Consider the following 72,089-nt stretch of genomic DNA (forward strand, 5'->3'; position numbering starts at 1 on the left):
AAAAAATAAAAAATAAAAAAATAAAATCACGGTGCATACTGTTTGCAGGTTCTCAGTTACTGTTTTCCTTTCTCCTCCTATTCTGTGTCCAAGGAAACCACATTTCCTAGAACCCGTTGCCCCCTGACTCTAGCTGGTGGGCTAGATCAGCAAGAGCATGGAAAACAAGATGAAGTGAGAATTCAGGGTACTTTACCCCACACCCCCTTTCCACAAGGGTTGACCTTTCCTGGCATCTCCAGCCAGGGCTGAGTTTTCACTGCGGCCATTAGCCACCGAACAGTCCCCCCTGGGGATGGATTGGGGTCTCGCTCCATTCCGACTTCTGCTAGGCCCACTGCACCCCCAGCTTCTAGCATGTGGCTCTGGCTTCTGGGACCCAGCTTTCCTGCTTTGTCCTTCCCGCCCACTAAGGACAGCAGTTTCTTGTGCTCTGCTTCCTGGGTCATCTCACCATCTTTATTTGCTTTGCACCTCTGTTCTCACCTTATAAGTATTCTCCGTTAACTCGTCTCTGATAGCCAGAAATGCTTTCCGTTTTGCTGACTTGATTTCTGTCTGATACATCAGTATTGTCAAAAACAAAAACAAGAACAATCCGATGTGCGTGCTGTTACTAGAGCCGCTGCGAGCCACGAGTATAACACATATGGACAATGTGAGACAAAGCTCTTTCTTTGGGAGTTTCCACTCAATTCAAGGCAGGGAGGAATGTTCCCAGTTCATTATCTGCCTTTATACATCAGATTTTTTTTTAAAGATTTTATTTATTTATTTGACAGACAGAGATCACAAGTAAGCAAAGAGGCAGGCAGAGAGAGAGGAAGGGAAGCAGGCTCCCTGCTGAGCAGAGAGCCCGACACGGGGCTCGATCCCAGGACCCTGGGATCATGACCTGGGCCGAAGGCAGAGGCTTTAACCCACTGAGCCACCCAGGTGCCCTTATACATCAGATTTATCTGCACTCATACATCACTGTACTTAATTTTTTTCTTCACTTATCTGTTCATTCAGCAAAATAGTTAATGAACATCTTCCTTGTCCATAAATCCTGGTAGCAGCGAACAGAACAAAATTACCACTTCCCGGGAACTTACAGTGTAAATCTTCTGAGATACTATAAAAAGTGAGATAAGATAATTCTTGTTCGGTTGTGAAATTAATGAAGTAAAATTATCAGTAGCCACCTGTCATAGATGAAGTGGTTATATCCCTTCAAAACTCGTATGTTGAGGCCCTACCTACTCCCCACGGGGATTGTATTTGGAGATTGGCCTTTTCAAGGTAATTAGAGTTAGATTAGGCCTCCAGGATGATAGTCTCATGATGGGATTTACTACTAATGCCTTAAAACAAGAAGGAGAAAAAAAGACCTCTCTCTCTCTCTCTCTCTCTCTCTCTCCCCACTCCTACTCTCCCCCTTCCCTCTTCCCTCTTTATTTTAATGCAATCAGCAGGACAGTTCTGCCAACAAATAGCAGGAAGGTGGTCTGCAAAAAAGAGAGCTCTTACTGGGAACTGAGTGGGATGGCATCTTGATCTTGGACTTCCCAGCCATCAGAATTAGAAGAAATAAATTTCTGCTGTTCAAGCCACCCATACCATGGTATTTTATTATGGCCGCCCAAAAAGACTGACATGCTACTCCACTGAAGTCTAGCAAAAATATGTATACGTTATGAGGATTCCAAAGTTGGCCGACCCTTTCCTAGCTGGAGTAAAATAACTAGAATTTTTCATTTTCCATTAAGAAATTCTCGTTTAACATAATATATTTCAGTAGATGATCAAAAGGTTGTTTCACTGAAAGTACAGCTTAAATTCCCACACTTGTTGGTTTAGGAGAGAGCTCCAGATTACTCATAAGCGTTCCAACCTTCTGATTATCTTGACCCAAGTGCCACGGCATTCTTGTTCCTTTATTAGAATAACCTCTAGTCTGTTCATTGAGTGGGTAGCATAGGACCTCAAAGCCAGATACAGGTCGATTTAGAGCTGTTAGAGTAACCTGAAGATAATTACATACATTTATCCAAAAAAAAAGTTTGTTTTTTGTAATTCTTTGTTTTTGCTTGAGTGTTGATGGATTTTGTTGTTGTTGTTACTTTCTGTGGCATATGGACTGCTCTGGCTAGGCACATGGACTACTTCACTTGGTTGGATTTTAAACAAAGTTCACAGTTTTCAGCTTTGAATATTGTCTATTTGATTATTTGTTTATGACACTGTTATTGTGTATTTTTCCCCACTGCATATTCACTTCATTTTTTGATCCTCTTGTGTAAATTTCAAAAACCAAAACAATGTGATAGCTTAGAATACATATTTGACAAAACATGCACTTTGTTTTAATACTCTATTGCAATAAATAAAACTTCTGATGTGGGAATGCTTTAGAGTGCCTCTAAATTTTCAGATTTCATTATATACAATCTGATGAGGGAAAATCCAAAACAATAAAAGAAATGGTCCCTCAAGAGACGTAGGTATTTACTTATGAAAATACTGTTGGAGTCGTCATGCCCAATGCCGTGCTGTGTTCAGTATATTTTTTTCTTCTTTTCTGGTATTTTTATGCATTCAGGATGTGTTTTACTTTCACTTTGCTTTCACTGTGTTAGGTACTGGTAGACAGAAAGGTAAATTACAAAGAATCACAACCTCAGGAAGTCCTCAATCTTGGAAATGAGCAGATATTAAGAAATAATTGCAATGCAGTATTATATGTGGAAAGATGGTGTGTAAGAGGCCAAGTGTTGGTACAGAAAGAAACGATGGTGTTTGCATAGAGGAGGTAAGGACATAGATATATATGTCATCATTGAAACCTCCAGAGAAAACATAGCCATGATCTTTGTGCTGATCTTGACATATTTTACTAGAAAGGGTATAAATATGTGAAGCACCCAAACAACATGTCTGGGCAATGCAAGTGATTTTCTGTTGCTAGACAAAAACAGAGGGAAGGATGATAAGGCAAGTTCAAGATAAGAGAAGACAAGATAAGTTCAAGAAGGAAGGCGCTTGAACTCCTATACCATCATTACTTTCTTTTTGTATCAGCATTCTCCTGGTTTTAAGCAACAGAAACTCTTAACACATAAGCTCAATATAAAAAATTTATTTTTTATGTCTCGGAAATAACCGGGGCTAGCATTAGAAAAAGAATCTGGATACCAGATCCAGGTGACATTTATTTTATTTTTTTTAAGATTTTATTTATTTATTTGACAGACAAAGATCACAGGTAGGCAGAGAGGCAGGCAGAAAGAGGAAGGGAAGCAGGCTCCCTGCTGAGCAGAGAGCCCGATGTGGGCTCAATCCCAGGACCCTGGGATCATGACCTGAGCCGAAGGCAGAGGCTTTAACCCACTGAGCCATCCAGGCGCCCCCCCAGGTGACATTTATTAAAGGCAGTATTTAATAATCATAAAACTGCTGGAGATTCAGGGCACCTGGGTGGTTCAGTCAGTTAAGCGTCTGCCTTCAGCTCAGGTCATGATCCCAGGGTCCAGGGATCAAGCCCCGAGTTGGTCTCCCTGCCCAGTGGGGAATGTGTTTCTCCCTCTGCCTGCCACTCCCCTACTTGTGCTCTCTCTCTCAATCACTCACTCAAATAAATAAATAAAACCATTTTTAAAAAATTGCTGGAGATCAAGGTGATGTGCTAAGACACTTAAGAGGATTGGCCAGCTGCCTCCTATGGCTTCCTGTGACCATGTAGGACTTAGAGACAATGGAGATACAATTGCCTTGGCAAGAACACAGTCAGTGGTGAGGAAACCAGGGAGCCCTGTGAAGCTCTCTGAAAAGACACTTGGCTGACAGCTTACATTATCCTTTGCTGTGTTTGTATTCTTTGAGCCTATAGATGTAAAATTGAACTTCTGAAAAAGCTGGAGTATTAATTGAAGTGCTCATTTTCACAATGTGTCAAAGCCAGTGCTCAATGGGAGTGTTTCATAAGAAAATTTGGGGTGTCATTCCCAGAAGGACAGCATGTTAGGTAAGCAAAAAACACAAAGTCATTCAAAGGCTTACTGCCTGATGTGTATAGGAAACTGTAAATGCCTTAAGGACAGGGAAAATGTCCAAAAACTTCTTAATTTTCTAGAACACTCAGAAGAAAGTTGAATTAGAATGCATAAAATTGGTAATATTTTATTAAGAACAACTAACTTGTTTCTTCCTTTTGTACAGTATTTTTTCCCGAGTCCCAAAGGACTTATTTTATATTTTACACATTTTATTACTGACATTTAGAGCCTAAAAATATGCTAAACACTCAGAAGATAGGCTATGTTTTCTATTCTTTTCCACCTCCAGCCTCTACTACAAAGTCATTAATTAATTTAATCATTCATATATTTATCAAATAGAGAATAATACTATGCATTAGACAATGTGCTAACTGCTATAGATACAAAGATAAATATGACAATTACCTTACCACAGATTTCAGATTGACAGTTTTATAGTATTGCTTACTATAAGTTCATCCTACAGGAAGAGTTGGATTATAACAAATTAATACCCTGCAAACAAAGAAATACTCATTAGTGTATGAAAAATGAGATCACAAAGAATGAAATAAATGTTATCCTATGATAGATGAAGAAATTCTCAGGGCAACCTCACAAATGAGAAGATTGTTTAGACTAAACTCAGAGATTCAAAGTTTATTAGACTAAGTTATATAATATAAACTGGGTTTACTTAAGAAAGGAGGAAAAACAATTTATTTCAGTATGTGTGTATGTATGTATTGTGGATCTGCTGATGAAAATTTCCTTTGAATTCTCTTTTTCTAGGAAAAAAAAAGATTTCTTCTTAAATTTTGGAAGACTTTTTTACTGGTATAGAATTCTAGGTTGGGCTTCCCCCTTGCTTTGGTGTTATTAAAATGTTATTCTATTTCATGCTGGTTTACATAATTTCTCTATCAAAATCCTAGAGGGGAACATAGTAACTTTTTCCACATCGGCCACAGCAACTTCTTTCAAGACACGTCTCCAAAGGCAAAGAAAACAAAAGTGAAAATGAACTTTTGCGACTTAATCAAGATCAAAAGCTTCTGCACAGCAAAGAAAACAGTCAACAAAACAAAGAGGCAACCCATGGAATGGGAGAAGATATTCACAAATAACACTTCAGACAAAGGGCTGACATCCAAGATCTATAAAGAACTTCTCAAACTCAACACACACGAAACAGATAATCATGTCAAAAAATGGGCAGAAGACATGAACAAGATACTTCTCCAAAGAAGACATACAACTGGCTAAGAGACACATGAAAAAATGTTCATCATCACTAGCCATCAGGGAGATTAAAATTAAAACCACATTGAGATACCACCTTACACCAGTTAGAATGACCAAAATTAACAAGACAGTAAATAACCTGTGTTGGAGAGGATGCGGAGAAAGGGGAACTCTCTTACACTGTTGGTGGGAATGCAAGTTGGTGCAGCCACTTTGGAAAACAATGTGGATATTCCTTAAGAAATTAAAAATAGAGCTTCCCTATGACCCTGCAATTGCATTACTGGGTATTTACCCCAAAGATAGAGATGTAGTGAAAAGAAGGGCCACCTGTACCCCAATGTTCATAGAAGCAATGGTCACAGTCGCCAAACTGTGGAAAGAACCAAGATGCCCTCCAATGGACGAATGGATAAAGAAGATATGTCCATATATAAAACAGAGTATTATGCCTCTATCAGAAAGGATGAATACCCAACTTTTGTATCAACATGGATGGGAGTAGAGGAGATGATGCTGAGTGAAATAAGTCAAGCAGAGAGAGTCAATTATCATATGGTTTCACTTACTTGTGGAGCATAAGGAATAACATGGATGACATGGGGAGATGGAGAGGAGAAGGGAGTTGGGGGAAATCAGAGGGGGAGCCGAACCATGAGAGACTGTGGCCTCTGAGGAACAAACTAAGATTTTGGAGGGGAGGAAGATGGGGGGATGGGTGAACCCGGTGGTCGGTATTAAGGAGGGCATGCATTGCATGGTGCACTGGGTGTGGTACATAAACAATGAATCTTGGAACACTGAAAAAAAAAATAAAATTAAAAAAAAGTCATTCCATTTCATGCTGGTTTTCATAATTTCTGTTACAAAATCATCTGTAAGTCTTTCCATTGCTCTTTTGAAGGTTATGTGCTTTCTTTTCTAACTCATTTTAAGATTTATCTTGGTATTTGATTTTCATTAATGTTAATAAAATTGTCTAAATGTGCTTTCTTTGAATTTGTTCTGATTTAGTTCAGCGAGCTTCTCAAATCAGTTTTAAAAAAGCATCAGCCATGGGGCGCCTGGGTGGCTCAGTGGGTTAAGCCGCTGCCTTCGGCTCAGGTCATGATCTCAGGGTCCTGGGATCGAGCCCCGCATTGGGCTCTCTGCTCAGCAGGGGGCCTGCTTCCTCCTCTCTCTCTGCCTGCCTCTCTGCCTGCTTGTGATCTCTCTGTCAAATAAATAAAATCTAAAAAAAAAAAAACATCAGCCATTATTGCTTCAAACATTGACTTCTCACTCCTCTCCTAAAGCTCCAGTGCTAGTGAATAGTAGAGGTAGAATTTGATCACCACCAAGAAAAGATGACTTTCTTAATTATGTTTTTGTACATCTATACTATAACATGTACTTTAGCTAAATATCCAAGATGACTTTTTCTGAGTCCAGCCTTGTTCAAAAAATCAATTTTGAAAGAAAAGAATTAATTTCTCAAATAACACTTTTTCTTTTTAAAAAAAAGCTTTTATTTATTTGACAGAGAGAGAGCACAAGCAGGTGGAGCAGCAGGCAGAGAGGGAGGGAGAAGCGGACTTTCCACGGGGAGAGAGCACAGTGTAGGGCTCAGTCCCAGAACCCTGGAATCATGACCCAAGCCAAAGGCAGACACTTAACTGACTAAGCCACCGAGGCACCCCTCAAATAGCATTTTCTATAAATTTGTTATTTTAATGTCTGTTCAAACAAACTAAGGACTTCAAAGACACAGTCTAATTTGCTGACTTGCCATTTTATTATATTTTTAAAAAGATTTTTTTTTCCCGGAAACACAATTTAACCTACCATAAAACATCTGCTAAATGCGTGTGTGTGTGTGTGTGTGTGTGTGTGTGTGTGTGTGTTCTCAATTTCTCTACTGCTGGAGATTTCTTAGATCTGGATTTTCCTACTCGAACAGTTTACTGACTTATTTTTCTTTTGTAGAGAGAGAGAGAGCACAAGCTAGAGCTGGGGAGGAGGGGAGTGGCAGAGGGACAGAGAGAGAGAGAAAATCTTAAACAGGCTTCATGCCCAGTGAGGAGCCAATGCAGGGCTTGATCTCACAGCCTTGATTATAACCTGAGCAGAAATCAAGAGTTGGTTGCTTAACTGACTGAGCCACCTAGGTGTCCAGTGGTTTCCTGACATTGATGCTAGCATCTTTTCATTTACATATGGAGATTTTCATATTGTTTTTGAAGTTGCTTTTACATTATTTCTGACACCTTTAATGGGCAATTTTCCATTTCCTAAGAGGGCATTTTTTTTTTTTAAGATTCTATTTATTCATTTGACAGAGCACAAGCAAGGGAATCAGCAGGCAGAGGGAGATTGAGAAGCTGGGCTCCATCCCAGGGCCCTGGGATCATGTACTCAGCCGAAGGCAAATGCCCAACTGGTTGAGCCACCCAGACAACCCCTAAGGAGAGCATTTCTAACAGCATTAGTTCTCATGGTTTGATTCAGATTTATAATAGGCTCAGATTTATAGTAAGCGTTCTATCATATACTGTTTAAGAAAATGATTTTAAATGTATAACAAGGCAGAAAGATTTTTATTTATACCACAATGTAAGAAATATTATATAGTAATAATAAAGAACATATTATATATATACATATATGTATATAAAGTAATATTAGTAAAGAACTATTTTCCCCAGGAAATATTAAGACCAAGAAAAAAATGAGCCAGTGTTATTAGAATAGTATTTGAATTAACAAAGAATTTATTACTAATCTCTATGTGCTTTACACTAATATATCTACACAAAAAATGAACTTAAGTCCAAAATATTTTAAAATGATCAGATATCCTCTAAGTACTAATATCATTTTTCCCAAATATGTATATATTTTTCATGTGTTTAGTTTCACATTTCTTAATTTGGGATTAATTAATCTAACAGGAAAATTTATTGTCAAGTTTAAAAAAAAAAGTGTTAAATTGAAGCCACAGGGAAACATATAGTAGGAGGAATGAAAACATGAGTTTAAGTATTTTGATAATTACAAATATGTTTTCTTATAAAAAATTGCAATGTTTATTTTCATTTGGAAAAGACTAAATTATCTTACATTATTATTGTAATTAGCAGTCTCTAATGTTGATATTTACTAACCTGTTTTATCATATATACAGAATTAGCATATATACCAAGATGTTTGGTATTTAACATACCATACTACTTCAATTGTAGAGGACAATTGAAGTAGTAAAATCTTTGTCAAATTATTTATGAAAACAGTATGTAGCTTTTATCAACTAAAATTGTATCTTAAGTGGTATTTTTCTTTTTTTAAAGATTTTATTTATTTATTTGAGAGAGCAAGCGAGAGAGAGCAAGAGCAGGGTGTAGAGGTGGGGGACAGGGAGAAGCAGACTCCCCACTGAGCAGGGAGCCCCATACGGAAGTTGAACCCAGGACTCTGGGATCATGACCTGAGCCGAAGGCAGACACTTAAGTGACTGAGCCACTGAGGTGTACCTTCAGTGGTATTTTTCTAAAGTTAATAGAGTTCACACTGATTCTAAACACTGTGTTGTATAATTGAAATAAATTATCTATTTCAGCTGAGAGTGCAACGAATCAGACTTGTCTGAGTATTTTGAAAACACTGTGGTGTATCACTGGAGACGTTGTGCTTGGCTCCAGTGCATCCTGTAGTCCCTCCAGTGTCAGGAGAAGAGCTTAGCCAAGGCTGAGATTGGAGAGGTTAAATGGGATGTTTTGCTGGCCACTGTGGGTATAGTCAGAAATCCAAATAATTATATTTGAAGGATCACGAGAGAATTAACAGAAATGTGATACTTATACTTAGGAAGCTCTTAGTCCAGTTACTGGAAATAGAGACATCAAATGCAGTATGGGAAGTGACAGGTATCCCAGCAGGATCGGAAAAATACACGACCTGGATATCCGCCCCAACCAGTGTGAGTTTTGGGTTTGTTGTTGATAAAGAATAAGGAGTATCTTAGTCCAGAGGAAGCTGGCAAAATACAACTGGGTCTCTCCATGAAAGGGGCCTTTAATTCCAGTAAGTGAAAATGCAAAATAACAAGAAATATAAAACACAATGGAAGAACAAGAACTGTGAACAGAAAAGAGTAGATTTGGGATGCCTGACTGTCTCAGTTGGTTAAGTGACTGCCTTCGGCTCAGGTCATGATCCTGGAGTCCCGGGATGGAGCCCCGCCTCAGCCTCCCTGCTCGCGGGGAGTCCGCTTCTCCCAACTCTGACTTTCCCCCTCTTGTGATCTCTCTCATTCTCTCCCTCTCAAATAAATAAATAAAATCTTTAAAAAAAAGAAAGAAAGGAAGGAAGGAAGAAAGAAGAGTAGATTTGAAAAAAAAAGTAAAACTCTGAAGTGAAAAATACAGAAATTGCTCTTTAAAATTAGATGTATTGTTAAATAGCAAGCTAAGACACAGAGAGATAACAGATAATTAATTAATTAGAAGATAGAGAATGCTGAATATATAAGAAACTTTTTAAGTAGAAAAAGCCTAATATACAAGCAAAAATTAAAAAAAAGGAGTTCCAGAAAAAGAGAAAAGAAAGATAAAGGATAACAGGATGATAAAACTGTTTTTCATGTCAATAAGTATTGACAAACTTATTCTAATCCAGACAGGACAAATATTTTTAAAGTAGAGTAAATAAGAGGTAAAGAAAAAAGAGATATAGAAAGAGAAAAAAGAGAATAAGAAAGGAAAAGAGAGGAGTAAAAAATGAGAAGAGAGTTTCCCTTAAAGATGTAAAGATTTTTTTTTTTTTTTAAGATTTGTTTGTGAGAGAGAGAGACAGAGAGGATGGGGAGGGGTAGAGGGAGAGGGAAAATGAGAATCTCAAGCAGACTCTCTGCTGAACACAGAACCTGATGCAGGGCTTGAACTTATGGCCCTGAATCACGACCTGAGCCGAAATCAAGAGTTGGATGCTTAACTGACTGAGCCACCCAGATGCTCCAAAAGCTGTAAGAAACTTTTGACCAGGACCTGGCTAATAGCAACTAATATTTTAAATGATACAAAATAAAGTATTCTAAAAAAAACAAAAACAAACAAAAAACCCCACCAAATTAGCAAAAATAACTTACTTTGTTTTTAGGTCTTTGTTTTTAAATATTTAAATATAATCTTGTTTTAAAGATCTTTGAAAAAAAATTTTTTTTCTTACTAGTTGAAATAATAAATTATAATACTCTTGACTTAACTAAAATCATAACCTACTTGCAGTTTTAAACATTATTTGAAGTAGATGATGAGATAATATTGTTTCAATTATTCATGTGAAAATTCAAACATTGTGCTAACAGACACCCACAAAAAACTAGATTCCGTCATGATATACTTTGCTTGCGGAAGACATTTTAAGAGTTAGTATCATAAACATATTATGTTTTGCCTAAAGGCATTTGAGTAGCTTCTGATGTTTGGGAATTATGTAGATGATTTTTCTAAATATCTTTTGTGGATTTTCATATTTATTTTAATATCAAATTGGATTTCATGATACCCACTAGGCAACAGAAGTTTTTAAGCTTATAAACTATGCCCATTTTGTATTTTATTTCATTCTTCCATCACATAAATTTGACATATACAAACACATTCTCAAGTACATGTGTGATTTTTCTATATTTTCTCATGTTCCTTCTGTTTCCAGTGACTGTAAAATGTATTTGGAAATGATAAAGAATATTCCCCCATGCTAAATTCTATGCTGCCCTGAATTTAATAAATCCCAAACCAAAAATACTCATATAGACTAGACCTTCTCTATCAGTAGAGTTACGTTCAAATAAAGTCCAGTGTAAATAAAGATAACTTTTCTTGCATCTTACAAAATATTAGTTTAGTCTTGAATAGGGGCGCCTGGGTGGCTCAGTTGGTTAAGCATCTGCCTTCAGCCCAGGTCATGGTCCTGGGGTTGGGCCCCGCATCAGGCTCCTGCTTGGTGGGGAGTCTGCTTTTCCCTCTCCCTCTGCCTGCTGCTCTCCTTGCTTGTGCTCTCTTTCTGCCAAAAAATAAATAAAATCTTTTACAATAATAAAAAATAAATAAATGTCTTGAATGTGTTCATTCTAACCCTCTAGATTTACTCTCCATCTTCTTTTTATCCTCTCTGCCCCATCTGGGGCTTCATGTAGTTGCTCCATTGTCTTCAGCGGGGCACTGGGAAGCACCAGCAGATGGGAATGTGGGAGGAAAGCCATATGGCACATTTATTCCCCTTTTTCTCTTCCTGCCCAGTTTCCACTTGGCTCTTCCCTTTTACTGAAGGTCGCAACTGCTATTAGGTATCTTCTCCATGTAGTTATCCTCTCTAGGTTCTAGTAACTTCCCCTTTCCTTCCTCTTACCTCTTTAGGTCTAGGGGTAGTAACGGCTTCCCAAAGTATTCCCAAAGTATGTGAGGGCAAATCTCTCCCTCTCTCCCTCCCTCCCTTCCTATCTTCCTTCCTTCCTTCCTTCCCTCCTTCCTGAAGATCTTATTTTCTAGTTATCTCTACACCCAGTGTGGGGCTCAAACTCCCAGCTCCAAGATCAAGAGCTGCATGGTCCGTCGCCTAAGCTGGCTAGGTGCCCTGAGGGGTGCTATTTCTTAAACACTACCCACACCTTTAGAGTCTCTTTATTAAACTTTTCTCAAATTATCTGGTTTGAATGAGCTATTTGTTTCCTTCCAGGACTCTGACTAACACATACAATTTCCCATAGAACTTTGTAAAATAGGTATATAGGCTAATGTTTTTGGTACTCATGGAATCTTTATGTAAACTCAAAGGTCAACCCATTGCTAGTTTGTCAAAGAGCATGTAGCCTGAATCGCCATTGACTATGCGTTTCTCTTTAATATCTCATCAGGTACTATTGTATTATCTGGCTTCCACGTTGTTCAGTAATAATTAGAATGTTCTTTTACTGTTTACCTTCCATCATGAGCTTCCTACTCTTACCCTTTCTGAAATTCCTTCACTTGACTTTATTTCCGTGACTTTAAATTTCTCAATAGCTGAGCTCAAATATGAACTTAAAATCATTAAAATAATAACTAAAATAATTAAAAAGTCACTTTAGGAATACAGATTAAATAGGTCCCTAGGATATGAGGGTGACCTGGCTGTGACATCTGTCACCTCATTGATCACGAGGGTAGGTTTGGCTGGTCCGGCTAGCGAGGCAGGAGTTCCCTTCCTCACTTACCACTCCGTCCTGAAGCCGAGTGCTGTGTTCAAGAGGATGACCTTCTGGGAAAGAGGGGAGCCGTTCTTCTGTCAACGGCATAGGAGTAGCTGTGCTTTCTTGCTAGAAATTCCAAAGAAACACTCGAGGACTATTTGTAGGAGATCGTAGGGTAGTCAAGCTTCCAAGACTCCAGACACATTCAAATGAGGTGTTGCATGTGGCAGTCTGCCTTTCTAAAACCAACCAACCAACCAACAAACAAATCGATCTGTCCATCCCTGGAGGCACTGACATCATTTTAATTTCCTGTACGCTATCAAAGATTTACTCAGATAAATCAAAGCTGTAAGACCATATGACAGGTACCTTTTCCCAATGCAATAAAGAATTACATCACTCTAAAATTTGTCATTTCTATACCCTCTTTGTTTAGCTTCTCAGATGCCCAATAATATTAAGCTCAATATAAAGGGAACCCAAGTCCCCTAATAGGTCTCCCTACTTCCAATTTCACACAACTTCAATATCTTCTCTAAATGGTCACCAGAGTATATTTTCTAAAACAAAATTGTCTCATTCTAAGACTTCGATAACTCCCGTTACAAAGATTTACAAGGTAAGTTCAGGACCCTCACTGAATACTCAACCGACACACTAAGCTCTTTAAACTGCTCTGTATTTATCTATTTCAAGTTTCTCAGCCTTTAAACATGACATTATCTCCCCCAGAAATGCCTTTCTCCACCTTGCCTGCCTGTTGCTCACCCAGTCAGCCTCTGAAACTCAGTTCAAAATGTGACAACATGCCTGGTTTCTAAATTATTAGCACACCCTGCCCCCAACGCTAAGGACCATATTTTTATTTTAGTGTCTAGGCTGCATTTATTTATTATCCTCTGTGGGACTGTGAATTCCTTAGGGCAAAGGCTGTGCTTATTCATTGTGATTTCCCCCACACCAGCTCAGTGACCGGCATCAGACGTACTCTGAACAGTGTATGAATGACGATGGGCTCCCAGAGCAGGTCTGATTTCCATCATTCCTGCTGCCCAGCAGTATCCTTATTCTGGTTCTCTGAGTAGATGGCATTTTCAGATTTGGACTGAACTCAGTTAAAAGGTGATGTTAGGTGAGGCAGAAGAAGTGCTCCGCCTTACATAAGAATCCCAATTAATAACTGTAAAAATTGTGAAGGCAAGAGAAAAATCACCATTAGAACACTACAGTATAATGCTGTAGGCAGTATCTATCAATGTGTGTTAAAATTATTAGGCAGAAGTCTAGGGAGAAACCGGATGTGTATATAGTCTCAAAGTATTTCTTTCTAAATATTTTTTAATTACAAAGAGAAAAATGGTAGCTTTAAAGTGGGAAAACCTGGCAGACAACACCTTAACCAAATTGACATCACCAGTAAGAACTCATGTCAAGTTCACATACCTCCAGTATGATACAACGAGGAAACCTCACCTCTGTGGTCTCTTCTCCAGTAATTCATGACCCCAGTTTAACCATAAGTAAATAACAGACAAACTTGATTTGAGGGACATTTTACAAAATATTCAACCTTCACTCTTCAAAATAGTCAATGATATGAAGTCTAAGGAAAGACCAAGGAACCGTCATAGATAAGAGGAGACAAAGGAAACAGAAACATTATGTGGAATTCTGGAACAGAAAAGATAACACTAATAGAAAAAGCTGACAATATCTGAATAAATTCTATAGATTAGTTAAGAGATAAAAATAAACACATAACTGGAAGTTGGTATCTTTTTTTTTTTACTTTTTTTAAAAAAAATTAACATATAATGTATTATTATTCCCAGGGGTACAGGTCTGTGAATCGTCAGGCTTACACACTTCACAACACTCACCATAGCACATACCCTCCCCAATGTCCATAACCCCACCTCCTTCTCCCTCCCCCCTCCCCCCAGCAACTCTCAGTTTGTTTTGTGAGATTAAGAATCTCTTATGGTTTGTCTCCCTCCCAATCCCATCTTGGCTCATTTTTTTCCTTCCCTACCCCCCACAACCCCCACCCTGCCTCTCAAATTCCTCATACCAGGGAGATCAAATGATAATTGTCTTTCTCTAATTGACTTATTTCGCTCAGCATAATACCCTCTACTTTCATCTACATCGTTGCAAATGGCAAGATTTCATCTCTTTTAATGGCTGCATAGTATTCCATTGTGTATATGAACCACATCTTCTTTATCCATTCATCTGTTGATGGACATCTAGGCTCTTTCCATAGTTCGGCTATTGTGGACATTGCTGCTATAAACATTTGGGTGCACGTGCCCCTTCGGATCACTACGTTTGTATCTTTAGGGTAAATACCCAGTAGTGCGATTGCTGGGTCATAGTGAAGTTCTATTTTCAACTCTTTGAGGAACCTCCATGCTGTTTTCCAGAGGGGTTGCACCAGCTTGCATTCCCACCAACAGTGTAGGGGGTTCCCCTTTCTGGCATCCTCACTAGCATCTGTTGTTTCCTGATTTGTTAATTTTAGCCATTCTGACTGGTGTGAGGTGGTATCTCATTGTGGTTTTGATTTGTATTTCCCTGATGCCGAGTGTTGTGGAGCACTTTTTCATGGGTCTGTTGGCCATCTGGATGTCTTCTTTGCAGAAATGTCTGTTCATGTCTTCTGGCCATTTCTCAATTGGATTATTTGTTCTTTGGGTGTTGAGTTTGATAAGTTCTTTATAGATTTTGGATACTAGCCCTTTATCTGATATGTCGTTTGCAAATATCTTCTCGCATTCTGTCAGTTGTCCTTTGGTTTTGTTGACTGTTTCCTTTGCTGTGCAGAAGCTTTTGATCTTGATGAAGTCCCAATAGTTCATTTTTGCCCTTGTTTCCCTTGCCTTTCGCGATGTTCCTAGGAAGAAGTTGCTGTGGCTGAGGTCAAAGAGGTTACTGCTTGTGTTCTCCTCAAGGATTTTGGTGGATTCCTTTCTCACATTGAGGTCTTTAATGTGTGTCTATTTTTGTGTGTGGTATAAGGAAATGGTCCAGTTTCATTTTTCTGCATGTGGCTGTCCAATTTTCCCAACACCATTTGTTGAAGAGACTGTCTTTTTTCCATTGGACATTCTTTCCTGCTTGTCGCGAAGATTAGTTGATCATAGAGTTGAGGGTCTATTTCTGGGCTCTCTATTCGGTTTCACTGATCTATGTGTCTGTTTTTGTGCCAGTGTCATACTGTCTTGATGATGACAGCTTTGTAATAGAGCTTGAAGTCTGGAATTGTGATGCCACCAACTTTGGCTTTCTTTTTCAACATTCTTCTGGCTATTCAGGGTCTTTTCTGGTTCCATATAAATTTTAGGATTATTTCTTCCATTTCTTGGGAAAACATTGGTGGTATTTTGATAAGGATTGTATTAAACATGTAGATTGCTTTAGGTAGCATAGACATTTTCACAATATTTGCTGGAAGTTGGTACCTTTTAACCTCTGGTTTAAACTTCCAGTTATAAGGGCACCTGGGTGGCTCAGTCAGTTAGGTGTCTGCTTTCAGCTGGTGTCATGATCCTGGTGTCCTAGGATGGAACTCTGCTCAAGGGGAGTCTGCTTCTCCCTCTCCCTCTTCCCTTCTCCACCTTCCCCTCTACCCCCACTCTGCTTGTGTTCTCTCTCTCATGCACACTCGGTCTCTCACAAATAAATTAAAAAAAAATCCTTAGGAGAAAAAAAATATAAACTTCCAGTTATAAAATAAATAAGTACTTGGAATATGATGTGCAGCGTTATTGACTATAGTTAATAACACTGTATTGTATAAGTGAAAGTTCCTAAGAGCGTAGAACTTGAAAGTTGTGCCATCACAAGTAAGAGAACTTATAACTACATGTGGTGGTTGATGTTATTGAGACTTATCTCAGTGATCATTTATCATATATCATATGTCATATTTGTACATATCATTGTATTGTACACCTGAAACTAATATAATGTTGTATCTCAATTATTTATAAGTAAAAACATTTATAAATACATAAATAAAATCCTTTCTTCTCTTGACCAAAAGTGCCAGAAATATATTTTACTTCTCCAAAGAGAAATCCATACTTCTAGTTTGATTTTTAGCCAAAACTATTGTTTTCCTTTTATTTTGGCCCACATTGATTCACTTTTAAGACAAGCCCTCATTAATATGTCAAAAGTTTGAACAGTTTTACCCATTTACTTGGACAACCATTATTTGTTTTAAAGTTATTTGTGACACTATGCTAAATAACTAATTTGCTAACTAGTAATATCAACAACTCTGTTTCAGAAATGAGGAAACTTTTATTAAAGGAGGAGAAGTTACTTGCCCAGGATTCCACAACCAGTAAGTGGCAGAGCACAAATTTGAACCCATGATTTTATGACTCCAAGTCCATGTCTTAAAACTCTAGGCAATTTTAAGCTATGATACTGCCTTCAAAAATCAACAGCCCAAAACTTATATTTATAAAAAATATCTGAAACTTAATTCAGTAAATAAAAATTTAAGCCATGACAGCTTTCTCTAAATGTTAAGATCTATGGAATCATTCACTTACCCTTCATTAATTCTCCCCCCAAACTCATGACACAGGACAAATAATTTTTAATGAAAACAATTTAGCTTCATTAATTACTTTGTTACATTCTTCACTTGTACACTGTGTAGATTTTCAAACAAACATTGTATTGATAGTGGTGTTCATTTAAGTCCTTAACAATTTATTTCTATGTGGAAAATGGATGAGCCTTACCTGCACTATCAGTGTATGTGAAAGATTTGTGTAATTTTGAAATGGCTTCTAGAGGGTTTCGTTTTTTAATTGAACAATGGGCTTGTGCAGTCATACCCTTGGCAAACCAGCAGATTTCTGCTGCACTGATAGTAATTGATCTGTGTGTATTCTCAGGTTCTCGGGATAGAGACTGTTGACACAGAGCCAACATGACAAGTCTCTTTTCTAGCAATTCTTGCCATAGATTGTCTTTTGCAGAAGAGTCACTGCTAGAATTATTTTACCCGTGTAATGAAAAAGAGAGTCAGTGAGAGAAAGTCTTTTGTTGTTAGATTGCAATAGGAGCCAATGTCCCCTTTGCATTTTATTTTATTTATTTATCTGACAGAGATCACAAGTAGGCAGACAGGCAGGCAGAGAGAGAGCAAAGAAGACACCCTGCTGAGCAGAGAGCCCGATGCGGGGCTCGATCCCAGGACCCTGAGATCATGACCTGAGCTGAAGGCAGAGGCTTAATCCACTGAGCCACCCATGCGCCCCCTCCTCCTTTGCATTTTAAAGCACGATGATATTTTCCCAAATCACGTTATGTCAGACCCAAGCATATAGGTGTCTTGCTTTGCTTTGCTTTTCTGTCAGGCTCTGTCATTAGGTCTGGGCAAATTCTGATATAGGATTTTGAGGGGAAGTTAAGATGATATTCTAGTGAAAGATAGCAAATCATAAATTTCAAACAAAGATCTCTTTTGCCAGAAAATATTTTTTAGACAACCTAGAATGTATCATTTGTTTCCAGTCTTATTGAGAAAAATAAAAACATTCTTCTATTTGCAACAAAATTCTGTTTGTTCTATTTTTGTATTTTAAGTATGTGAGTCTTCAAGAGGGCAAAATATTTTCTGAACTCAGCAGTTTTTTGTGCAATAAAACTGCTTTGAGCAAACGTTCCAGGCCTGCAAACACTGGGGCGGGAGAACACATCTCAGGAGACCACTCCTGGTCATTAGGCTAGACCTTTCCATAAAACACGTCCAAGTTCTGCTCTCTTGGTCAAGACGGGCTTTCACCTAACACTCATTACCGTCTACAGTGCTTAGAAATGGAACTGGAAATGGAAACCTGACCTGCATTGAAGTCTGCGTTTTCCCTCATTTCTCCTGGAAAGCAGGGCTGTTGCATTCTAAGTGTTATTTGTATTCTGTGGTTTTGTGGAATAATGATTCTTTCACTCTTAGCAGTAACCAGGAAACTAACAGGGGCAGTGTAATGGGTTGGAGGGTAAAGATATAACATGAATGGGTGCAGGAGTCTTTTCAAGTTGGAAGTGCATCTTCTATTTCAGGATCAGAAGAAGAAATATGGATAAAGAAGTGATTCAAGTAAATGGATATATATATTTATAGTGCTTCTAACAGAAAAGTGTCACAGTCAAAAGTAGGGAAGAAAAAGATGTGATGAGGAAATTTAACAGAATGTTTCCAAAGTTCAAGTGGAAAAATAAATTTGAGAAGATACTGATAAAATTTTTAAAGGGAAAATAATGAAGAACTTGCCTAAACAGACATTTGAACAATTACGGGCTGAGGTAATTAATACTGATGTATTGCGCAAATATAGCAAAAGATAAAAGGGAAAGGGTTGCCGCTAGCCTACATGGGGTCTTTGTGTCAATTAGAGAAACCCTCTGCTGCTTCCGAGGAATTTAAATTAAGTTTAAGGAAACACCTTACTTTTTGCTAGAGATGAATACATATAATAAAGAATGCTTAAAAACCTGTAAGAAAAAGAAAATAAATCCATTGGAAAAAGAGAAAAATGAATAAAATATTCAAATAGCCAGTTTGTAAAAGAAAATACAGATGCTTACTAACTGTATGGAAACATATTCAGCTTTATTGATATGAAAGTTAAACAATAAAACAAGAATTCAAAGAATAATTGAGCTAAATTTTCACTTAAAGGTGTTGACAACTTAAAGGTGAACTTTAAGTTGAAACTTAAGTTGAGAACTTAAAGGTGTTTGGAGAAAAAAGTAACAACCAAGATGGAGTAGTTTACACAGCAACACTTACATATATTAAAAAGCATAAACATTAAGAATTTTGTAAGAATACATATAAAATTTTTCAAAGGACCACGTTAAGATACATTAGAATGAATGCTGGTATTGGGTTAGCGAATGGAGAAAATGGAGATAAAAACACATCATGAAACAAAATCGAGAGGGGACTGTGGGCTCTTGCTGGACGTTGTCCAGGACACGGAGAAGCACGCCTCACACAGCCATCTATACCCGCTCCCTCACTAACCGGGTAACACAGGTGAGAAAGAAAACATGAGTGCTGCACAGAGGAGAATTGGTACTCCCTCACACACCGCTCTTAAGAGTGTGCATGCCCATTAACCTTCCAGAATTAGTTGGGCAATGCAAATTTCATCTGTTACGAGTGGCCAAGTGGGGTAAACATCTGCACTGGGACTGGGATGGGGGGATCGCAGTGGCCCCAGCAGGCTCAGGAAGCCCAAGTGTGGTGAAAAGTGTGGCCTTGTGGAGGAACAGCCTCATGTAACAAGTTGGAGCCCAAGAGAGATGCAGAAGGAGTCACACAGAAGGCAGCCTGGCCATGTGCTGCAGCCCTGGGTGTGTGCCGATGCGAGTCTGTCCTGAATCGTTGCCTGGAGCAAGACGGTAAAGATATTCCTGCGGAGACGTGGCCTGGCCACACAGGGGAGGGACGGTGACAGCCATAGGAAATCCGTTACAGACAAGGACACTGGCTAAATAAGAAAATATATTAGGATAATGGGAGTAGAACTAGATTTTCACTGGAGAAGGGACTTACAAATATGAAATTTGGAATTAGAGGTACGTGTACGAGCTCAAGATTTTCAAAATGAAAGATACAGCGGGAGAGGGAATAAAATCTGTAAATGCACACACGTATTCCCAGGTTTTGGCGACTGAAAAGGACTCAGGAAAGCAAAAAGCCCAATGGCAATGACACAGCGCCTGGAGGTCAGACTGTAAATACCATCCTCAGGGGAAGGGGCGGGCTTCTTCAGAGCAGAGGCTCCTTCCAGAGCTGGGGCCAGGAACATGCGAAGTGAGACCTTAATACCTTTTTGTGTCCTATAGTGAGGAAGTGCTCCTGGATGCTGGAGACAAGGCCATGGGACACAGACGTCAGCTTGAAAGGACTCACTTTAGCCAAATCTGATACAATCTGAATCTCAAAATAAATCATGAAAATAATAGATTATAATCATTTGAATAAAATAGCAAACTATGATCTATACTAATATAAGTAAATGAATGAACTGAAAGCTTGATGAGGAATGAAACATTTACATAGTTTCAAAGTACCTCTTCAGAAAATACCTGCTAATTACAAAGGGAAAGAGATGAAGGTTATAGAGGAGATGCCTGACAGGGACCATCACCTTAAGAGAAGACGATCCCTAATGGGATACGTCAAAATGAAATGCAATATGACAGAATAAAAAGAGAATATAGTATTACACTTCTGTGTTTTACCCAAAGATTCATAACCTGGGTCAAACATAAATATATGTCCAGTTGGTCACAGTTTGCTTATAATGGCATAAAATATACTAATAAACACAGGTGTGGGGGGGTAAGACTATGATATATTATTAAATTATTACTAAGTAGTAAATATGTACCATTTACTTTCCTGTGAGAAAAAGAAAGAAGTGGCTATAGATACTGGGTAACGCCTTTTCTCAGCTCTTGATTTCTTTGCTAAAATATTTTTTTCTGGGTCTTTACTCATTTGCTCTTGGAGTGGTGTTGCAAGGTATGTGATAAATACATTTAGGAACGAACTTGGAAGGAATTTCTGGGTGTGCTGGTTTTAGATAAACCTTTATCTCTCGTCTCTCTCTCTCTCTCTTTCTGCCTTTGCCTCCATATCTCTCTTTTTTTCTGATCTCATAGATCTCAGGAACAACTCCTTTTTCAAAAATATCTCCTAAGTAGGGAGACCAGGAACGATGTGACTGAAACTACTATTTTGATTGTTCATTTTTAGATCTACCAACTCAAACCAAGTCTCTGTCAATAATACAGGCAATATTTTAGCTTCCATTTTGAACTTTTGTTTTATTTCTCAATTTCTTCCCAGCCCAGACGTTGAGAAGGGATGTTATTTATTGGAGAGTCTCTCAGGGTCCTCAATAATCCTTGGAGGACACAGTGTAAAGGTTAGCAATGGGCACTCCTGGTGGTAAAAATGCAGGTGGTATTTATTTCTTTTTTGTACTGGCCTTATTCACAGGTTTTTTTGTTTTGTTTTGTTTTATGGTTTTTTTTTTTTTTTTTTTTTTTGCAATGAGTTTCATATTCTTAATCAGAAAAAGACATAAAAGGATGATGCAAAAGTAAATGTAACATTAATTTTGGAACCCAGATCCCCTAGGAACTCAGTGAATAAGATTTGGCCACTGTTTCACATAATAAAAAGAAATATGCTCCCTTTTCAATTTCAATTCACACAACTGAGATTTTGAATTACATCTTGGTTTTTCTTTTCTTTAAAAAGAATTTTGTCTAATGCTCTAAAATATGGGTTTGTGGTAATACAGAGCTAAAAACCCAGCATGTCTCTGTGTATAAAAAAGATTTACTTATTTATCTTAGAGAGAAGTGCACGAATGGGGGTTATGCAGGGGGAGGGGAGGAGAATCTGAAGCAGACTCCACCTCAGGAACCTGAGATCACGACCTGAGCAAAAACCAAGACTTGGGTGCTTAACGACAGTGTCACCCAGGCACCCTGTTTTTGTGCATTTTCATAATAATCAACAGTGAAATTGTTATTCTCACCATTAAAAAAACATGTAGTTTTTTTTCCTTGTCAAGGTTCTTTCAGTTCAAGTAAGAGAAACTTCAAACAGGCTTGAGCCAGAAAATTAATTTAGAAAATATTTTAAAGGAGCCGAATCTCTACACACAGTGATGAATGTGAAGAGTTTTCAACTAGAAACCCGAGTACTTTCGGCGCGGCGGTTAGGCGCCCGGTAGTGCCGGCGCCCGCGGGGCCCGCGAAGCCCTCCGCGGCTCGCTCTTCCGTAGCAGACCTGGCCGCGCGCCTCGTCCTGTCCGGTTGCAGCGTTTCTGACAACCTGGTTCTCGGCGTCCTTGCGTGTCTGCACCTCCGAGCCGCCTCACGGAACAGCTCGTGTCACGTCCGGTGACGAAAGACACAGCCGTAGCCAGTTCGGAGAATGTCAACACGGGGAGAAAATACAAAAACGAGCCGCGTTCAGCACCGCGTGCCGTGACGGGAGGAGCGCGGTGGGGATTCACCCCCCTTCGTCGGCCATGACGGACGCGCGTCACAGCATCTAGCGTTTCTTTTCGGGCAGCTTCTAAGCCCCGCGGAAAGGCGCACAGACCGGGCCGCCCGACGTCCTCCAGAAACGACTTCAGTGGCTAACGGAGGAGGAAGCGAGAGCGGCGCATCCCGCTCGGAGGGCGAACAGAGCCTTTCCTCGGAGAACCTGAGGGCGTGGAGGTCACGTGGGTCTCGGCGTCAACCGAGGAAGCGCCCGGAAGAACCGCTCTCCAAGCCGGAAGCAGGCGAGCCAGAAGCGCGGGTTGCGGGAATTCTCCCTTACCTCGTCGGGAAGCGCGGACGGCGCGTGATCTCCGGAGCCCGGTCTGTCTCGCGGCCCGCACCCGTCCCGCTGAGCTGCGACAGGTCGACGCGGGTCTCGCGCTCCTCACGATGCGGGCCGCGCGCTCCGGGGGTCTGCGGACGCTCTCGCGGACCCGGGCTTCTCGGTCAAGCGCAGAGCCCCGCGGCGCGAGCAGAGCGCGGACGTGCGTGACACCGTGAGGGAAGCCGCCGCCTCGCGGCCCGGCGCGGCCCGGCGCGGACTGACCGCCCTGGTCTTCACTGTCCACAGCGCGCGTCGCTTCCTGACCGCTACTTAGGAATAACTGAAATCGATTTAAGGTTATTTACAGAAAAAGCAGTTAACACGGTCCTCGGACTGTTGTTACTCAATGATCCCACCGCGCGCTGGGCCGTTGCGGTAACAAGGAAGACCGGATGGGCCGCCCTGACCACGTCCAAAGAGGCCTCAGTCCGGTAGTGGCTCCGGCTCTCCTCACTCACGGGGTCTGAGGTGGGTCCGCTGGGGTCCAGGACTGTGGTCACGTCGCATTTACCGTGAGAGTCGACGAGGGCCGCGTGTTCCCTCAGGTTAGCGTCCGCTCCGGAAACCGCAGGCCGCGTCTTCTCCCGCGGGAAAGGCGTCGGCGGGAAGAAAACTGCTTCAGTCAACAAGTCGGGGTGGGGGGGGGTCCGGGTACCGCCTTGTTCTCCGGACGGTGAAGTGCGGTGGGAAGAACCGGACGCCGGGCGCGTGGACGCCGACCGCGTGGACGCCGGGCGCCTTCTCTGCGCTGACCCTGCTCTGCTCCCGCCGCTGCGGCCGCGCCTCTGTCCGTCTGACCGCACGAGCGCTTTCGGCAGCTGGGATCCTGCGGGGCGTCGCGGGCGCGGAGCGGGGCGTCGGGGTCTGGGAGAGTCTGTTTGTCCGACTGCAGGCCCCGCACCGCACGGCGGCCCTTCCCCTCCGCCGGCCTCACAGGCGCTGTCCCTTGACCGTCTATGCTCAGCTCCGAACGGAACCCTCGCAGCCTCCGTCCCGGGCGTCTCGGACACACGTCGAGGCCCCCGCGCTTTAGGGTCGCGCCTTCCCGGTCCGCGCGCGCGCGGGGAGGCCGCTGGCCGTGTCTCCCGCACGCCCCGCGCGCAGTTCTGGGCTCCGAGGGGCATGTGCCCGTGGCGGCGGGTCGCGTGTCTCACGGCGGGGCGGGACCGGAGCGCACGGGGAGGGCACAGCCTCGCTGGGGCCCGGGGTGGGGGTGGGGGGTCCAGGTAAGGGGGGGGGGCGAGGCGCGGTGGGGGCGTGGTTTCGCTTCCGTCCCGGCGCCGGTCGGGAAAGGCCTCCGCTGTCCGGGCCGGTTCTCCCGCGCCCCCCTCGGCCCCTCCGCCCGCCCGCACCCGGAAGCCCGTCAGCACCCGCAGCCGGTCCCGCTCGCGGGGATCCCGCGCTGCCACCGGCGCTCCCGCCGGCCGACAGGGGGCGCCCCGCGTCCCGCTGGCCCCGCCCGAGGCCCGCGCAGGCAGCCCCGCCGCGCCAGTGAGCGCTCCGGCCGCGCGAGAGGCGGCGGGGCGGGCAGCGCGGGGGGCGGGCGGGCCGCGGCCGGGGGTGCGGAGTCCGCGCCGACGTCCGGCAACTTTCCGTGCGGGGGCGGAGCCGGCGGGCCCCGAGGACGCGCAGCGCGGCCGACTGCGGCGGCGCGGGAGGTAAGGAGCGGCCGCGCGGTGCCGGGCCTCGGCGGGCGGGAACCCAGTCCGGCCGGGGTGCGCGGGAAGGGCGCCGGGCAGGGGGGCGCGGGGCGCGGGCGGGCAGGTTGCAGGGGGAGGGCGGCGCGAGCGCGGGGTCGTCCTCCCGCCCGGAGGCGGCGAAGACCTGTTGACCGCGGTGGCGCGGCTGCCGGGAGGACGCGGAGCCCGGCGAGGGCGGGACCCGCCGGCGCGCGGCTCCGGGACCCCCTCGTCCGCCCTTTGTGGTAACTTGGGGCGCGTGTCCGGCTGGGGGGGGAGGGGCGGGGAGCGGGGGGACCGGCGCCGCCGAGGGGGCGCGGGCGCGACGGGACTGACCCGCAAGACGTCGCCGGGTCTCAGCGACACGACCCCGAGCGAAACTTGGTGCGGCGCGACCCCCCTTTGTTGGCGCCGGGCCGAGTGGGCGTGGGGGCGGGGAGGGCGGCGCTCCTCGGCCGCCTCGGGGGTCCTCAAAGCCGGGGCCCGGGGCCCAGTCCGGGGGGCGCCCGCGCCGAGAGCCCCCGCTGCGTGGGTCCAGCGGTTCCCCGTGGGGACGCCGAGTCAGGGGCGCGGCGGGGCGAGGGGACCCGGGCTCTCGGTCAGCCGCCGGCTCACCGCCGGGTCCACTCCCCGCGGGCCGCCTCGGCGCCCGGAGCAGAACCCGGGGTGGCCGGGGGTGCCTGTGGTCCCGGAGGCCCGCGCCGGTTCCCGTGTGCGGGGAGGGGGCTCGGGGCCGACTGTCCCGGAGCGCGTGGACGACGTGGCGGGTCCCGAGCAGGAGGCCGGACGCGGTGCGGGTGGAGCAGGGACGACGCGGCTGTGGGACTTGCGGGCGCGCTTAGCGTGCGGGACGCCCGCGCGGTGCTCCTCCAGGGTCCCCGCAGTGTTCCCGGCGGGACTCGCTCTACTTTCGGGCACTCCGCGTGCGCCCGCGGTGTGCAGGTCGATGGACCGCAGCGCCGTCCCCCGGAGCCCTGCGTGCGTCCCCTCCGGGCCCGCTGCTGCGGGGGGACGCCGCGTTCGCGCGCGAGAGAAAGTTCTGGTTGTGGGTGTCCCGCTGGCTTCCGAGCGCGGGGACACCGCCGCGCCGACCTCTGGCGGCGACACCGAGCGCGCGCCCCGGCGCTGAAGGAGGCGCGGACGGCAGGGAGCGTGCGGGGTGGGGAGGTCCGGACTCGCGGATCGCCCCTTCCCCGCCGGCCGTGTCCCTTCCCCTGCACGAGCCCGCAGCCCGGCGGGAAAACCCGGCGTCGGGCCGGCGCTGGCGACTCCCCGCCCGGCTGCGAGCGCGCGCGGCCGAGGTGCCCCCGCCGCGGGACCGAGGGCCTCCTTGAGCCGTGCGGGAGCGTGTTCGAGTCCTCACGACCGACGCGGACAGGGGAGGGGCCTGGCCGGCAGCCCGAGCGGGCCCGGCGCAGCAGCGGGCATGCGGGGGACGGGGAGCGTGCGGGGTGGCGGGGAAGGAGCTTCTGGTACGCGGGTTTGAACCGGGGTTTCTTGTGCGGGTGACTCGGCTCAGCCCTCTGGGCAAACGGAACAAACCGAGCCCAGGGGCAGGAGGTGGTGCCAGGGGCGCTGGGGGTCTGACGCTCCGCCCGCGGTGCAGTGCGGTGGCCCGGCCTGACAACGCCTGTGCGGGTCCTCGTGTTCAAGTTCGCATTTTGTTGCCGTCGGTCTCCTCAGCCTGGGCTCGGCCTGCTGCGCTTCAGTCCCCTGACCTTGACCTTCCTTGATTTCCGGCGGTAAGAATGCGGGACTGGGCCGTGGAGCCGATGCTTTTCCACCTGCGTTGAACACTCCAGTTAGGCGTTCTCGGGTGACACAGGTTCGGGTCATGCACTTAAACTGGAAAACGTGTCCGTCACAAGTGGCCCCCAAGAGTAGGTCTTGCCCTTTCCGCTGCGAGAGGAGAACTTGGGGTGATCTCACTGTTTCACACAGTATTTGCCCAGTTCCGAAGGCCCTGCTGCGCCCAAGTTCCAGATTAGGCAGGAACTCGGAGCCTTATCTGCAGCTCAGACCCTCCTTCTATGTGTTAAACTTGTGTCCCCGTCTGTCCTTCTGTCCCTTCTTCTTTCTTTCATTCCCTCCTCTCCAGGGAGGTCGGTTTGCTCTTGTGAGTTCGCAGGCTGGACGTACAGTGCGCTAATACGGATTTCTTTCCCCTGGGTTGAGGAGTTTGACATCGTGAGTATCAGGCTGCCCTCTGAGACTGACTTCATGAATCACCCTTGGCAAAGTGTTTTCCCTGTGATTTCAGTTTTTCCACTTGCAAAGTAAAGAAACTTTTCTTTCCATAATTATAAGTTTACTGTGACCATTGAAGAGATGAAGTTAGGTTAATAGGTTTTTAGAAATAGAAAGGTCATAGAGTTTCTTACTCAGTTGATTCACTTGAGATTATGGGGTAAAATAGTAATATTTATATCTAGTATACACGTGTTACAGTGATGTATCTATTTAATGTAAAACAATGACTACTTTTGCATTTGAATCATAGCTTTAATCAAATTTTAATCTTTGATTGTATTGGGTGAGATTTTGTTATGGTTAAAGCTGAGTCATTCTTTCAGAAAAATACAATCAGCAAATTAATATGTTTTTCTTTTGGTTTATATTTATAGTTAGGACCAGTTATATTTTAAGTCCAGCTCAATTTTGCCTTTATGAGAAGTTACCAAATATATTTGCAGAATTTCGCTTCCTTCTCGGAAATAACACTTGAGGGACTAAAATTACATTTATGCTGTACAAACAAACTTTCTTTTCTCAAAGGCCACAACAGTTTCCTTTTAAGAGTTTAGAAGGTAGATTTAGGAGTCTTTCAAGAAATGATTCAACGACTGTTTGTTGCATATCTTTTATGTCCAAGGCAACAGCAGGCTTGAATTCAAATCCTAGCTCTGAACTTCTTAGCGTTGGGATCTTGTTTGTGTTATTTTACTTTTTACCAACATTTACCACCAACATTTAATTTATTATCCGTTTGCTGTCTGTAATGTATGAACTTGTTTCACACATGGTAATTGTGAATATTTCATTTTTAATTTGACATGTCAATTAGCAATACGAACCACCTATTTTTATAGCTTAATGTACTGTATTATATGCATGGATGTTTATTTTTCAGGTGAACAGGTCAATGTACTAGAAAAAGAAAATAGTAAGCCTGGATAAATTGTTTAATAAAGGGGCGCCTGGGAGGCTCAGTGGGTTAAAGCCTCTGCCTTCAGCTTAGGTCATGATCCCAGGGTCTTGGGATTGAGCCCCATATGGGGCTCTCTGCTCAGCAGGGGGCCTGCTTCTCCCTCTCTCTCTGCCTGCCTCTCTGCCTGCTTGTGATCTCTCTCGCTCTGTAAAATAAATAAATAAAATAAAAAAAATTGTTTAATAAAATCTTTGGCAAAATACTTCATCATAACTTTTTTCTATTTGAAAAAATTTCTTTAAGATCTTATTTATTTTATTTGAGAGAGAGCACAGGCAGGTGAGCATGCATGGGGGCGGGCAGAGCGAGAGGGAGAGAATCTTAAGCAGATTCCCTACTGTGCATGGAACTCATTCTCACAACCCTGAGATCATGACCTGAGACCAGACCAAGAGTCTTAACGCTTAACTGACTGAATCATCTAGGTGCCCCGTTAGACTATCTTATTAATAGTGAATGTATAAAAAAAAAGTAGTATATGGGTTATAATAGTAGAATTTATGGTTATAGTAACAAAATAGGCCCTTTTTTTGAGAAATCAAAGGACAAGTGAACTTTCAAGGATATATTAGGATAGTAAATTTAATGTAAAATATCCAATTTTGCTTTTGATTTTAAATTAAAAATCTTAAAATCTTTAATCTCCATTGCTGAATATTAGATAGTTTTTATTTAAATTTCACTTAGCAGAGCAGTTTGTGATTCATTCTCTAAAATCGTTGTTTTCTAAAATCTCTAAAGACAAAAACAATGTTATTTTATTTGAGTACAATAAATTCAGAAGTAGTTACTTCAGGAGGCAGCCGTGTAGTTACCTGAGCCCTGTCCTAACTGTCAGAGGCTGGTGGGTCTAATAGTGCTTGACTTAACCACATTTAGAGATCAAGAAACTTAAACTTGTTCCTATGGGAGCTTAAATATGTTCACATTGGAAGAGGAAAAATCGTATAAATTTTGAGCAAAGAAATCTCTTTGCTTTCAAGCAATGGAGGTATGAAATTGGAATCAGGCCTTTAAAGATAATAGCTAAAAGTCATTGTGTAAAACTGTTTTTAAAGACTCTGTTATTTGCTAGTCTTGTCTATGTTTTATGCTAAGAAAATATTTTCAGCCACTCTGTGATACTTACAGTTCATGATTATTTTCACCAGAAGACAGTTAATTGACACAATATTGCACAAAAGTATAAATGCCAATTTTCTGCTCTCACTGTAACGGTATAGTTATGGTGAATTTGGAATTCATTTCATCTTTCGATATTTGGGTACTTAAGGATAGTGTTGGAAAGGCAGGTCATGTAGTATGAATGAATGAGTTAATATAATAATTGTGATTCAAAGATTTAATATGACTTTTTTTTTTTAAAGATTTTATTTATTTATTTGACAGACAGAGATCACAAGTAGGCAGAGAAGCAGGCAGAGAGAGAGGAGGAAGCAGGCTCCCGCTGAGCAGAAAGCCTGATGCGGGGCTCGATCCCAGAACCCTGGGATCATGACCCGAGCTGAAGGCAGAGGCTTTAACCCACTGAGCCACCCAGGCACCCCTTAATATGACTTTTTAAAGGAGTTCTGAATAGCACTGTATTTTAGAGGGTCCACCTAAGAAAACATATCTAGATAATAATAGCTATTAACATTATATATCTACATATTGGTTTTATCATGTACCTTCTGAAGAGGAAGTTCAGAATATATCCTAGAAATATCCAAGACTTAGGTGACTAATGCCTCTTTTTCTCTGTATATATAGATTTATCTCTATATAGTAGTTATATCTCTATAAAGTATATGTACATATAATTTTGACATGTATGTTTTTTGATGTTTCTCTATTATGCTAGGTATACTTTTATGGAAAAGTATTCAGTTAATTGATATTTCTAGGCCAATTTTAACCCTCAATTTAAAATCCTTTTTAGATAACTGTTGCTAGAGATTCTTGAGGTCCCCCCCCCCGAAGGACCATTCAGGCTTTTATTTATGCCTGTAAATGTAGAGAAAAATAGTGGCAAAGATCTGCTACCCACAGTCCCACGGTCTTGGGTAATGCCTCTGATGGTGACGGAATCCTGGAGGCCTCTCTGCCCTCCGGAAGGAGAACAGAGGCAGATGTGCCGCTGAGGTGAATTCACTGCTCGGAAGGTAGCTCTACTTGGTGTGTTTATAAGGTACGGTGAAGTGAGAATTGGGTGTACAGGTAGTGTTTTCCTGGGATTTTATAGCTTTTTCTTTCAGGATTACCAGATGTTACGCTTGACTTGTTTCCTGAAACTTGGACCCCAAGTCCTCTAAGAATTTCAGGGAACTTCGTGAGCTGAGCCAGAGCTACCAGCAGAGAGCAGGTGGAATGACTGGTGCAGTCCTTAATCCACTGCCCCGGGGAGATGATGACCGTTCTTTAACTGGCTGAAAGCAGCTTGTTGGGAGCTTTGATAGAAGAAACTACAGAGCATAAGTAACCTACTAACTGAATCATTAAGGATTTGGCTAACATCGTCACATATTATATAATATTTCATGAGATGATAACTAAGCTCTGTTTCTCAGTTTGTAAATGAAGTAATATTGATCTCACACAGTGCTTTAGCTGAAAAGCAAACAGAACCGTCTCTGCTGTGGTAGCAAATCTCCAAGTTTGAAGTAATTAAAATTTGATACAAGAGAATGAACTTGATTTTAGTCTCTCAATTTCTCTCATAGCTGTTTACAACCATTAAGAGAGCCCTATATTTTAAAGTAAAATTTTAATAACAAATAGGTTAATTTACTCAGATTTCCACTTGTGTGAGTTAAAACATAGTGTGGTAAGTACTGAAAAGAGTTTTATTTAGGAAGAGTACTTAGTGACATATTTTTAAAGGTCAACATGAATGTTATTCTCTGTAATCTATTCAATTTTTGTTTGTCTTTGTGCAACTCCTTGGTAAATAATCCCTAGTAAATTTGGTCGATGGTGGAACTCTCCTGGTACCTCCTCGAGGATGTGCACTATTATAACCATAAACGTGTCCTCCAATATAAATACTGATCATTGTTGGTAACGAAAATACAAAATTTGGCTTATTGTAAAGAACAGTTATATAACTGAATTAATTCATAAGTGATTTAACTCTGTGCTGTATTTAGTAATTGATTATAATTACTCAGATGACGCTGCTTTTGAAGTGAAGGTTAGCAAAACACAGTGAGGAGAATTGTTAAGGAGTCATTTGAATAAATGAGTTGTATTTGAAATCATCTAACGACATCGGAAATGGTAAAAGTCTGTTTCAGATCTACAAAGTAGCACTTCTTTATGAGAGTAGATACTGTTTTGAAATTTTGTGAATTGTTACTTCTGTCTTAATGCCTCATTGTGCCTCATGTATAGGAGAATGGCTTAAACCACTAAGTTTAAAACATCTGAATTGTCTTAAACTTCATTGCTTAGATTAAGTGGACTAGGAAATTTATGAACGACTTGGAAAAAGGAAATTTCCTAGAATGGTGCAGAGAAGGCTTTAAAGAACAGTTTTGTGACATGATATAATAAATATTTCTTTGGGACTTCCTTATTCAATGAGATACTGATTTTCTTCTAGGTTTTCATAAAAATTTGCAACCTTTTTATATAAGCCCCTCTTCTCATTCTGGAAAATGTAACTTTAAATTATGAGTTGACAAATAAGGGGATTCTGATATGATCCATTTGCATTTTTTAAAAGATTTTATTTGAGAGAGAGAGAGAGAACGAGTGGTGGAAGGGGCAGAGGGAGAGGGAGAAGCAGACTCCCTGCAGGGAGCCGGATGTGGGACTCAGTGTGGGACTTGATTCCATGACTGTGGAATCATAACCTGAGTTGAAGGCAGACCTTAACTGACTGAGCCACCCAGGCACCCCAATCCAGTTGAATTTAGTAAATATTTATTGAACACCACTTTTCAAAATTTTTTGTAGTTCTCTCCTAATTTTTAGTAGTAAATGACAGTGATGTATCTCAAACTAACTTTAATAGATCTATATAGAACTTGTTATTTCCCTAAATTCTGTGCTACACTGGAGAGGATGGAGTAGGGGTGGAGGGATGGAGTAGGGGTGGAGTTCTTTATCAGCATTAGGCACACCAGTGTCTGGTAACAAAGTGTGGTGATAATTGTTGGGCAGAGGATGAAGATGAATTGCCAGGCAAAGAAGGAGGGACAGGCAGTTCAAGACAGACCAGGTGCCAAAGGCAGGAGATGTAGGACCATGTAAGTGGTTTAATAGAGCAACTTGCGGAGTTTGGAACTGTAGAGATGTTTCTCCTTTCTGGCTTCATGTTGATGATCTTAATCATTAGTAACTACATATAGAAGTTTAAGAATTTTAACTGGATGACTTATCTTAAAAAACTGCTATCTTATTTTTATTTCTTTTCCCATCTCTCCAGATCTAACTAATGTGTAATTGGAGTCACAGAGAACTGAGCGTGCTCTCCATTTCACGTTCCACGGTGTCCGTGAACTTGGATAGGAGACAACGACATCATTACTTTCGTGATCACCAAACTTTCTCTCACACACACGCATGTGCACACATGTACACATATGCACACAGACACACATCTTAACAGTACCTGTAGCTTTCCAGAAGTTGCAGCTATTTATCATCCGGTCTGATTGCTGTGGCCGCACATATATTGGAACGTTTTTATGCTTATGACTAGTTTGAAATTGTGATAATAATTACATCTGCTTTTAGGGATTCTTTTTTCATATGTAGGTGTGTTTATAGGCATGTAGCTATGTCTTCAGTTGTTTCAATGGAATTTTAAGTCTGTTTCTTTTACATAATTTATATTTTATGCATTTAAAAGCACTTTTTGAGAAAGGGTTCATAGACTTTACTAGACTGCCAAATGGATTTATGGCACAAAACAGATTAAGAACTCCTGGACATTTATGCTGATTTTTTTGGAGGTGCCATTTGGCTTTGATGTCTTTTTTTTTTTTTAATATTTTATTTATTTATTTGACAGAGATCACAAGTAGGCAGAGAGGCAGGCAGAGTGAGTGAGAGGGAAGCAGGCTCCCTGCTGAGCAGAGAGCCCGATGCGGGGCTCGATCCCAGGACCCTGAGATCATGACCTGAGCCAAAGGCAGAGGCTTAACCCACTGAGCCACCCAGGTGCCCGGTTTTGCTGTCACTTAATGAGGTTAAAAGAAATTAAAGTTATTTAACTCAATTTTATGTGTTATACAGAGATATCCCAAATATTTTTGAAAGTAAATCTAATAAATAATGCTTATTTTCTAGATTATTCGCTTTATTCACGAAACTTGTGCAGTTTTTGGTTATCTTGCTTAGTGACAGTTCAGCCAAACAGGATTTAGATTTCATTTCAGAACATGTAAATTTAAAAAGCAGATTTATCTTTTTCACTTTATAGCATTAACTATATTTGGAATGGTTATGATTGAGCTGGGAATTTTGCCTTGTGGTGCTGGTTTATTTTTCACATAGAAATGTTTTGTCTCCTCCACTACACTTTAAGTTCCAGAAGAGAATAGGTTAGTTTTATAAGAGAGAATAAATATATGGGGCTCATGGATAGCTCAGTCAGTTAAGCAGCTGCCTTGGGCTCAAGTCATGATTCCTGGGGTCCTGAGATCTAGGCCAGTGTCAAGCTCTCTGGCGATCATGGAGTCTGCTTCTCCCTCCCCCTCTGACATGCCCCCTGCTTCTACTCTTTGGCTCTTTCTATTTCTCTGTCAAATAAATAAATAAAATCTTTAAAAAAAGAGAGAACAGATATGTTGAACAGTTATTTGTATCTTCTACTTGGTAGGAACTATGCCAGTATTAGTAGTTTTCTGTGAATACTAAGGAAAAAAATAATAATTTTATTTATATATAGAAGTGATTTTTTTTTCTATGCATCGGTCACTGAGTTACTTAACATTATGTATTTGGTCATATGATGTGTATTATTCATGACTACTTTGGTGAAAAATTAAACTTATTAATTAGATAATTGCTGTATAGAGCTTTACATTCCTAAGTCCAATTTTGGTAGGTCTGGATCACCTTAAAACTTCAAGGGTTGGATGCAATGTAATTTTTTGTATTTGAAAACTGACAGTAACTTCAAGATCACAAGGAGAGTTGACTGTCTTTCAGTCCGTTTCTTGTTTTTGGCTCCACTTTGTGTCTTCTCTAATGGTAAGCATGCAATTATCACTTCTTGGGATCTTCAGCTTCCTTGGAGTGACAATGATTAGTTTAAGCCAGGTGTGATCCTTTACCTGAAGTTAATTCTCCTTTCCATTTCCTGCACATTGATTCATGAGCATATTTTCACTTCAGAGAGTGCTATCCCTTTCCTTGTTGTGGCAGACACTACTGATTGGTCACTCAAATAATTTACTTATTCCATTTTGTTCATAGAACTCTGGTGTTAATTCACATGTCCCCTCTACCTCACATGACTCCAGGAAAGGCAGTTCATTCCTAAAAAAGTGAAACTTCAGTTAGCCTACATTAATAATCATGGTGCTTCTGTTCCCTTTGTTAGTGATTCATTATTGAGCGGACCCGTTTCCTTCCCGCGGTTGTCCTCAGTTACATGAAGTAATAAGACAGGAGAGATGTGTCTTTGCACTTCGCAGAGGGACACTGGATGAGAAGGCGTGTGCCAGCTCTTGACATCCACGCTTTCTGGAATAGCTGTTTTGAAATTGCTACAGGAGGTCACCCTTTATCCACTAGGCAATCTAGCTTGAGGGCAAAACAAACACATCAATGATAGCAGAAAAAAATGTAAAGAATGTAGGTGTTTGAGGACATTATTGGGTCCGTAAATCAACTTTCCTTAATTCTGGATTTATTACTGTGTGAAATAATGAAGTTCTTAATTTTTCAAATGAATTTGAACTAGACTTTTCGGTTACTTAAATGAGAAAGTATCTTAATTAGAACAGTTATTAAGTGGTATCTTAATTTGAAATAAACAATTTAGAAGTAATGTAGGTTATTAAAATGTGTAGACCACTTGAATTTTGTAAACGTTGGGTATGATTATCGCTATTACTGTATAAAAATATTTTATTACTTAAATCCCCAAATGTTATTATTCATCTTAAGTATCTTCTGAGATAAGCAAATTCTACATATATCTCAGAAATATGTTATTCAACAAAATAAATTCGAAATAGAAACTTACAACCCAGTCATCTCATAACATGACACCACTTTGATTGGCGGCTTTAGTGTATTGGAAACATTAACTGTACATTAAGAATCAATGAAAGAATCTCATACCTCATCTAAATAACTTAAGCTTGAAGTCCTGTTAGAACTAACGTAAGTATTTAAATATAAAAAAAGCGAGTAGGAGTAGAATTAGAGAAAATTGTGAAGCGCAGATCCATTCACAGAGGTATACAAAATGCAGACATACAATACACTTTTAAGTAGGAACTAGTTTTGTAAAACTGTAGTTCACTGACACCATTAGCAATTTAATTATTTTCTGCCACCTTGTTCTTGAGTTAGTTTTCTTTTTTTTTTTGATGATTTAACATTATGCATATTGGTTTTTGTAATATGCTGTATCAAGTTATGGTGATCTGAGTCTTTGCCCTTTTGCTTTAAAGATGGTAGGAATTATCCAAAGCTGAGAATTGATAAAAGCGGTAGTGTAATATATTTTAGAGCACTGATGCTTCCCTTAGCGAAAATGATTGTTAACCAGTGGTTTAAGCAAGCAAAACCAGGAATAATCTAACTGTCAAAGAATAAGTAAGTGTCACAGTGGGCAGCTTAGTTGGGGTGAGGGGGTGTGAGAAACAGGAAGCTAAAGGTTGTGCGGGCAGGGCAGGTGAAGCAGAGCAGCTGGTGAAGCCGCAGGTGGAAGTACTTCATTTGTCGAGAGCCTGCATTAGAGCAGAGTGGTAGCCAGGTCATTGGTTCAAGAAAGAACAGGCTGTTGTCTTAAAATGCTCTCCATGTGGATGTTGGAAGCTCGGAGAAGGCATTGGGTTGGGGAGGAGGAACGTAGCCAGTAACTTGAATGCGGAAGGAAAAAAAGACCTCAGAAGAGTAGTTGCTGATGGAGAGGTCAACATTACTGTAATCCAGATGTGCATATTAGTTTTTTGCATAAATATGCAGTAAACATGCCTGAGATGCTTCCTGTATGAGATCATGACCTTCTTTCAAAGCTAGGCCAGAGAGACCCCATCCTACAAAGTGCTGCAATTCTCAGAGGATTTTTGTTCTTGCGGAAGCTGCTGTTCAGGGCTTGTCCTGGGGGTATCCCTTAGCCCTTAGGGAATAGGAGGCCTCTGACCTTTTCCTGGCTTAAAAGGGAACCACATTCTTGTGTCTTTGAATGCGAATGAATTATTCTTGGTATGGTAATGAATATAAAGGGACTCTGCTTATTTCCTTTGGGAATCTTTGTAGAAAATATAGCTTGGTTTACAGCAGATACTAATTGAGGAAGTGGGTAAGTATCCAGATAATTCATATTCCAACTTCCATTTGTAAATCAACCAGATAGGTGAAAACAGGTTTCCACCCCTTAAATCCTCTCTGTCTAATTGGGTCTTTGTGGAACCTACACTCTTTTCTTAACCCATTGTACCTATGAATCCACACCAAAAGTGAATTTTTTGAATCAGAGAGAAGCGATAACAATAGGACAGGGCTCCGGGTATGCTGCCTCAAAATAGGGCACCTTGAACTATCTCCTATTTCAAGGGAAAGGAATTTGAGATAGTGGCATGTGGGGGAAGGGCTTTCTGACCTTCCTCTGAAGCAGGTATCTCTGTATCCTGGGATGAAGGAACATCCTTATCTCTGAAAGCGCAGGGACCCGGGGAGGAATCTGACTGATCTGGCTAAGTTCCCCAGGTTACTCTATATATACTAAGCTTGTAATCTTTCTTCTATCGTGTCTTTCCAAGACTGTAACCCTTCTACAAACCTAGCATGAAAACGGTCAAGTTTAACCATTTCTTCAGGTCTTCCTTTCCTTAAGAAGGCCCTGTGTCATGTTAACTAGGTATATATGTTTTTCTCTTATAAATCTCTCTTTTGCTAGAGTCCCAGTCAAGAGCTAAGAGAGGTAAAGGAAAAAGATATTTCTTTTCCTCTACAAATAGCATTTATAGAGTGCTTACTATTAAACATTGTGCTATGTTTTTTTTTTTTAATAATTTATAAATGTTTATGAAACTTGTCTTAGGTTCCACAACTTAGACCAGGGAAGATAGTCGGATGGGAAATGTTTTAATTACTATACCAGCTGCGGGAGTGTACAGTTGACATCAACAGTCATCCTGGACGATTAGGTCAGCCTGGGTAGATCTTTTTACTAGTGGGAGTAGAATGCCTTTAAATAACCTGTCTACACACCTGGTTGATGCTTGATTCCCCCGTTTTTTCTGGCTTGATGAGCTGCTCCTCTCCACTCGATGACGTGTCAACTTGGAACTCCTATGTGACAAGATATTTGTTCATTTTATCCTACTGAGTTAAAGCATAAAAATTAACCCATTGACTCAATTGTGTATGCATATTGCTTTGGCTTTTGCTTGATTTGATTTATCTGGAGGGTTAACATATTGAGTGAGAAAATCTGACATTTTCTTAATCCCTTTTTCTCCTGGTTTTGTCAAAATGATAAGGTTTGAGTAAATAAAGCATAAGATGTAAAATCATTAATATTAATAGTTTCTAATAGCACCACAAATACTTTTCACTTAGGTATTTGACAGCATTTTCCTTCACTGAGAGGAAGGACTAGACAACCTCAAAGAACGTTTCAGTCCTTCAGGTAGTCTAAGTTTTATTTATTTATTTAATTATCTATTTATCTATCTGTTGATTAACTGATTGCTCCCTGCTGAGCAGAGAGCCCAATGTGGGGCTCGATCCCAGGACCCTGAGATCATGATCTGAGCCGAAGGCAGAGGCTTAACCCACAGAGCCACCCAGGCACCCCTGTTTTATTTTTAAATAATTAAAAATTTTTTTCTTATTTTTTTGAAGATTTTATTTATTTATTTTAGAGAGAGAGTGCAGGCCCACGAGTAGGGGGAGGAGCAGAGGGAGAGAGAGAGAATCTTAAGCAGACTCCCCACTGAGTGAGGAGCCTGATGTGGGGCTCCATTTTAGGACCCTGGGATCATGACCTGAGCCGAAACCAAGAATTGGATGCTTAACTGAGCCACCTAACACCCCCCAAAATTTCTTAATCAAAATATCATATTCAAAGTTTTCCTATTTTAATATTTGATTTTTTTTTTTTCATTTTTGACATAAACTGTTAGATCTTTGACCTGTCATGGTATTTTATAACTTGGATATTATTACAAGGTTCTCTTGAATGCTTGGAATCACACACAGGAACTTTGACATATACATGTTAGGGGAAAGACACCTGTGTAGTAGGCAGTGAGAGTGGAGAGAGTGTTTCAAGCATGTAGGAAATTGTAGACAAGGGGTGAGTGATAGTTTAGCCATGGAACTAGAAGCCTTGAAATATAGCTAGAGAACAGAGTGGAAGGGAAAGATGGACTAGAATTGCTGGGGGTGAAGCAAAGGAGTCAGAGATCAGATCTTGGGGGGCTTTCTAATCCAAACTTCGTGTTTCATTCAAAGAACAATGAAAAATCCTGGAAGATTCTAACGGTGACAAGATGTCGTCTTCATTTTATGTTTGAAGAGATGGTAGTAAGCCTAGGCAAGAGAAGATGGTAGATGGTGATGAGAAATAAGTTTATAGTTATTCAAGAGAAAAAAATGTGTACATTTTGATGATTTGTTAACAATTGTGGGAGGTAGGCAAGTGGATGGTATAAATGCTGATTCTGTACAGGAGTAAAATATTATTTCTACCTTTCTAGGTTCTTGAGTGACATTAATGAGAAAAAAAAAGCAGATTAACAAGAGAAAAACAAAAGTTTAATAACATGTATACTTCCTATATACATGGGAGATACCCAGAAAAGCTGAGTAACTCCCCCAAATGGCACAGGCCATCACCTTAAATACCATCTCCATCTGAAGACAGGAAGATGTTGGGAGGGTGGGAATCTGGTCGCAGGAGGTTTCTAGGAAAACACAGTTAACAAGCGTGTGGCTGTTATACAGATTTAAGTCAATGTCTTCTCCACTGATGAGTTTTAGAGATTTGTTCATCCTTCTCCTCCTGCTGTGAGAGGGAGACACCTTTTTACTAATGGAGTATGTCCTTATAAATGTCCCTTACAAAGGAGTTCCTTCTGTTCGGTTTTCAGAGCTTTCCTACATCTGCTGTTTTTTAAAAATAGCCAACTCAAGATAATCCTTATGCCAAAGGCATATTTTGGGGTGGCAAATTCTGCTCCCCTTCAATTCTAAGATTTCTTGTTTTGGCAACCTGGGTGTTTAACTTCTTCTTAACTTCTTCAACTTCCAGGTAGAAATAGAATTATTGAAGAAAAATAATGATTTTCTGTTTAGGACACATTTTGATGTGTCTGAATCATCTTGTTACAGATGTCCAGTAGTCATACAGTCACGCGCGCGCACACACACACACACACACACACACACACACACCCCTACGCACCTGTAGCGAAGAAGTTTGGTGTGGGCTCGTGATGTATGTGTATGTGTATGTATTGTTGGGGCTACCCCAAGATGGCCACTTTGGCATGAAGATTATTCTGAGCTGAAGACAGCTGAACTGTATGGGCTCGAGAGGAATTTTGCCATCTCTTAATTTCATAGAAGAATCTAAATTGACGATCTTTTCTAGAATAAGGGTTGTTAGTGAGAAATAACAACCCAGAGGTAAACTTGCCTGAATGACACATGTGTATAGAAGGACAAACATCTAATTATCAAATATCTGCTCTTCTTATCACCCTTCCTTTGAAGTCCCAGCTCCCACCCACTTCTCCTTAGTTCAGGGTGACCTAGATACCTCATTCTACCTATTTTTGGAATTTATATGTCTGTATGGATTCCCCCTACATATGCTATTATATTTGATTTTTCTCCTGTTAATCTGTCTTATGTCAATTTGATTTTGATTTTTAGTCCAGCTAGAAGGACCTTTGAAAGGGATAGGAATTCTTGCTCCTTGATTATGTATCTATATATCTGTATATATATGCACACACGCAAGTTATCAGATTTCAGATTATGAGTTTTAAGCTTAGAAGGGGTCATAAAAACAAAAGTTTATATAGTGGGAGGGAAGTTTATGACATGGCTCCAAGGAACACTATTATTTTAATCAGGGTGGAAAAAGCAAAGCCTACAAACAACATGAAGAAGGAATTATCAGGGAGAAGGAGGAAAACCCAGGAGATACGATGTTATAAAAGCCAAGATTAAAAACAAAAACAAAGTGCGCCTGGGTGGCTCAGTGGGTTAAAGCCTCTGCTTTCAGCCCAGGTCATGATCCCAGCATCCTGGGATCAAGTCCCGCATCGGGCTCTCTGCTCAGCAGGAAGCCTGCTTCCCCCTCTCTCTGCCTGCCTCTCTGCCTACTTGTGATCTCTGTCTGTCAAATAAATTAAATAAATAAAAAATTAAAAAAAAAAAACACCCTAACATTTAAAAAACAAAACAAAACCAAAAAACAAAAAAGATTTGAGAAGGGGATGATCAATAGTGTTAAATGGTATAGAAAATCAATAAAAAAATACACAGATAAAGTGTCTAATGTACTTGACATAAAGGTCATTGGTGATTATGGTGAGAACCATGTTGATAGAATCACGTGTTTGATGACTTAATTGTGAAGTAGAGTATTTAAAATAGAACCTGAAGACATCGCTTCTCGGCCTTTTGGCTAATATCAAGTGTAGAACCTGAAGACAAATCTGTGTGTGGTGTAGGAGAGGGAAATTTTTTACTCTACCCTTTTTGGTTCTTTTGGGTAGTCTGTTAATTAAATTGACATAAAATGATTTAACAGGAGAAAAAGGTAATTATGTAAGTTAATAGGCACCTCGTAAAAAAATATGAGACCTAAGGACGTGTCGGTCGGTTGAGGTTTATATGCTATGCTAAGCTAACGAATGGGATGGGGATGTGGGGCTTCACAGGGGAGGAGGGTTATTCACAGGACAGTAAGAGGAACAGAGGTTCGGCAGTTAGACACTCACTCTGCCATACAGAAAGGTCTTTCAGATAAAAAGTTACCTCTGATAATAGCCCTCTTTTGGGGCCAAACGCCCTTAAAAATTCTTTTAGGTGGTTAAGGGAGAAGTAAAAGTTTGTCTTGAGTCTACTGGGTCTTCATTGCTTTCAGCTGAGAATAATCCAAGTGCCAAAGTGGCGTATTTGGGGGTCATGTATTTGTTCCCCCCCAGGAGACTCGGAGAGATAGTACAGAAACTGAAAAGGGACTTGGGTTCTACTACAGAAAGGGTTTCTTTAAGAGGGGAGGTACATCATTATACTTTTTTAAAAAAATTCAATTTATTTAAATTAAAAAAAACAAGAACAGTTTGTCAATTTCTCCACTCCCCACCCACCACTTCTGGCAATCACCAGTCTGTTCTCTGTATCTATGAGCTTCGTGATTTATTTTTAGATTCTACATGTAAAAGAGATCATACGGCATTTGTCCTTCTCTGTCTGACTTATTTACTTAGCAAAATGCCATTGAAGTCCCTCTTTGTTGTTATAATGGCAAGATTCCATTCTTTTTTATGGCTAAATAGTATTCCATTAAATATAAATACCACATTTATGTATCAGTGGACATGTAGATTTTTTTCCCTAGCTCAGCTGTTGTCAATAATGCTGCAGCGAACATGGGGTGCCTGCTGCCTTCTCAGATTAGTGTTTTTGTTTTCTTTGGTGAATACTCAGAAGTGGAAGTCCTGGGTCATGTGGTATTTCTGTTTTTAATATTTTTGAGGAACCTCCATACTGCTTTCCACAGTGGCTACACCATTTATATTCCCACTAATAGTCCATAAGGGTTTCCTTCTCTTGAGACCCCCACCAACACTTGATATTTCTTACCTTATCTAAAGCCGTTCTGACAGATGTGAGGTGGTGTCTCACTGTGGTCTGGATTTGTGTTTACTTGATGATCAGTCCTGTAGGGCATCTTGTCCCGGACCTGTTGGCCATCTGTATGTCTTCTTAAAGAAAAAAATGTCTGTTCAGATTTTCTGCACATTTTTCTTAGATTTGTTTTTTGTTTTTTGCTATGCTGTCTTATGAGTTTTTTAAAATATATTTTTGCCACTAACCCCTTACAGATACATAATTTGCAAATATTTTCTTCTGTTCAATTAGGTTGCCTTTTCATTTTGTTGATGGTTTCCTTTGCTGTGCCAAAGCTCTCCCCATTGTGTATTATCGGCACCTTTATTGTAAATTAATTGACCATATATGTGTGGATTTATTTCTGGGCTCTCTGTTCTGTTGATGTATATGTCTGTTTTTATTTATTTTATTTTTAAAAAATATTTTATTTATTTATTTGACAGACAGATCACAAGTAGGCAGAGAGGCAGGCAGAAAGAGAGGGGAAACAGGCTCCCCGCTGAGCAGAGAGCCCGATGTGGTGCTTGATCCCAGGACCCTGATATCATGACCTGAGCCGAAGGCAGAGGCTTTAACCCACTGAGCCACCCAGGCGCCCCATGTCTGTTTTTATACCAATACCATGCTGTTTTAATTACTACAGATTTGTAACAGAGTTTGAAATGAGGGAATAAGATGATGCCTCCAGCTTTGTTCTTTCTTAAAATTGCTTTGGCTGTTTGGGATTTTTTAATGCTTCCATACAAATTGTGGGATTATCTATTTTTTCTTCTGTGGAAAATGTCATGGGTGTTTGTTTTTGTTTTTGTTTTTAAAGAGAGAGTAGGGAGGGGGTGGGGGAGAAGCCAACTCCCCTTTGGGCAGAAAGGCCAACATGGGGCTTGATCCCATGATCCTGAGACCATGATCTGAGCTGAAGGCAGACGTCCGACCAACTAAGCCGCCTCGGCACCCCTCATTCGTGTTTTGATAGATTTGCACTGAACCTATAAGTTGCTTTGAGAAGTATGGATATTTTAATGATACTATTTCTTCCAAGAGAGATTTTCTTATACTTAAAGCAGTTTTGGCAAATAGTGTCTGGAGAGACCAACAAGTATCTGTATGATGAAGTCGTGCCGGGTGGTGGGCGCTGAACTGAGGGTGCGCAGCCTCTGGCGGGACAGCTCTTTGCAGGGGTGGATAGTGAGAACGCAGACTTCCTTGTCGCATCCATTGTTGTGGGGAATAAGAAGATGTGCAGACTAGGATAGCATGTTAGGATCCCAAAGAATATCGAGGACCACTGGAGATTTATTATTGTATTTATTACAGCTTTATGATTTTTCCGCCCTTTAGGACTCTTAAACTTAATTATGCCCCCAAAGGTCCCATTTTCAGATAACATCGCATTGGGAGTTAGGTCTTCAAGGTAGGGATCCTGGGGGTGGGGATACAATTCAGTTAATAGCACCCACAAATACACTGAGTTTCTTTGAGAGAATGATGAGACTTTATTGCGAAAGTAGGTTGACCGATAGCAGATACTGTTCTGATCGTATGCTGTAAGCCTGCTTTTGTATACTGTATGCTACTGAGTTAGCGCTTCACATTTAGAGTATGCGAAGCTTCAAACACATGGGCACCGAAGCTCATATCGTTTTGCATGATCAGTATAACACGTTGCAGAAATTTCTATATTATAGAAAAAGCCTGAGCTTTGACTTCTTTGGAGATAGGATTCGATATTTACAGTCTGGATGCTCTTCAGCAGACAGTCTAATCGCATAGGTCTTCTCCTCCTTAACCTGTAAGGTGCTGCGTAGAGTAATCTCACACGGTTTCTCGAGAGAATGAAACACGGCTGTTCCATGAAGTGCACTGCCGTCACTTAGTAGGTGGTCGGTGCATGGCACCTGGCATTATTATGCAAAGTGTAGTTTCGTGCTGTTGTATTTAATTGAATGGTAAAATATAACATTAAAACACATAAGATATGTAAAATATATAACATATAAAAACATTCTGATTAACAGATATGCTAATTTATTTAAATGAATGTATTCTAAACTATAAGTGCAAATGGAATAATTTCAATGTGGTGTGTTGAGACTTAGAAAAGATTAAGACTGGAGAGGTGCAGAATGTGTTTGACTACCTCTCTGTCAAAAAGTTGTGTATTTTCCATAAAAAGAAAGAAGGAAAGAGAACTCACACTAGTTTAAAACATTCTGTAATTTGAACTGAGATCATCTTTTGTGGAATAATTTTTGTTCTTTTTTATAAACAAATGAAATATGGGAGAAAATTTATAATATAAAATATTAATGTGAACCACATGAGAAATCCTTAATCCTAAAATTACATAGGAGAAAACTCTTGTTACCATTTTTGGCATATATAGATCAACACTTGCACAATAGTACATGCTATCAAAACAAGTTTAAGAGTACTGAAGAGTAGAAAAGAACAAAAATGATCTGGCCATTTTAATGATATTTTTCTTAATTTTTAAATTACAGTTGGGATCACTTAAAACACACTAGTTTGTAATTTGACTTTTTTCATATAATATGCAGATATACAGTAATTGATTAGGTAATGTACTAGGATGGAGGCAGGAGGAACTTGAAGGAGAACCCTGAGGTATAATTTCATCGTTTCAGATCATGTTAGTATTAAAGGTGAGTGCGGAACACTGCAGATTGTTGACGTCTGAACAGAAAAGAAATAATCAGAGAAACATAAATCATTTGGCAGTGGTTTCTGGCAGAGTCACAATTTTTCTGCAGGAGACAGATGACTGAGAAAGGATGAGTGCATTATAAACGGATTTGCACCCATCTGGGCCCTTTTGCTTTATCTTTCTTAGCACTCCCAAGATCTGGCTCGTTTTGAACAAGTAACTGTGTCAACAGTGACTAGAGGTCTATAAGTTGGATCATTTAGGTCATTATTTTCTGCATTGTTTTCTGGATACACATTAGCACCCACACGTGCCTGGACTCAACTTATTTTGGGTCCGAGAAGAGGCTGTGTCTATGAGGCTCTTCTTGATGTCTACATAGGCATTAAAGTCACTTGGATCTCAAGGATAGAATCTATTTTTCAGGTCTGCTGTTTAAAATGCATCATTTCCATGAAGGGCTAAGAGCATGCTATGTTTTGTTTTGTAACTTTGCATGTGAAAACAGTTACCACAGGAAAAGTCTTTAAGATATAAATTTTCCTCAAGGTATTAAAATTAAAACCTTACAAAAATCAGCTTTTGAACATTTTTCCCCCTAATACTTTTTAAAGAAACGTCTCCTGTTAAAATTTTGAAAACAAAGAAAAAAATAAGGAAAAAAAAACAAACCCACAAGACAAAAATGTACCGAGGCTTTGTTTGGCTTTTACTTATGTATTCTGCCCCCCTCAGTACCTCTAAAGTATTGGACTTTTGCAAGGAAAGATGAAGTGAAGTGTGAAGTTTGTGGGACATTATGGAAGAAGACCCCAATGAGTTATTGACTTCCTGAGATACAGGTAAACCTGGCCTCTCGCTAAACGTTTTCTTGTCGTGTGTAGTCCTGCCTGTGGATCCATCATTTCCTGGTTTAGGGATCCTCGGGGGATTATGTTCTTGAATGTAAATTGAAGATAATAATATGAATCTCCTATATATCACAGAGAAGTATAAAAGCCAACATCTTTAGTGACACCAGCAGATTCTTATGTATCTCTCTCTCGTGTACCTCCTCCTGGGGCCCCAGGATTTTGAATTCACCCCTTGTGTTGGGTTTGGAGAGCAGTCAGCATTGGGTTTCCTTAGTCTCCTTTTTAAGAAAATACCAGGGCTCTGAGAATCAATAAATAATTAAAGTTCCTATCAGCACATTATTATTTTGTAGCTTGAGACATTGCGTAAGAAGATTTATAAGGTCCAACCATGATAATAATTGAAGTTTCAATGGGGTGATCAGTCTCCTGGAATATTTGTAAAATAAGGGAGAGCCAGTAATTTTGTGCTAAGTGGCTTAAAGCTAGAGGTTTTTCCATTTAATCATACAGACCTTCATTTATTCAAAACAGTTTTCAAACTATTCTCCTGTGCCCGCTACTGTGTTAGATTCCTCCAAAGCATTCCCATGTCCAGGAAGCGTTGAGTGAAGGTTAATCTGCCTGTTGCAAGTAGAATGCCGGTGGCAAGTACAAGTCTTAGATTCCTTTGAATCTGAACTTCTACTCAATAAACTTTGTTTTAAAGTAAAACTAACGGATTTGAATTATAATGAGGCAATACCAGTCCTCCAGGATTATGGGCTATTAATCCTGTGACTTTGTTTACCCCTTGCGTGGATACTATGTTTCCCTGAGTACACATGTGCCTCTGTCAAAGTGCTGTCACCACGAGCTGTGTGGAGTCCTTCAAGGTTTTCAGATAGAAGAGAGTAAAGGAAAAAGGAGGTAAGGAACCTGAAAACTGCACTTAGGAAACCTCACAGCTTTTGGGCAAGAAGGAATGAAGAAGTGAGAAGTAGCTGTGTGGAACTAACTTAGGAAATGTTAAATGGTCTAGATGAGAGATGATAAAGGCCCACATGTCAGAGGTAACGGTGAGGTTGGAGAAAGATGGACAGGCATGATGTTTCATTTGTAGAATGTTGGCTGATCAGGTGTGAGCATTTCAAGAAGAAGGAATAAAGAGGGTCATGTGCAGACTTTGATTGACTGACTAGATGGTGGTGCTACTTTCCACCAAGACAAGGACATAGGGGACAAAGAATGTGATTGGAGGAAAAGACTGAGAATTCCAGTTTGGATTTTCTGAGTTTGAAGTGATTGGGGACTGTTTGGGGGAAATGCACTACAGTAAATTGGATATGCTTTTTGGAAAGAAGGGTAAGTCCTGGGATGTGGGTGCATACTTGAAAGTTGGTGGCATGAGTGATTGTTAGTGCCATTGGGTCTGACCTTTGAGAGCATTGGTATGGTAGTAAACAGGAATCAGAAAATGAAAAGGCAACAGAACAGACTGAGGAGAACCCAAATATGACCCAGAGTCTCCATTCCAAAGTTAAATCTTCACTCCCAGAAATAGGTAATAGAGATCTAAATCGTTGTACAGGGGGTAGAATAAAAAAGGACTGGCTTGCCAGATATTTCAGAAGAACTATTTTGTGTTACTAAGGACCAAGAAGACCAAAATGCACCTAATCTAAGACAGGCATTTCTAGAATGGGCTGGTTTAGCTGACCAGGGCTTCGCTTCCGTGTTCACACGGCTCCATTCCAGAAGCAGAATATGGATTTTGTAGGCTGGGCAAAGTAAACTTCAACCCTTGGTCAAAGACAAGATATTACAGACCTCACTGGGTTATCCTGAATTCTCCAAGGAGCATCTCTCCAGTTTGTTTTCGCAAAGCCATGCTTAAACGCAACCACAGCTGTATTGTAGAGTTCCTTGTTTGTAACTCCCTTTTGGGCTTTTCTGAGTCTCACCCCATCTTGAATTTAACCAATGGTTGAAGTAGGAGTACCTAGTAGTAACTGTCAGTAGATGGAACCAATTTTGACAAAATGAATTTTTCTACGTTAATGAAAACTAGTTACTAGGCAGTTATATTGATACTATTAGAGAGGCATTTCATGACAAACATTATAAACCTGCATCTGTATATTGAATATAGTTATATGATTAAACATTTTTATTAAATCAGACTTGATTTTTATAAACTAATTCTGCCAGAAGAATACAGATTTGAGGAAAAGATCATTGAAGGAGATTTCAAACCCTACTTCTGTTTTGGTCTTTTTAGGTTCATCAGTGCCATTCAAAAACAGCATACCTGTATTTGTTCCTCTCTTTATGTCACAGGTATTTCATCAGAACTGTAAAACATACCCAAAGGCATTTTCTTTTTCTTTCAAAAATTTTTTCATAAAAAAGAAAATAAAGAAGACAATTCATTATAAAAGGATCTTTATAAATTAACATGGTAAGACACTGTTCTTGGGTATAGTACTGAAATGAAGTCTTGTAGTGCTTTCTGTAGAGGCATTTTTTGTGTGTTTTTACTTGTAGACCCTTGAATTTTCTACTAGATTTTTGGTACTAACTGATCAAGTTACTTAGTCTCTTTCTGCAAATGGAAAGGGAGGAATGAGGAATCATAGTGTATTTAGGTGTTAAGCTACTTTTATTCCTTGCTCATTGCAACAGAAGCCCTTCAGGAGCGGGAGTTGCTGTGCACTTGCTTATTCCCAGGGACCCAGAACCTCTCCCAGTGTCTGGCACCGTTGGCATTCAAATACTTGATGAGTAAATGGAGAAAGAAGGAATTCAAGATCCGGTTCCCTTAAGAGAAAGGACGCCTCATCCAACATGCGTGTACTGAAGCGCAGCCTTGGGAGGAGCTGTTAGAAAGCGGCAGATGTTGGCTAACGAACTGGGGCAGGGACACAGCTGCATATTGACCCACATTAACCTGTCTGTTACTTGAGGGCCGGTAGTAAGAGACGTTTGCAGAAACATTCCAGTCTGTGCCATGAGCTGTGTCGCTCTGTAAAATTTTGCCTTGGCCATCTCATACCTCCTCACACCGCATGTGAAGGAACAAGATTTTTCATGGCCTACTTTTCCTGGTTATATAAGATTCTAAACATGGTTATGCCCACATGAGGACTTTAGTCCTTAAGAAAACGTTTCTTCTCAGGTTGAACTGGAATATTCTGAGATTGAATGAAATAGAGTTTGTACTTTTAAAAACTATTCTGGAAGCAAAATGTAGATGACACTATCTATTCAACTGGTATTTCAGGTGGCGATTTAGGAAACAAATTCTAAGAAGCGATGATAACTGAAAAGAAATGTATTTAGCCGAATTTAATAGTAACTTGCTTTGCATGTGTTTGTTGAAATAATTACATGGATTTATTTTTATATCTTTTGCATTATTTCAAGTTTATTTCTGCATATTTGGGTGCAAGCTATAAAAATGTTTATATATTGAAAAGTGCCCCTTAATGATAATAAGGAATTTGTTTTTGATTTATTAGTTGATGCTACTTGAATCAATGGGTAACTCTACTTGAATAGTTGAAGATACGGATTTTATTTGTAACTTATAATAATAAACCAAATTATATAAGTATATGACTAAACCATGCAGTGTGTTTTTATAAAAACCTATTTATAATGTATTTTACAATATTCTATAAACTATTAGAAGTATTATTTTTGTATTGTGGTGTTCCATCACTTAGAAAATGATATTGGATGGAACAAGAAATTTTTTTTTGTAAATGAAATTATAGTTCCATAAGGAGATTGATTTTATGATCACAGTGTTTTCATTTCCACTTTCTCATTGTTCATTTTTTATACCTTGGCTAGCTAATCTTTAGCATCAGCCAAAATGTCACTTGTCTATTGTAAATTACCCTAATTGGTGAGTGAGAAAAGTTTGTGATATCTGCCAAATTTTAGGGGGTGAAATAATTACGATTTTCTCCTAATTCATATTTTGTCCCTAAAATGATGTTAATAAATGAGAAAAATCAGTCATAAAAGAGAAAGTACAGTCATTCTTGCTCATAATTAAAGAGAACAGGATAGATAAAATTCAAATTATTTCTTTAACTGCTCATTGACTGTTGCTTTATATACAATTAAAATGAAGCTGAGTAACCCTCAGAAAAGTTGTGAAACATGTTTGGAATCCATTTCAGAGGTGGTAAACTTTTTTTTCTTTTTAAATATATTTTTATTTACTTATTTTGGGTGGGGGCAGAGGGAGAGGGAAAGAGAATCCCAAGCTAACTCCCCACTGAGCACCAGTGCGGGACTTGATCTCATGAGATCAGAAATCCAAAGTTAGATGTTTAACTGACTAAGCCACCTGGGTGCCCCAATAAATTTTGTCTTGTTTTGTTTTTTTTTGTTTGTTTTTAATTTTAATAATTGTTAGGAGAATCTTTAAGTTCTTAAAAATGTGCTGATGGTATCTGTTGGTTAGTTTCTAGATAGGTATCAACATAAAAGTGTCAGTTTAAATTCCCAGTAGTAAAGATGGTGTGCTGATGGTGTTCAGTTTTTCTTTTCTTTCAGTAAACTCCATATATGGAAATTTAACTCAATATATCACATAACTTATAAATGATACTTGTTTTCTAAAAAGTTTTTAAACCTATGAAATAAACTCTAGGATTTCTTTAGCAAATTCCTTTATAAGAGTATGATTAAAGCTGTTGCTGCAACTTTTAAACAGTTTGTATCTCCTGTAAAGTAAGGTTTTATATTAAATATTTGCAGACTATAGAAGAATTTTTGCATTTTGCTTTTGGGGAAATTCATTCTTTAAAAAATGTAATTATACATGGATACATTCCTATTGTAAAAGATTCAAATACTGCCAAGATCTAGAGAGCAAAATATGACTATTTACATTCCTGCCCCCCCTTATATCTGTGTCCCTCCAAGGTAAAAACTGTTAATAGTTGAGTATGCATCATTACAGCACAAATTCTATCTGTTTACAAGCAACTCATTAAAAAGTAAAAAATGGGATCATAATATATATTCTTTTAACTTGTGTTGGAAAAGATTAACATCTTTGGAATTAAAGAGATTTGATTTGTGAGTTCAGGGTCACTGTTTTTTGGACAGTCTGTCTGAGTAGACTCTGCTCAGTACGAGTCTCCCCCAGTTATTCTAGCATTTTGTTGGTCTGGCATCTCTGAGGAATGGGAAAGGTGTTCATGAGAGAGTAAAACAATTGTATGAAAGTCAGTTCACTCATCAACAAGCCAGAAATATGGTTTAAGAAATAGGCATCCTTTTTCCTTTTATAAGTGCTTGTCAAGGGCTCCTGGGAGGCTCAGTCGGTTTAACACAGGGCCTCATCTCATCTCTGGGATGAACCCCAGCAGGCTCCTCCCCTCCTTGTGCTTGCTTGCTTTTTCTCTCTCTCTCAAATAAATAAATCAAAAATTAAAAAAAAAAAAATGCTTGTCAGGTTTGTTCTCCTTTTTGTATGTTTCTGCTCATTACTAGTTTGGCCACATATTTGCATTTCTCATATTAGCCGTATGTAAATGTTAAAAATACCTTATATTTTTAATGGATTCCGATCTTTTATATTTTATTTTCTCTCTTATTTGACCTTCTGTGTTTTTCTCCTGTTTTGACCCTAACGTTTTAGAAAAGCATGTTTCGTGGTGATTTGTTTAGGACAGAATTTCTCAACCTTGGCAGTTTCGACATTAAGGACCAGATCATTTTTTGTCATCCAGTGGGGGAAGAGGGTACTCCGTGCATTGTAGCATGTTTAGCAGCATCCCTGGTCTCTTTCTTTTTTTTTTTTTAGAAAGATCACAAGTAGGCAGAGAGGCAGGCAGAGAGAGTGAGAGGGAGAAGCAGGCTCCCTCCCTGGTCTCTTTCTAACCCTAAACCAGTCCATAACGTGTTTTGAAGTCATTAGAATTGTGGGAAACACAGCACTATTAAACCTTCGCTCCATGTATGTATAATTGACTTTAACTCACTTCATGGTAGATATGTATGTTGTGTATTAGGAAAAAATGTGGAAATATTTGCTGATGAAGAGGCCTCTCCAATTTGAAAGAAGTGCCCTTCCTTACCTATTCAATCAGAAACCTGAAATCAGACCTTTCCTATGTCATGATGAAAGTTTATTTACCACATTACTTCTTTGTACTTTAAAAAGAAATGCATTTGGGCTAGTGCAGTGCCACATATGAACGTGTTTTCGGAGGTGTTGAACAAAACAAAACCTGCTTCCAGAATAGATGCTGCCTCATTAGATCTGGATACACACAGATTTTTCTCACATGAAACCCCTTAACATTTATCTTCAAATGTGTGATATTCAAATGTGTAATATTCAGTTTAAATGGAGATAACATAAACTAAGATTTTAACGTTTTATCTTAAATTTGCAAAGCTTAGTGAAAGTGTTTTAATAATAAAACTCCTATGTAGTATCTAGGACTGTTTTCAGACACATTTATCTTTGAAACTTAACATTTTGGTACCTCTCCCAAAAATGGGCCAAGAGCAAAAACACTGACCTTCACAGTGAAATTCAGTCTACTTCAAACAATCTTTCCTGTATCTTTAGACCTAATGGTCTAATTTCCGCCCTTGGTATATATTCTTGCTTAATTAATTTCCTGTTGAATTTAAAATGAATTCATACTCTAGGCAATTTTTTAAAAAAGATTTTATTTATTTATTTGACACAGAGAGAGATCACAAGTAGGCAGAGAGGCAGGCCAAGAGAGAGGAGGAAACAGGCTCCCCGCTGAGCAGAGAGCCCAAGGTGGGGCTTGATTCTAGGACCCTGAGATCATGACCTGAGCGGAAAGCAGAGGCTTACCCCACTGAACCACCCAGGTGCCCCTATGGGCTATTTTACAAGAACTGTTTATTTCTAGCTTTTCCCAACATGTGTTTAACTCACTTCCTTTACAAGAACAGTACTTAACTTTTTTTGAAGTAAAAATTTGAATGTGAAATCCAAGCATTGAATTCATTTAAAGTACCAGTTTATTTTGCTGTTTTCAATACATGTTACAGAAATCTGTAGTTTCTGATTCTGCTTTTACAATTTCTATTTTTCTTCCTCAGTTTTAAAGATCTGAAAATGGCAGATCCAATAGAAAGATGACATATTTTCAAGCTAATATAAATCACATTCTAGATATCAGCATTCTATTTAATACTGATTCTGACTAAATAGACCTGATTCTCCATAAACTTGAGATCAAGTAAAAGTTATTAAAAAGTAATAATTCTGATAAAAATGTCACTGTTTATTGGATATTAAAATCTGCGCAATCTCCTGCTAAAACAGTTTATTATGTTTATGTTTATTGTATCACTGGAAATATTTGAATATCATTTGTGCAGCCTTTAATATTTTTATTCAAATAAACTTTTTTTTAAAACTTAAATGTATTTAAAAGGGAAGTATCCTGTCGTGGTCTGTCGTGTTTCAGTGTGTACTAAAATACGTAGTGAGTCAAAAAGGGTTACAGGCAGGGTTACTCAGGAGTCACTTAAAGTCGTCTCCCGTATCACCTGCCACATTCTGGGAAACGCTGATTTGAGGGCAGTAATTTGTGAATTATAAAAGTTAGGCTTTGATTTGCAGAGTCTTCAGATTATACGTAGGAATTTTCCAGAACGTGACCAACAATTCTCCGGCTTCATTATTTAATCATTAGTTAACACTTTGTGTACAGCGATCTGCACACAACAGGAGCCGTTGCAGAGCGGAGTGGAGTTCCGTACGTTTGTGTCCTCCAAGTGTCGGGAGGGGGCGGCCGTCGGCCGGGAGGCGCGATGGTGGCAAGTACCCGCGTGGCCCCATGTGGCGTTCGCAGGACGTGAACGTTAGTAGCACCTCGGAGCGAAGGACGGAGTCGAGCTGGGCTCGGGGTCCGCGCGGCGCCGCACGTGTCCCCCGGCCTCGGGACTGCGGCCTCCTCTCCGGTTCGCGCCGCACACGGCCGCGGAGGGCAGCCCTTGCGCGTCCTCGCTTGGCTCTGGGCGGCGCAGCTCGCGGTTCACAGAGACCTCGTGGCGGCGGGTCCGTCTGCTGCCGCCGCCGTCCGGAGCCTGCGTCCGGCCGCCCCGCGCCGCGCGGTCCGAGACGCCCGCTGGCCGCCGCTCCTGCGGTTGGCGTCTCCCCTCCTAGTCGCCTGCGGCCCCGCCCGCTCCGCCCTCCTGGTCCGGAGCCGCCGACTCTCCCTCCGCAGAGGCCGTCGCGTCTCCTACCTGCTTGCGCCGCCCGCCGCGGTCCGCGCTGACCGGGCGGCCGCCGGGGGCTCGCCAGGTCTCCCCGCTTCCCTTGTCCTCTTCTTGGTCACTGACCGTTTCCGAAGAGCAGAATAAGCTCACGTGTCTGTCAGTCTGTCCGGGTCCGCGCTCCTCCCGGGCTCCGCGCTCCTCCCGGGCTCCGCTCTCGCGGGACCTCCGCGTCCCCACGCCAGCGCGACGTGACGCCCGTCCCCTCCGCGAACGGCCTCGCTCTGCCGCTTTCCTCCCCGGGTCTGACAGCCGGAGGCGGTCTCCGCGCACAGGACCGACAGGCTTGCGTTTGTTTTACTTTTTATTTACTTTTTGGAAAAGCATGAATTTTAGACCCGGACACTGCTCTGTTCCCTGTGTCGCTGCCGTGAGCGGGGACCGCGCTGGGCTGTTCCTCCTCCGCGTTCCAGGGGCTCCGTCCGCTGCGCGCGAGCTGGCCGGCGGCGACACATGTTGGCAGCGCGAAGAACCACTCACTCATGAGGAGACGGTTCGTTACTATTAGTTCAAACGACGTCCTGGAGTCCGTGTCTCTGCCACCACCGACGGACGCTTTCCTTCCCCGGTCACGTGCACACCGCGGAGGAGTCGTGTGTGGGAATCGGGCGACAGTGCACCACGGCGGTGACGCTCGAAGATTGCGTGCGCGCGGGGACTGAGCCGTCGTCGTCTACCGCGGTTGCTTTCCTGTTTTCCAGTCCGTCCGCGCCCACGAAACGCAGGGTGCGTCCCGGGCCGTTAGACTCCTCTGCGGTCACTGAAGATCCATAACGCGAATTTCCGGTCTTTACAAGACAAACTGCCTTGACGTGGCGTCGGGAGATGCTGGGACCTCGCGGTCCCTCATCCTCCCGTGTGCGGCGAGTGGCGTCCGGGAAACCGGGCATGCTGGACGGCGGACACCCAGTGACTGACTTGATACTGTAATGATTGAGTCACGAGGTGAGGCTCCTGGTGACAAGTGACAAATGACAAAAACCAGAAAAGGGATTTAATTGTAAGACATCCTAATCCCTGAACAAGTCTGAGCCCTCGGGGCGCCTGCGGGGCTCCGTTGGTGAAGCGTCTGCCTTGGGCTCAGGTCGTGACCCCGGGGTCCCGCGGTCCAGGCCCGCATGGGGCTCCCCGCTCGTGCTCGCTCTCATAAAATCTTCCAAAAAATAAGTCCAAATCCTCGTGCCGTGGATGCACAATGGCGCCCGCGGTCACTCCGAGCGCTGTTCTATCTACCTGGGACCAGTGAAGGCCCGACTGTCGCGCCGGTTTCCTGCATCGGTTGAGGAGGCTCCGAGGCCCCGAGTCATTGCCGTCGCCTTCCGAGCGGAGCCTGTTGCGGCTCGTGCCTCGCGGACACACGGAGTCCCGACAGGCACTTCCGCGCCGTCTCCTCGTCTCCTCAACAAGGATTCAGGGGAAGCTCCTTTGGAATCTCCCTTCTCGCGTGGCTGCTGAGTTTTATTCAGGGAGCAGCTTAGGAGCCTCCAAGCTTGTACCTCAGCCTCATGACTTCACGCGCTCAAAACCGGTTTCCTGTAGAAGCTTTGTCTCGTGTCTCCTCGGAAATCTGCGGCCCGTGTGCGGCGCTACACGCAGCTGCGCGCCGGGGCGTTGACTGCCGAGCGGACGACTGCCGAGCAGACTTGCTGAAACGCGTGTGCTGACGCGTGCGCGGCCATGTGCCCGGGAGATCCCGCCGGTCTGCGGGCGCCGCCTGCGCGGGACACTGGCGCCTGCCCTGGCCGAAACGCGCGAGGCCGGGCGGTAGGGGGCGGACTCCTGGAGAAGGCGCTCGTTCCCGGTTGTAGCTTTGCGTGTGAGGAGATACTGCAAGAAAACCAAGTATTTGTGTGTGCCGGTTGTTCCTTCACGCCTTGTACAGCCTTATGTCGGGTCAATATAATTATATTAAGTTAGATTTGATTTGTTGTTTCCGTCAGAGATTCATATTGTGCTTAAATTATGTCAGAAAGGGGCGCCTGGGTGGCTCAGTGGGTTAAGCCGCTGCCTTCGGCTCAGGTCATGATCCCAGGTCCTGGGTTCGAGCCCCACATCGGGCTTTCTGCTCAGCAGGGGGCCTGCTTCCTCCTCTCTCTCTGCCTGCTTCTCTGCCTACTTGTGATTTCTCTCTGTCAAATAAATAAATAAAATCTTGAAAAAAAAACAAAAAAACAAACAAACAAAAAATTATGTCAGAAAAAAAAAATCCATGGTTTCTCTCCTGAACGAGTGTATTCAGATTGGCCGTAACTCCCCAAGTTCTTGATCGCTCCCTTAGGTGTGGTAATGATACTGCTGGAGTGGTCTTTCTTGAATTTTAAGAGGAAGAAGTAACTAGTTTGAAATTTTACTTTCATTTTATTTTATGGTGAATTTTTTTTTCTAGCTTTCTTTTTATAATTCTTAATTTGGAAATAATTTCAAAGCTAGAATAAATTTATAAGAATAGTTGAAGGGATTTCTTTCACTTGTGTTAACCTATTGTTAATAACTTGTCTCATTTATGTTGTCATCGGTTCGCCCTCAGCGTTTTTGTGTGCATGTGGAGTGTACACACGTCTGTAATTGTTCTCCGCCGTTTGAGGGTGAGGGTTTTTAATTATTTTCTCAGTAAGCTTTTTTATCTCCTTCATTTTTGAATATCCACGTTCATGATTTCAGTAAGACATTTTGGTCTGATTTAGTAGTGGTACTCAAACAGCATTCTAATAAATTTGCTTTTCCATTACTAGTAATTTTTATTCTGGCTAAAAATCTTTCATGGCCCATGGGGGCATCTGTGGAACAGTGGAGCCAGTATGTGCTTTCTCTCCTCCCTACCTTTGAGGTATTCTGGCCTGTAGTCGCAGAGCAGGGGGTGAAGCAAGGGGTGGTTCCCAGAGAGGACGGTGACAGCTCTCCACAGGATAATGTCCGCGAATTGGAACAGAACAACCGGCTGACCTTGTCCCTTAGCATGCGGTCATTACTTGCAATTTAAAGGTAGACATTTTAGCCTGAAAATTACATACTGAGTAACAGATATTTCTCCGCTCTTACTCTTCAGAGATCCTTGACTTTTGAGTGTTTAGACTGATGCTTTGTCTTGCTACTCACTTCACCGCTCTTCCCGTGTGCACTCCGAATGCCTGGATGGCCTCTGTGTCCTGCAAATGCAGTTCCGGGAGGACAGTGCGAACACTCGCTCGGCAGTTTTTGCTGCACTAGAGAAGGCTTTTAATACATGCTGACCCGTGTAAATGAGGTGCCCACACAGCTGCTGTTCTGTTCTTGTCAGCTTGTGCTTTAAATCTGCGGAATCAGCAGGGTGGGGCCCTGGGTCACCTGATGGGATGCTCGAAGTTTTCTGTACTTTGTGTTACACATCTTGAGTGTAGAGCTAATATTTATATATTTATAATCTGTAAAAACTATAGGAGTTTATAACATTTTAATAACCTGTTATATATCTACTATTGAATCCTCAATACTTTACCTTTATTATCTTTAATTTTTACTAAAATCTTACAAAGTAAGTGAAGTTATCACTGTTTTACAGAATAGAAAAATGAAGCTTAGAGAGTTAAAATAATTTGCCTTTTAGGTAATGATATCTCCCTTCTTTGGGAAATGGGAGAATTAAGGCACCATGTCTGCAGCAGCCCACGCAGATGCTGGCACATAGTAGCCCCTCAATAAATGACCATTTCATTACACTCATCACTGCCAGTGTCTCAGCTTGGGGCGTGGCCAGGGGTCAGCCTGATCTGGACCTGCACACGGTATGGACTGTGTTTGCTGCCTTCTGAAGTACACACGAGTGACGCTTGACCCTGCGTCATGTATCTGTGCTCTCAGTCATTGCAGGGAAGCCAGGTGTCAGTGACCTGGAGCGGTTCTGTCACTGGCTCTACATCCCAAGCAGCACTTTCATTATGACGGTTGACACTGTGCTTCAGGCTGACGACCCTGTTCCTCGAAGCTCTGCACCAGAAGGGGCTGGTGTGCAGATTGAGCTCAGCTCCACAGACTGTGCTGCGCTGCCGTCTCGGCGGACTCGGCCTGCACACGGCACCGGCCTGTGGCAGAGAGACTGACACACGCGAACGCAAATGATTCTCGTTAAAGTGGGCTGAGGGCTTGGACTGAGCTCTGGTCTCTGTGTGGCATTTGCATCAGATTTGAAAAGCAGATGGCCTGAGCGCTGTTTCAGCAGAAGGCCAGTGAGCAGAGAGCTGGTGTCAGATTCCAGATAAACCACAAGTTTACATTTTGCCTCGGACCGTTTTTATCAGAGAGTTCTGTGTTTTACAAGTGCTCACATGAGGGCAAGATGCCTGGTGTACAGAACATGCATTTGATGAATGCCCCAGGGAATCACGATAGGGAGATGAGAGGCCTGTGCCAACAAAGGACTCTTTGTTTCACAGAAATTTTTATCATTTTGGGCAGGATTGTTTGACTCCAGTAATGGATGTAGAAGGCCTGCTCTTGCTTGTCCCTGTGAATGGGGAACCCCTTCTATGTGACATGTGGGAACTCTTCGAGAGAAAAGAGAAGTGTGTTTGCTTTTCTGATGTGCCTTGTAGGTTTCCCTGGCAGTGCTCAGATGACAACACTTTCAGGGGTAGAATTGGGATTACAGAGGTGATTTCCTGTGACGTTAATGGACCTTATGCTTCAGGGCCCCCTTATGTTCCCATGCTCTGTCCAAAATCCTGGGCCTTATTCACATGATAGCATGTGAAATTTGCAGTTGATTTAAACTAATCAGCTAAGATTGGGGTCTTTTTGCCCTCCCCTGCCCCTCTGTCATATTTTCCCTCGTGCAGAGTGTGTTAGAGGGGCTACTGGCAATTTTGGAGTCTTAACAGGATGCTGAGCTGGAGATACATTTATTTTGAGCATAGTGGGGTATATTTGCATGAGCCATATGAAATTGTCATTTTGGAAGTGGAAGATGATTGAACATTGGCCATTTCATATGGTCCTATGTGGTTCGAAGTTCCTCAGCATATAATTAAGTTATTTCTACTGTCCTGGTAAAGAAATGTCTTCCAGGAATCTTCCCACTGCTAACTGAGTCTGTGTACCCAGTGTGGTGGATGAAAGTACATGGCCAGAGGTCATTTTGTGATATGCATGTGTCCTAGAGCACTTGACACAGAAACGTGGGTAGGGCAGAAACAGCGACAAAACTTTGGTTGACCCTGATAGAGGAAAGATTGAATTATCTTTCTAGTCTCTCCTTGGAAAATATGATAAGATCTGTGAAATATGAAGAAGCAAACAAAATGCATGAGTCAAAGCAAAACAAAATAAGTATAAAAAGTGTACAAAAAAAAAGGCAGGCCAAACCATATCTAGTAATTATTTGAAAACATAGGCAGTTTTTCTGGATTTTATCATTTTTGTGATAACTGTCCAATTATTTATTTGCAGCATTTTGAAATTCATTTATTTATTTATGTATCTATTTACTTACTTTTTGAGAGAGAGAGAATCTCAAGCCAGTTTGACACTTAGCAAGGAGTCCCAGGTTCCATCCCATGACCATGAGATAATGACCGGAGCCAAAATCAAGAGTCAGATGCTTAACCAGCTGAACCACCCAGATGCCCTTGAAACCTTATTTTCTTAAAGGATTGCCCTACCCCCATTATATAAGCTTCAAAGTTTATAATACTTGGATCTGACCCTGAATGGGAAGCATATGGAATGGGGGCCCAATAGCAAACAGGTTTTCCCCAGGAACCCAAAGATCCTTTTCAGAGATTATTTTTATAAGTTCTTAAAGTAGAGATCTATTATAGTAACATAACCGATTTCCTTTCAGGGGAAAAAGGGATATTATAGGATGAAAATAGATGGTAAGAGTGATACTCAAGTATATAAGATTATGTTTCTGGGGTTAGGATTAGAGTACATTTCAGAAACCATAGCAACCCAGTCTATTTCTATCTTCCATCAACCTTGTTTAGCACCGTCTTTCCTTTCAGGAAAGTGAAGACAGATAGGAGTCATCAGTGAGTGAGATTCTTCTCTTAATGAAACTGGGAGCAGGTATGAAAGATCTTTTTTAATGGTATCCTCTCGTATTTTTCACTCTGTTTCTCTTAATGATATGTTACCCTGATTGTTTGTCTTTCCTTTTCTTTAGGGGTGGACAGGCAGGTGCTTCTAGAATCAGCAAATAAATAACTTGTTAATAAGTTCTCCACCAACATGAATTCTTCAGTATTTAGATGTAAAACAGATGTTTTCTCCCATTGCCTTATCTTAGCCTCTAATTGCACCATCTTTGGGGAGTCTGGAAAACTCTAACAAAAGAAGTAATGCTTTTCTTATTGTTCCACACAAGTGCCCAGATGTCACAAATAATTCAGAAAACCAGGGAGTCAGAGGTTCTACTAATGTTTGTTCCTCAAAGAGCTTTTCTTTAATGAACCCTTGCCTCATCTTTATCATTTCAGCTTTTCTTTAATGAATCCATCTCTCATGAGAGTGAACTGTCTCATGAGAAGCCTTGCTTGATTTATTCATGGTGGATTCCAGTATGTAGGATGGATAGTAAACATTTAATACTCTCTTACCTTTCGGAATATAGCATATGTATGACTTCTTGTTTCATTGTCTCTTATTAGAAACATCTGTGATGCACATCGAGCATCATGATTCAGCTCATCATAAATCAGCTGTAAGGCATTAGGATGTCAGGAGAGGGGACCATCAGTGTAGTCCCCACTTACGATCTTCCCTTTTTACTCTTTTTATTTCTCTGTCTTGGTGAGTGTGATAAATAACCTTCAGTTCCATAAGGCGGAATCTGAGGCCTGCAGGGTGCCTCACAATTTACTCACCGTATCAAGTTCATGAAAGCCTCCCAAGTCTCTGCTTTGGGATGACCTTAGTGTCTCCTGACTCCTTCTGACTTACAATCAGAGGAGTTTTTTGTTTTGTTTTGTTTTAAATAAATACAGTTTGTATAGCATGTTTACAGCCGATTCAGTGGTCAGCCCCCATTGCATCATATTAATCCATTCAACAAATATTTGAGTGCCGGAGAGAAACGGAATGAAGTTGGTAGTTTGGAGTCTCCTCCACGTCTGTTTTCTACCCATCAGCCCTGGGAGACAAATCAATATAGACTAGACTCATGGGCCCCCTGGAAAGAATGCTGAGGGAGAAGTGTGAGTTCAGCTTGTTTGTTCTTCTAGCTCTTTTAGTGTGGCGCGCATTTCGTTCTTGGATCCTAGCTGATACCAATGCTAGTCAAGAAATCAACTCTGTGCTGCTTTGACATTTTCAGTGACATGTGAAGGACATGAGGAAAATACCATGGAGGTGGGTAGGGAAAGAACCTTCTGCATAGAAAAACTCTTCTTGGAATGTTGAATGGACAGCAGGGTGGACTGGGGGTTTGGACTGAAGTAAGCAAATGGGGTAACAGTAGGACACTCGGTCAGAGGGACAGTAGAATGAGGTGGGAAGACCACAGAGTTCTTTATAGGACCTATTTTCATTGTGAGATTGGAAGTCATTGGAGGTGATGAAAGGCTTATAATGTGTCACTCTGGCTACTGTTTGGAGAATTGGCTGTATGGGGTCAAATGTAGAAGCAGGAAGGACAGATAGGAGACTACTGAGAAAGGCAATGGTGATGATAGTGGCAAAGATAGTGAAAAATGCTGGGATTCTAGATGTGTTTTGGAATACAAGGACAGGATTTGGTGATGGATGTAGGTTGTTAAAAGAGCAGTTCATAATCATGCCAAGGTTTAGGAACTGGATGGATGGACCTATCATTTCTTTAATTTTTTTTTTAAATTTTTTTCCTAAGTTTTTATTTATTTTTTAAAGTAGTCTCTACCCCCAAGGTGGGGCTTGAACTCACAACCCTAAGATCAAGAGTTGCATGCTCTACCGACTGAGTCAGCCAGGTGCCCCCCACCCTTTTTTTAAAAAATTGTTTTTATGGACCTATCATTTCTGATATGAGGATGTCCATTAGAGGAAGAGTTTAGAGAGGAAGATTAGGAATTTGATTTTGGATCTGTTAAGTTTGAGTGGGCACATCGTAGGAAATGTCTAGGCTAGATATACAAACTTAGGAGCCATTGACATAACGATGGTATTTGAAGTTGAGACTTACTGAAATTGCCTGGGCTGTTGACTCTCAAATTCCTTAGTTGGGTATTATTGAAAACAGTTTAAACTGTAAATATATAGTGCTTGGGTCAGCCCGGTTGACCTCCAAAAACAACGCTGTATTTTTTCTAATTTTTATTTAAATTCTGTTTAGTTAACATACAGTGCAATATTGGTTTCAGGAGTAGAGTTCAGCGATTCATCACTTATGTACAACACCCGCTGCTCATCATAGCAAGCGCCCTCCTTAACGCCCATCCCCCGTCTAGCCCATCCCCTACCCACCTCCCCCCATCACCCCTCCGTTTGTTCTGTCTTTAAGAATCTCTTATGGTTTGTTTCCCTCTCTTTTTCCCCCATCCCATATGTTCATCTGTAAAAGCAATAGTATTAAGATTAGACATGATATTTTATAAAAAATAAAGAATATGTATATTCTATAATTAACATATATACAACATAAACACCTATAAACATGCATAACCACGAAATACTGATGTGTGTGTGTAAACTCATAGGTAGACATATAAAGTGTGTGTAACACAAAGACTATGTTTGAAAATACTATTTGTCTTTTTGGAAGGCATTTTTTTTTTTTAAATGTCAGAAAGTGAGAGTAGTCACTGATTTTCCTGCCAAGCGGGGAATTAAATTGTAACTCTGAAAAGTGAACATAAGGAACGTTACTGCAACTACCCTTGAAATGTCAGTCTGCTTTTAAAATGCAATGATTTTAGGCCATTTGTTTACAGTATGGCAACTCTATATGGAAAAATTTCAAACACTTAGCCCTCTGTGGTTTATCTCTAATGCTTTAGGATTTTGAATACAAGGCATTGTAGTGGTAAAAAAATCTTTGATATCCAGAACCCTAGAGTGGGAGTCGAAAGAGTGGTTTTCCAGGGTAGTTACTTTGTCACCAATGAGCCATGTCAGTTTATAATACTTACATTTTCTAGGTCTAACTTCTATAGACTTAACTCCTGTAGGTTTTTTTTGCTTGAAAATGAGACAATTTAATTAGATTACTGGTATTACCATAGTTCTAGATGCCCCCTCCAGCTTGGTAGCAATGGGCCAGGTATACCAAAAATGCCTGGATCCTTCACTGTTTGTTGTTCTTTTTTTAAAAAAGATTTTATTATTATTACTACTATTTTAATGTAATCTCCAGTATGGGACATGAACTCACGACACCATGATCAAGAGTCACGTGCTCTACCGACTGAGCCGGCCAGGTGCCCCGGTCTTTCACTGTTTCAACCATGGCCTTTAGCTTTTACTTGCTCCATGTTGGTGTTCCCAAGGAAGACATTTTTGAGCCACAGAAGCCCCAGTTTAAAAGTCTTTTAAAAACAGTTTTTCATCTTTTCTAGAAAAAAAAATTTTCAAATAATGATGTGCAAAGTTTTTGTCAGCTTTGAGAGCTGTCTTACCTCTAAACCACGGCCCAAACAACATACCCAGCCCATTCCATAACTGTCTACGCAGGTAACTATGCTTTTTTGCCTCTGAAGTATAATTTAGCCTTAACATTCTTTAATTACAGTCTTAGATTCTTACAGTTGAGACAGAAAGTAGAAATTGCCTCTTTCAACCTCTTTCCTGATACAGAATGACCACACTTCCCTGAGACTAGTTATTCAAAATCTATTTGCAGACTGCTGTGGGCTCATCAACTCGGAGGGTAACACATCCCATTCTGTAGCAGCTTGTGTTCTTTCTTATGTGCTGCCAAAATAAATACCTTTGAAACCTTCATTTTTATGTCATCTTACCATAGTGATTTGAAAACGCTATCTGTGGTTGGTGGCTCTCAAAGTTTACTGTACACAAGAATCACTTAGAGGGTTAAGATGAATATCCCAGGATTCTCTGTACAAAGATTGTTTCAACAGATGGAGAGATGAAGCCCAGCAATCTCATTTTTAATAATCATTTCATGTGATTATAATTCTAGATTATTGTTATAATTCAACAAAGAATATTATGAAATGGTAAATTCAGTTATAAAATACTTTGTGTAATATGATTCTGTTTTGGCATGCAGTATAATCTTGGTGTGAAAAAACTCAGTTGAGGGGCACCTGGGTGGTTCAGTTGGTTAAGCTTTGACTCTTGGTTTTGTCTCAGGTCATGACCTCAGGTTCCTGGGCTTGAGCCTGTGAGGGGCTCCATGCTCAGTGGGTGTCTTCTTCTGGATTCTCTCTCCCTGTCTCTCTCACTCTCTCTAAAGTGAATGAATAAATCTTTTATTTTTATTTTTTAAAGATTTTATTTATTTGACAGACAGAGATCACAAGTAGGCAGAGAGGCAGGCAGAGAGAGAGAGAAAGAGGGAGGAGGAAGCAGGCTCCCCGCCTAGCAGAGAGCCTGATGTGGGACTCGATCCCAGGACCCTGAGATCATGACCTGAGCTGAAGGCAGAGGCTTAACCCACTGAGCCACCCAGGTGCCCCAAAAGTGAATGAATAAATCTTAAAGAAAAGATCAATTTAGGAGGATATTCCCAAAATGGTATCCATGGTGGATTGTTTGTGGTCATTGGGATTGTGACGTTTATACTTTTACTTCTTTTTATGTTCTCATATTTTCACAAAGACTGTATAGTGCTTTTATGACTGAAAACAGCACATTTTAGGGGCACCTGGGTGGCACAGCCATTTAGGCAGCCAGCTCCTGGTTTGGGCTCAGTCTGTGATTTCATGGCTGCGAGATCGAGCCCTGAGTTGGGCTCCATGCTCAGCTCCGAGTCTGCTTGAGATCTCCCCCCCCCCTGCCCCTCTTCCTGCCCCTCTTCCTGCCCGTGTTCTCTCTGTCTCTCTCTCAAGTCAGTAAAGATTTTATTTATTAACTTGAGCGAGAGTGAGCGAGTGCACGAGTGCCACCCCGGCACCCCCCCAATAATAAATATTAATGAGTAATTATCAGCCCCACTGGTTACGGTAAAGGTGATTTTTATAGAACACGGGGACTTGCAAGGATGAGAGAGCCCTGCCAGCCTGCCCACATTCAAACCGCTCCGGGCTCGCTCAGCGCACGTCGCAGGACAGGTCCTCTGTGGAGCATATGGACTCCAGTGACCTCCAGCGGGAGGATGGTGGTGGCGCTGGTCGGCAGAGCGTTGCTCGGTCCGGACCCGGACGGGGCCACTCGCCAAGGCCGCAAAGCCGAGCTCCCGCCTCAAAGCGCTGCGGGGCGGGGGGGAGCCGAGGCCGCCCGGGAAAGAGCTGCCTGTGAGGACTTGCCCAGTGCACGGGGCCGTGAGGAGTGAGGGACGGTCCCATCCAAGCAGATGCAGCCCTGGGCCGGGGCGGGGTGGGGAATGCTCCCTTGAGAAGCACGTGCAGAGCCACAGAAGCCTGAGCCAGTGTTTCATAAATGGGGCGCTCTGAAGCTGGTAGGGCCGGAGACTGGCCGCCCCGAGAGCACTGCAAGGGGACATTTGGGCAGTGAGCGGGGGTCCGGGCTGGCGGCACCTGACATGCCGTTTTAAGGAATTCGGTAATTCCGGCAAATAACTTGATTAGCTTTATTCTCGTGGTCCCAGTGTGTGTGGCGGATCATTGGAGGGGCTGCTAGAGGTGGTGAGACCAGCTGAAAGCTATTCTGGTACCAAGAAACAGTGTTGGAGACAGCTTGTTAAGGGGCTGGAATGACCGGGACGTCTGACTGACTGCGTGGGGGGGCTGAGTAAGAGGGAAGGTCTGGCCTGACTCCTAGTATTTCATGGGACGTTGCTGGGTGGTTTGGATCCCAGCACCGTGTTTGCAGGGCGGGAGGTAGGAGGATATCAGTCCTGAAGCTCGTTTTCTTAATTTTCCTCCTTCTTCCTCTTTTTTTAAAAGGAGATAGAAGTTCATTGAATGCCCCGCAAAGGAGCGGCGGGCAGGACAGCCGAGAAGAGGCTTCTGAAGGTTGTTTTCAGGATAAAGTACTCCTGCTCTCTCATAGTATAGAAGGAGCAAAAAGTTGGGGCGCCTGAGTGGCTCAGTCGGTTAAGCATCTGACTTCGGCTACGGTCACAATCCCAGGGTCCTGGGATTGAGTCCCACATTGGGCTCCTTGCTTGGCAGGGAGCCTGCTTCTGCCTCTGCCTGCTGTTCTCCCTGCTTGTGCTCACTCTCTTGTTTTCTCTCTCTCTCTGACAAATAAATAAACAAAATCTTCAAAAAAAAAAAAAAGAAAGAAGGAGCAAAAGGTACGTGGCGTATAGAGTAGGCAAGAAAATATGTGAATTCACCATCTGGACACTTCTTTTCCGTGTGCCCGTCTCTATATTTAATTTCAACATTTCTAGGTCTCAGAAGCTTGCTGTGCCCTGGAAAGTCTTTAGTATATGTGGTTTCGTAATTTTTCGTTTGGATGCTACTTCCCCCTTTGTCTGCGTAACTCAGAGATAACTGTGAGGGAGATAATGCCTATAGAAAAATCAGAAAGTCAAGCCAAGAATGAACTGTTTGGGAAGGGGAGGGATGTCAGAGAGCCAGGATAAGTTTCATGAGGTGTTGGCTATTCAATGATAGCAGATAATTTAAATTAAGTGGCAGCGTCTAGTCAGCTGTTGTATCTGGACGGCTAGAATCCGTGTGTATGTACCAGACAAGAGCAGGATATGCCTGGGATCTCTATGGGACGTTCTGCAATTCAGAATTTGATTTAGATAATTTTACATAAAGGAATAGATTCTAAATGAGCTTAAACGATTTTCCCATGTGTTAGTGGTAGCTGTTAATGAAATGTATCTACTCTGTTGATTTGCAAAAGTCATTTTTTTGTACCTAGACTAAGAAACAGATTGCTGACAGATGCCCTATATCTTTAAAGTAGATTTATTGTATATTTCTAAAAGTAACATATGCTCTTATAAAAAAAAACCAAGGTTTGGAAATGGAAGTAAAATGTAAAAGTCTGCTTACTTTCCTTTACTACGGGTTGATGAGTATCCTTCCATATTTATATGTGTCTGTATAAATGCCTGCTCATTATTTCTCGAAGTGTAGCATTCAAAGGCTTTGAGATACGATAATAGAGATAACAGCCATGGAAAGTATCATGTAATTTAAATTGTGATCATCAGTACTAGTCTAGCTCTTCAAGCAGGTGACAATATTTGGGGCAACAATGCTTATCTGTTCCTAAATAATTAGCAGCTGGTTTAGGTCAAGCCAGGGATTAATTCTCTTTGTGATTTTTTATCTAACTCAAAGGGAATAGGAACCGTGTATGGCATTTCTTAATCTGTAAACTCTGTCTAGAGATTCTTTTCTGGTCATCCCAGGAACCTACTAGCCTTGGTTTAGTCCAATAAGAACAACTTGTTGAGGAACATGAAGAGATAGATGCCTCTTTAACCTCCTGTTAAAAGTGAGTCACTTTTATGCTCCGTAGGAGTGGGGAGGGTTGTATGTTAGAAGCCAGTGTCCGTGACATCCACTTTACAGCCACCAGCGTCCTCTGGGATGGATTTATATGACCGCACTGTCACTCCAAATTCTCTGAGGCACTTGGCCCTCTAGCCTGTGAGCGCAGTTTGCAACCAGATGATTCCCTGAGATCTCTCCTGAAGACCAGCGGCACTCTGGAATGACCGCTCACTGTCCCGGCTGAAGCAGCTTCCACCCAATGAGGCACCCTGCGGACTCTCCCTGCACAAAGATGTTTCTGTCCCACACAGGCGAGGACTTGCTGTTCTCCAGGCTCAGCTGTGGGGTCTGCTGAATTGATCAAAGCACACTTAGACCACATTCCTCCAAGACCAGCAGATTTCTATAGCGATTCTACCCTAACGCTGTGAACTCTTGCCCTTTTAAATGTTCTTCGGACAGCTGGGGATCTGAGAGCAGTCTAACCCTCGGAAGACAGTTTAGGAAGAATGTTCTCCCAGGTTTACCGATGAGAAATGTGGATTTACATGTCCTTTTGCCAGTCGGAATTGTAACTGCTTTTTTTAAGTACCTAAAATTTAGCAAGCGCTGAATTTGATGCTGACTCTCACGGTTTCATTTTGCCCCAAATCAAATACTCATAATTATTTCTGTTTTACAGAGAAGGAAATGGAGAGCCTGCTGGGATAGGAGTGTATGACAGCAGCCTGGGAGGGCAAGTGGTTTTCCACTCTGGCAGCATCTTTGAATCACTTGGAAAGCTTTTTTTGGATATGCAGATTCCTGGGTTTATGCAGATGAATTAGATTAGAATAGCTGGGGGGTGGGCTCTGGCATTGGCATGTTTTATTTATTTATTTATAACGATTTTGTTTATTTATTTGACAGACACAGCAAGAGAGGGAACACAAGCAGGGGGAGTGGGAGAGGGAGAAGCAGGCTCCCCGCCAAGCAGGGAGCCCAATGTGGGGCTCGATCCCATCATGACCTGAGCCCAAGGCAGACGCTTAAAGACTGAGCCCACCCAGGCACGCCTGGCATTAGCATTTTAGAGTTTATTTATTTATTTGAGAGAAAGTGAGAGAGAGCATGAGAGCTGAGACGGTCAGAGGGAGAAGCGGACTCCCCACGGAGCTGGGAGCAGGACTGGATCCCGGGACTCTGAGACCATGACCTGAGCCAAAGGCAGTCACTTAACCAACTGAGCCACCCAGGTGCCTGGCATTGGTATTTTAAAACAGAAACCTTTCCCAAGTGATTCCCATTTGAAACCAGGGTTGAGAATCTTTGTCCTAATTTGTTTGACACTCATCCCTTATCAAATCGTGGTCCCTGCACCAGCTGCATTTTCATGAGGTGGAAGCTTGCTAGAAATCCAGAATATCAGGATTTTCCCAGACCTACTGTACGGAATCTGAATTTTAAAAAAGATCCCTAGGGAACTATTTGTACTGCCTTTGCAACTCCTCTGTAGAGCTAAGGCTCTTCTAAAATTAAAAACGCTTATTAGGAAAAAAAAAAGGTCATGTTTGGGATACGGAGATCAAAACCTTCCCTCCAGAAGCTCAGTCTTCCAAGAGAGAAACTTATTAAAAGGCAATTTGCTAAGAGCTATAATGGAAGGAATGTAGAAAGTGCTGTCACTTTATGGGAGGAAATGAAAAATGCTGCTTACAGGAATTAAGTGGAAATTGCCAAAGGAAGGTGACTTGGAGGCATTCCAGGCTGTAAAGGACAATACCTTTAAGAAGGGTTGCTAATAAAGGGAAAATTTAAAAAAAAAAGAAACATGAAACTGAGTTTTGATGAAAATATACTCTTTAGAACTTATGAATGTATTTATTTAAATATCATAAATCCTAATCCAAAACTAAAGATCAATGCCAGACTAAGGAGATAACAATTATGGATAGTTTCTTTCTCTTCTTTGAGAAAAGCAAAGTAATTAAGGGAAACCGTCATTTGTAGCATTAGCACTCGTGAAGGCGTGGGGGATAGACACTTTCTTGAAATTCTGTGTTCTGGGGACTGTTGAGACCCTCTTCTAGCTTAACGTTTCAGGTTCTTAGAGGTACCGTGCTTCATTTCTCCTGGGGACTTAGAGGGTGCTGTTTTCTCTGCTGGGCACGTCTGACCCTTCTACTCCTGGTGAATTTCTGCCATCCTTTAGCTAGGATTCTGCTCAGAATCACTTCTTCTAAAAAGCCTTTTCTAATTTACAGTCTGGGTTAGTTACCATTCTTCCGGATTCTAATAGCATCCTGTGTTCATGTTCTTGTTACTTTTCTTTTTGTTTGCTTCTCCCATGAAACAGTGCCTTGAAGGCAAGCGTTATTTTTCAGTAACGTTTGATTCATTGAACGCTTTGAAATAAATGAAAGACATGGAAACAATAGCCTGTTTTTGCCCTTCGTTTGCAGTGACAAGGTGGTATTTGGAGATGGCAATCAGAGTTTGGGTTACTCTCCGAATTAACAGCTAGGAAGAAATTTAGAGACTTCACCTGTGCGTAACTGGTGTCTGGCAAATAGCAGATTGCTGACGCGTTTTAGCCGCTTGAAAGAAGGAACATTCTCGTCTTGTACATGAAGACTCTGATTTAGATTACGTTGAGGATACGTCTCTCTTAGCGTATTATTAAGATAATGTGAACTCAGACATGGATCATTACTCATAAATGGACTCTAATTCTTACAGCTTCTAGTTGTTAAATGCCTCTATATGTCAGGTGTCACAGAAATAACATATATGTGTAATATACATATGTGGTCACATTTCATTCTCTGATAAACTTATGGGGCCTGTATTAGATTTGGAGAACAGATTTGGACTCAGAACGGTGTTCTTTCTCCCCTTCCATGCTGCCTCCCTTTCTTTAAGAAGCAGCTCCCACCTTTCTCCTGGTGGAAACTCTAAGACTGGGAATCAAAGATTGGGCCTTTGATCACTGGTTTGCTGTGTGATCACTTATAAAGCACTGAACTTCTCTTCAGTCTCCACATTTATAAAATAGACCTATTAAACTACATCGGGAGTTCGTTCCTCATGCGACAGAGATTTGGAAGGCTAATTGAGGTGCTGAAGACACAGGAGCAAAAAGAACAGTCAAGACCCACAGTCCTGGGGCATCTGGGGGGCTCAGTCAGTTAAGCGTCCAACTCTTGGTTTCAGCTCAGGTTATGATTTCAGAGTCCTGAGACGGAGCCCCTTGTTGGTTTGTGCACTCAGAGTAGTGTCCCTTGCCCAGCTTGCTTTTCTCTCTCTCTCAAATAAATAAACAAATAAAATCTTAAAAGATCCACAGCCCCACAGAGCTCACATTATGGTGACTGAGGTAGAAAATAAACAAGTAAAACAATCCAATCGTGATCAGTGCCCTGAAGCAAACAGAAGAGGGTGATGAGGAAGACCCGGTAGGTGTGAGGCCATCCATGGAGGGGTGGTCGGAGAAGTCTTTCTTCAGGAAGTGGCATTTTTAAGTTGATCTACATGAAAGGAAAGCAGGAAGCACCCATGAATAAGTTTGGGGGTGGAGAGTGCTAGTCAGAGGGAGGCTCCAGGCCAGACATCCCAAAGCTGTGAAAGCTCTGATGTTGGAAGACTGCTAAGACCGGTGTGGCTGGTGGGAAGAGAGGAAGGGGATGAGAGGAGAGGCTGGCAGGTCTAGTTCCTGACGTTGGATAAGTGGTAGACACTGTTTCGCATACTCCAGGGTACAGATACTCCAGGGAAATCCATGACGATGTCTCAACTCTTTGATACCTTTGACATCTTTGATGTTTCCTTCTAACATCTTTGCCACTTTTCATGTATTTGGGAAAATCGTTCCTTCTTAGTAACGTCCCAGAACAGAGGCCAGACACTCATTTCTTCATTCCCTTGCATCAAGGACCCATGCGGAGGAGCCCGGCTCTGTCAGAGCGACCCAGATAAGACTTCCCATTGGAAACCTAGTGACCAGAAACTGCGCCGTGGAGTCGCTCTGGCAGTGATGGTGGCTGGTGCATTTCGTCTTCGGGGCAGCCATGGCACAGTTTCCAGTATTGCAGTGCCCAGATCCCGGTTAGCCAAAGGGCCTTCGGCGAGTGCCTGGTGCTGGTGGCAGCCTTGAGCACACCGGACCAGCCCTGCGCTATTGCTTTGGTGCTGTTGCTGACTGCACAGCTTCGTTCACTGGCCACCGTGGAGTTTCTGTGAATCTCTAATAGCTTCCTAGACATTTCTTTTTATTTAAATTCACTAGAGTGCATTTCACTGTTCGCAGTTAGGAACCCTTCGCTGGTGCCCTAAACTTGAAAGTAAGGGTCACGGAGATTTACTACCTATGTCTGAGAAGCGTTGGATCGATGAGATTCATTCCAACTCTCAATCTTGGGCTAATTAGTGGCCAGAAATGACCTGGAGATATAAACACTGCTTATTTTATAACCCTGTTCTCAATATTTTTATTTGTAAAATTAGTATCTGTCAACTTGTCTCTGTTAGAGAAGCCTACTATTTTATTCTATGCACTTACGGGAAGTTGGACTAATTATTCCATTATATTCTTCTAGAAACCTCTTATTGGTCCCTCCTTAACTTTAAGAATAGGATCTAGTACAAAGATACTACCTTTATTTATTTATTTTTTTAAAGATTTTATTTATTTATTTGTCAGAGATAGAACGTACAGGCAGGGGGAGGGAGAAGCAGGATTCTCAGGAGGAGAAGCAAGGAGCCTGATGTGGGACTGATCCCAGGACCCTGGCATCATGACCTAAGCCATAGGCAGATGCTTAACGCATGGAGCCACCCAGGCATTCCCCAAAATACTACCTTCTTGACCAGACTTTGGATCTCTCCAGGCTCCCAGATACATCATTGATAAGGATTACATTGCCCTGGTCAACTTCTCTCCACAAGAGCCCCTTTGTCAGTAAAGCTAACCAAGTATTCAGTGATTAACATAACATTAACATAACATT

At 41.9% G+C, this 72,089-nt stretch overlaps 1 protein-coding gene across 1 annotated transcript; it reads right to left on the reverse strand.

Moving 5' to 3' along the window:
• Nucleotides 1-22,247: 22,247 nt before the first annotated feature.
• LOC111144912 (basic proline-rich protein-like) lies at nt 22,248-53,174 on the reverse strand. The gene is made up of 5 exons (XM_022499550.1): nt 53,096-53,174; nt 25,198-26,212; nt 23,278-25,051; nt 22,761-23,183; nt 22,248-22,673 (listed from the first exon to the last, which is right to left on the reverse strand). The coding sequence occupies exons 1-5, from the start codon at nt 53,172-53,174 to the stop codon at nt 22,248-22,250; spliced, it is 3,717 nt and encodes a 1,238-aa protein (XP_022355258.1).
• Between the last annotated feature and the right edge of the window lie 18,915 nt (nt 53,175-72,089).

The sequence above is a fragment of the Enhydra lutris genome, unplaced genomic scaffold, assembly GCF_002288905.1.
Source record: "Enhydra lutris kenyoni isolate GAN:26980312 unplaced genomic scaffold, ASM228890v2 scaffoldscaffold1, whole genome shotgun sequence".
Classification (NCBI taxonomy): domain Eukaryota; kingdom Metazoa; phylum Chordata; class Mammalia; order Carnivora; family Mustelidae; genus Enhydra; species Enhydra lutris.

Bases quoted from the DNA above. Each gene is read 5' to 3' on its own strand.
- LOC111144912 (XM_022499550.1), bottom strand. From the start codon at position 53,174: ATGGGGCCACGCGGGTACTTGCCACCATCGCGCCTCCCGGCCGACGGC. The intron at 26,213-53,095 runs GTACGGAACTCC...GGACCCGCACAG, and splicing joins GACACTTGGAGGACACAAAC to GCGTTGTCAGGCCGGGCCAC. The intron at 22,674-22,760 runs GTGACCTCCACG...CTCCTCCGTTAG, and splicing joins CGGTTGACGCCGAGACCCAC to CCACTGAAGTCGTTTCTGGA.